The sequence below is a fragment of the Ammospiza nelsoni genome, chromosome 1 (assembly GCF_027579445.1).
Source record: "Ammospiza nelsoni isolate bAmmNel1 chromosome 1, bAmmNel1.pri, whole genome shotgun sequence".
Taxonomy (NCBI): Eukaryota; Metazoa; Chordata; class Aves; order Passeriformes; family Passerellidae; genus Ammospiza; species Ammospiza nelsoni.
In genome coordinates, this window is record NC_080633.1 from 133738595 (window position 1) to 133810683 (window position 72089).

Here is a 72089-nt window from a genome sequence, read left to right on the forward strand (position 1 = left end):
GCCACCAACATCAGGAAGCTCTATCACCAGTCCTTCTGCCTGGTCCACGGCATGGTCATGCACAGGACACTGACACAGGCTGGGGGGCTCCTCAGAAGCAGCCCAAAGAGAACAAGCTGATGGGCTGGGGCTCGCTGGCAGAAAGGAGCAGATCACTGCACAGCACCAGCTGATGACACTGCAGTGGGAGCCCTGGGCACAGAGGGGCCCATGGGCTACTTCTTGTCAGGCTCTGGTTTTCCTCCACAGCAAACTGCCAAGATGCAGCATGGGCACAGAAAAATGTTAAAACTGCTCCCAGATAGCATGGGAAAAATGAAACCATCTTTCTTGAGGCTCCCAGGGAGAGAATGGCATCACCCAAAGTTTGTTCCACTGTTCCCAGAGCTCTTAAATGCTGAGCATCTCCTGCAATGCCCTGTACATCTTCTGCAAGCTCTGAGCCTCCTCAGCTTCCCAGGGTTTCAGTGAGAGCCAAGAATACTGAGCACCTCTTCACACAAAGCACCCTGCTAAGTCAGGCTCCTGGATGAAGTGTGTGCCTCTTGGGCAGTTGTAGGTGTTCCTGCTGTCTGCTCGAGCGTGCTTGTGTGTTCAACAAATCATACATAATAATGTCAAATTATTAATAACTTGTGAAATTTCTGGAGTGCTTTGGGAATATTTTTCTAATGTTTTATGCAAACTCCTTTGCTTGTTTCTTTGAGAGCCTTTATTTGCTTATTGAGCCACTGATAATTTCCAGGACAAAAATGAGCCTATTTAACATTAAAAAATCTATTAGTCCATGCAGTAGAAGTTGTAATTTTTTCAAAAATTTGAGAGTATTACTTTGTACTAGAGAAAAGACCACACAGGCTTTAACCAAGTGAAAACAGCTGTGTACAATCTCTGGTACTTGCTTTGCAGGATCACATCTGTGTGGTCAGCATGTGCTGCAATACTGTGAGCAGACTATTTATAGATCAGCTGTTTAGATGTGGTGATCTGTCTGAAAGTGTCAGTAGCTGCTCTGGTTGTTCACTTGATTTTTATATTATATTTGGTCTAATTGTTAAAAAGAGTTTGAAATGCAGATATGGCCTTTGTTTATTCTTTGTCTCTCAATGTTCACTAAATATTCAGCCAGAGTATTTTTTGAACATCCCATTCTACTCTGGGAATAACATGAAGGGTGCACACTCTGCTTTGCTTGTGAAATGCAGTAAACAGAAAGTCAGTATAATGCCTGTTTCCTACTTTATTTTCATTTAGACCGTGTCAGGCTTTTTGTGTTGTGCAGGGGCTGTGTTCCTGCAGAGGATAATGCTTAGCATGTGTATCCAAGGTGAGTTTCCATTGGAGTCTATCAGATTGCATCAGACTTTCAAACAAATTCAGGCCTGGGAATGAGTATTTCCAGAGCCTTGGCTGCCTCCTCCTATCTAATGAGAATACCTCATGTATTTTATTAGATAACTGCCTTGAGAAATATATAATTTTGCAGGATCTCATTCTTTAACAGGCATTATACTGCTGAGGTTGTGCTGTAAAAAGTTTTAAATGGATAATGGATAGCATAGGTTTGCAAAATAGCCCCTGAAAAAGCATTATTTTCTCAGGCCCATTCAGTGAAGAAATATTGTATGTAAAGACATCTGGTTTTCTGTCCTCATATTAACAAAGACATGAAAAGGCCAAGTAGAAGAGTTGCACCATTGCTACAGTTTGCAAATGGCTGTGGTCAATCTGTTGTTTCCCACACTGGGGTTAGAGGGCAAACACACAAGTGTCACAGAGGAGGAGTGTCACACAAGCAGAGTGAAGGCACAGGTCAAACACATGCATAGAAGTGCTGAGAAGTAACCTGAATGTTTCTTCATTAATTGAAAGACCAGTATAACGTGAGGATGAAATTATGAAGGTATCCTAGCAACTGTATTTTCAGAACAGCCATGGCCTGTAAAATTGCAGTGAATGCCTGCCGCATTTTATTAATTCAAGAGGGTGAGAGCAGATAATTTTAATTAATAAAACTTAATGGCAAGCTCCTAATGCAGAAATTTGATAAGCCCCCTATTGTGGGCACCATTGCTACAGCTCTGTAGAGCTTTTAGAGCTTCCTAAATCTGAAATTATGAACTAGTCCTAGACATGTTAAGACAATCCTTATGCTATTCTTATTTTGGAACATAAGCATAGTTGCAGACCAGGACCTCCTGCCCTTGCTATAATAGCATGGAAAATATGAACGAGGTGGGGAAATGTTTCCTGCCCAAGGGAGCCCTGCAGTGGCACCTGAGTGCAGCCTCCTGAGCGCGGCAGGCGAGGCGCTGCTCGGGGCACAGGCTGGCTGGGATCGGGCAGGGTGGGGCTGGGGGACTGAGCTGCTGTGCCAGCAGCACACATGGGTGTTGCACTGTGGCAGCCAAGCGTGTTCCTGGGCCAAGCAGCTGTCATTTGAAGAGCAACAAATGGTTTGCTGTAGAGCAGATGGAACAGAGAGTTGACCCTTTAATTTATTGGCATGCATGTGTATATAAAGACAAGATTCATACAAAAATCAAAAGTAAAAAAAAAAAAACCCAAAGCGCAAAACAAGAAAGGCTTAATTACCCAGGTTATTCCATGTGCACAATGGCAGAAAAAATAAACTAAGACTTTCAGATGGTGTAATTCAGGTTAGTTTTACAAAACTTATGTTGCTACAGTGGATTTCTGCCAACTTCTACCAGCTGATTATCTGGCTGATTATGTCTGGTAATTTGCTTGTAACGTCCATAATGCCTTCTTAGACATTTTAGCTCTGGAGATGATTTGTTGGATTCCACATGCTCTGGGATGATTATGAATTTTTATGTTCTGAGTGAGCCAGGTCAAACCACTGCTGGCTTTCCATGTCAGTGTGTTCCATCGAGAGGTTTCCATCTGCAGTTCAGCCAGGGTGAACAGGCATGCAAGTGCCGGCCAAATTTGGAGGAGGCACATCCCTCAAGTCTCTGGAAAACATCTTCCTGAGATGGAACCCAGCACTGTGTTCTGGTGTGAGTCCCTTAGATCCATTTATCAGCACAGACAAGGGGACTGTTCTTTTCCCCTTGGGGAGAGCAGGAGTGGAGGGCTCCCAGACCCATGCTAAGACCACATCTTTTCAACAAATTGTCCTGCACCCTTACTTACTTAAAAACAGGACAAAATTGGCATCACTCTATGGACCAGATCATCAGATCACTGGCTGGATGTGGACTATAGTTTGGGAATTGCTGTTGTAAACTTATTTATGAACCAGTGGAAAGCTGGGGAATTGCCTGCAGGGCTTGGTTTTTTTCCATTGGACTTTCTCTGAATTTACATGTCTTGTAAATACTCAGCAAAGATCATTTACTTGAGGGAAGTGTAAATGGGCCAGTGTGTGTGAAACTGCTTGGTGAATGAGGCAGATACATGGAGATATCCCCTATAGTTGTGTAAAGGTTCCACATGGATCAAATGCACATCTCTGAGAGCCTGTAGGAAACATCACAATACACACCTTCCAGTGGTCAGAAATATGTGTCTCAGTCTGTGCACAGCTGGCATGGTATTGCCACTGTCACAGGCTAGCCAGTTTAAGAGGTTTTGGTTGGATTTTTTTACAAAGCATCCATGATAGCTGTTTCAGTATGCTGCATGAACACTGGAGGCAGCTTTCTCACATGGCAAGAGGATTCACAGCACTTCTTGATTTGCTTTCCACAAATATTTTCTTAACATGAAACATCGTTCACATAGAAATGCACAAAAGGGAGGATTTGAACCCGACCAAAAGGTGAAGTTCTGCCACATGTGAGATGGATTTCATAGAGGTACGAAACTTTTACAATGCAAGGACACAGTGCAAGGCATGGAGCTCCTACTTTTATATTGTGTAAGGCAAGGGCTGTTGATCGGATCAATGTGGTATCCTATGAAACTGAACACTCCAGAATTGGTGTTAGGGATTTCTGGTTAATTAAAGAAGCCAAAGCAACATTTCCTTGAGTTAAAATAAATATTGTCTGTATGGAAATTACTCATTCTCAATGTAGAATGGCCAACTATGAAAATTTTCACAGACTAGATTGGCAAACACACAGCAATTTGAAAGTCTTGTAAGCTAAATCATGGAAAACCTCCTAACTTAACAATTTGCCTTTACATTATTATAATTTCATGTTACCTACTTTCCTGATATTCTTTTTATATTCCTTGCTATAATGAAAAATTATCATATGCATTTTAGAAGTTGAAACACACATTTTTGGGAAGTCTTTCTTTATTGCTATATTTCTGCACATGTTGAGACACAGCCTTTGTTTTAGCTGAACCTTATTATGCCCTAGAATATTTACCTTATAAAACATTTTTTCCCACTCTTTTTTTCTTTTCCAACTCCTGTAGGAAAACTGTAGAGTACAAATCTATTTTCTGCACTCTTTTGAGCTTGATGGAATCCAGTCTGCAGTGTTTAGACCATTGTCCAAGGCAATGGCTGAGCCATTGGAGAGGATGGCTAGGAATTTGTGGAGGAGTCTTCCAGGGGATGGAATAGGGCCAGGGCTTACCCTGGGAAATCAGACCCATCAGCATAACTTCATATCCCAGGAAAAGCGCTCAAGACTGCACATAAGAAAATGCAAGGGATGATTTGCTACATTTTTCATTTTTAAAGGCTGTAGTCATTTTATTTGAATCAATTTTATTGAACTATATTAGATTTTAAATTTTTTTTAGATTTGTTTGGATGTGTGCGATGGTGTTTTATTTCAGTCTTTTCTCAGGGGGAAAGAAGGAACACTAGAGAGTACAGATAACTTGTCTTTCTTCCTGAAGTAGTCTTTTGGAGCCCTTGGATGCAATTGTTTAAAATTTGCTGTTGTCCAGTAATATTTGTGTTTTATAACACAAAAATATTAATACAACTATCTTTTTTCAAACTGCTGTTCCAATTAAGTCACTCTGCAGCTGATTTTATTGCCAGAAGGTTTTCAGCCCTAATTTTGTGGATACACCCTGAACCCTCCTTCTTCCCCCAGTACTTGTGATACCTTGTTTTGTTAAGGAATATTATATTATTTATTTATTATTTATTATTATTAATTATTTATAATTTAAATATTATTTATTTTTACTATGTACCAACAATGCAATATTTTATTTGGAAATTAATCATAGCAAAAATATGTAACACTTATGCCTAATGCTTACAAGGTTGTGTTTTGTAGCTGTTAAATTGTTTCCTAAACATAATTGTTAATGTTAGATCAACCAACCAAATGTTTTTGTGAGGCTGAGCATCCTTATCTTTTAATCTGAAAGATTTTATAAGTCAGTTTTATTTTTTGATTTGCAAAATGAAAGAAAAAAGTTTACTAACACTTGAAAAATGTGAATGGAATAATAATATTGATCTGTTTACAATACATTTAATCACAAAGTGCTAAACAGAGAAAGAAAATAGGAAGTTAGAAAGATTGTACATATTTTAGCAAGTACAGGTTACTCCTTCCTGTTTTACCAAATCTGTATTTTAAATTTCCACATATTTTGGTATTTATGAACATAATATAAATGTCTAACAGGTCCATTGCCAAAGAAATGTATAGATTTTGGAGTGAAATTCTAGCCAACACCAATTTCTGGTAACAGTGTAATCAGCGACAATGCGGTACTTGCTGAGAGACACTATGTCCCTGAAAACCAGTCTGACAGGAAAAAGAAAAATTTTAGAGATAAAAGCACAGAGATTGAAAGATTTCCTCACAGCTATGAAGGCACAAGCTGAGTCAAAATGCAAAAGCTGATCTGTCCCCTGTACTTCACCACAATGCCCTATGGAATTTTTGTCTTTACAGCTCCTTTGACACCTGCTTAGAGATGGTTGAGAAGCTGATGGGGTAATTCCTGCCACAAAGCTCTGAATTAATCAGTTTTCCTTCAGAAGTCTTCCTGAACTTGCTGAAGGACTGAGCCATGCCGCCCTTTTTAAGCAAAGCCCTGTGTAAAAATGAGCTTGTGACTTAGTTAACTATTTCTGTAGGTGGCAGTGGTTTCTCACCTCTGTCTGTCCCCCTTTGAAGACAGTTTCAAACCACAATGTGGAGAGAGACAGACAAGAACCCTGGGAGACAGCAGCACTCAGAAATGGGCACTTGCCATAGCAACTATCTTTATTTCCCACTAAAACAGTGGAACATGAAATGAAATTGTGTCACCAGCAAGGAGTGAAGTGTTTTGCCCTTGGATGGCTGCCATCCATGGTAGAGGGCCTTCTCCTGGAATGGGTGGCAGGCCCCCAGCCCCAGAAAGCACAGGGGAACCAGGGACCCCCATTGCTGCCTCGAATCGTCACCCTGAGAGGCCACACCAGAGCTGGTCTGACTGTCCAATGCTCATAAAGGTCCCCGTGAAACAAACTGACACTACTCGGGATAAAATAATGAAAAAACATGTTTTCTCTGTTTCCCAAAACTCCCATGTCTGCCTGGCCTAGGTTTTATGCTTATTTCTTCCAAAGAAGCACCTGGCTTGTTTGGACACTGGAACTGTAATAATTATGATGTGAAGCCTTGACATCCCTGTGTAACTCAGCCGCTGGTGGGTATCTCTTTGGCAAACTGTCCAGATCATGAGACCTTGAAATTAATTTATATTTTGAGCTGTAACTACAATGTAAAATGATACACTTCAGCTGGCAGATGAAGTAGATGCTGGTGTGCTTCTAAGTAGTATCTGAATATGTACAGAAAGGCCAAACTGGATTGTCATAATTGCATTGTTCATGAGTCTCCGGTCCTTTGCTTTTTAGTGTTGCTTTTAACAACACAAGCTGTATATCTCAGAGGTGTACTTCTCCCTCCCTCCTTCCATGATCTTCCCATGTGATCTAGGGCATGTTTCTGGGTGGCTGGGATTATCTTCCCTTCACTTTGTTTTTTGCAATTGCGATGTTTTGCAATGTTTTATGTTGAAAGGAAAGAGGGGGAAAAAAGGCACAGCAGAACTGGAAATGTCTGATCAGCTTCCAAAATTATCTGGCAGCTGGTATTTTTTCCTCCTCACCCTTTTCTACGGTCTTTGCTTCAGATACAGTGTTAATAATAAAAATAACAGGGAAAAACCTCTGGAGCTTTTGATTGTATCATCTTTTTCACTGCCCACTGGCCCTATAAACATATTTTGACTTCTGATTTGGGAATAAACTTTCTAGAATATAACATCTTTGCATTTTGTATTTGAATCTACACCATACTATGAAGGCTTTCAGAGGGCACTATGACATAAGGTTTCATGGATTGATTGGTCTTTTTTTCAACTGTCTATGACATTGCAAACTCTAGTGTGCTGTCTAAATGCTCACTGGGAATAAATATTTGAGGAAGTGCCACTTTTCCAAGATACTAAGACCATTTGCTCCTAATGCAAAGAATATCGACTAAGACTTCCAAACATTTTGGGCACCTAAATCCCATTAAAAGTAGTTCACCTTAACACACTTCTGTCATTCTGTCCCAGCTTGTGGCTCATGGCAGAATTGTGATAGACTGAATTTTAAAAATGTGAATTTCTGAAGCCATCTTGTAAGAATTCTTGGAACTGCAAGCATGTTTAATACTTATGTTTAACTTTCAACAATGTCTTTTATGATGCTAAAATGCAGCAGTGGAACCACTTGCTTTAGCCCAAAATACCATCAACGTATTTCTGCTCTCTGTGAATTTTGACATAAACTTTACCTGAAACTTTTGTTTCTGAGTGTGTTGCAGTGCCAAAAGAGGCATGGGTGAGTCTTCTGCACCAAGGAGGTCTCCCTTCTGTCCTGCACCAAGCAAAATCTGGGACTTGTGACCTCAGTGAGAGCACTCATACCTGGGACCCTGCAATTGAATCTGTGGAAATCTGAAATGCGTCTGAAAATAATGGAGGGAAAAGAAGTCAAGTCCTAATATGAAGACCAACCAAGCTGGCCTCTGGAGTGTATTGAAAACAATAGAAAAAGTTCCTGTTTGCTTCAGACTGCTTTTTTCTCCAAGGTGTGCAGGTTTTATTTCTCTTGATTATGTTTTAAAACAGCTAGGAACTCAGTGACTAGCCCCAAGAACTGATAATAGATTTTCTTGCATTATAACAGTGTGTAGCATAATGCCAATACTGACAACCAACTTTATATTTGTACAAAGTTTGTGTTTAGAATTTCTTGAGAGGAAATTTAAAAATGCTAATTTCCATTATTTCCATTTTACAAATATTTAAAAGTATTTCCTTTTTTCATTTTGAATAGTGCTGTTTAAAAGTTGTCCTGTTCATATGTTCTGCTCACTATGTATATATTTTTCCTTCTATTAATTACTTGACAGGTTATATTTACTGTTATTCAATCAGCTGTATTCTTACAACAGTGCTCCTGTAAATCACTCTGTACTTGTGACCATTTCCTACAAAATCATCAAATACTTACAGTTCAGAGTTATGACACTCTTGAGGGATTTGCAACCATCTCAAAACTGCAGAGAACCAAAAGGAGTCAAAGATGACAGTCCTGCTTAGGTGATGAAGCATAAAGAAGTTTCTTGATGCTGTAGACTTATTAATCAAAACAACACTTCCTAAATCAGATGTATTTTAAGATAAGAAAAAAATGCTCCTAACAATTTCTTTCTTCTCTCATGGTGCCCAGCACAGGCAAATAGTAATGCTTAATAAAAAAATAAAGATATTTTGAATGGTCTTTTGTGTACTGTAGTTGAATTCTAAGTCCTGTCCAAAGTAACATGAACAAATCATGTGTAAAGATTGTCATCTGGAAAATACTGTCAGTCTCTATCTTCCAATAGAATAAATATACTTAAAGAACATGGATGTTAAATGTGTGCTATGTTCTAATTCTATTTAAATAATACATGTACTTTACTTAAATAATATATGTACACACATATTAAATTCTTCCCAGCAGCAACACAAAAACTAAATGAAAATATAAATCTAATTTTTACTTCTACATAAAATGCTATAGTATTAAAATCATATTATAAAGTTTTGCCAGTTACTGAAATTGAACATCTCATTATAATGATAATTTCAAAAAAGTCCGAAATGCAAATTCATACACTTTATCTTGTATCTTTCTCTGCTTGTACATTTAGTTTCTTTTATTTGTTTTTCATTTACTGTCAAGAAGGTAAACAGCATGACCTGGAAAGCATTGATCCAGGCAATCCAGCTGAAAAAAAATTTAAAATGTAATTATTAATGACATTCAGCAAGGTTTGCATGAAAAGAGATCTGTCAAAAATTGAATTAAGTTCACAAAGAGGATTGATAAGGAAAGTGTGCTGAAATAACAAACACCCATGAAGAATCTAGTCTCCCACAATATTTTGCTATAATAGACTACATGCAATACACACAGCAAATATTGTACAGGTTAAGCCTAGTTACCAACGGAATGTAAAAGGCAATTGTAAACTGAAATCTTTGTCCAACAAGAGGTTTCTTGTGGGTCTCTCTGGAATTTATTCTCTGTCTGCATAGACTGTCCTTGGTGATGGTAGGAAAAACAGTATAAAATCATTGCTGGTAACATTAGCAAATGATTAAAAATAAAAGGTAAATAGAAAATAACAATAGGGACTGATAAGATATGCTGGGAGAATGAGCTCCTTGTAACACAAGTGAATGTCAGGTCATGCTTCTAGGAACAAAGAAGCCAATCTTAAAATAGGATTCCCTCTTGCAAACATGTTCTCTAGGACTAGGAAAGATGGAGGGAATATTAGCATAAACAGCCAGATCTGCATGGAATAACAGCATGATGTGAAGCCACATTGGGGTATAAGAACATAGAGACAATGTCACCATACTGATGACAATACTGTGATTAATGCTGGATATGTCATTCCAGTATTGTTGACTGTACTTCATAAAGGAAATTTGAAGATGCAGAGAATAAGTGCAAAATCAGTCTGGTAGGTGGACTAGTTCTATAGTGCACTGATTCTTAAAAATCCAGAACTCCTTAGCATAGTCAAGGCAATTTTAAGGAATAAATAAGGTATCTTAATCTAATGAAAGTAAAAAATGGTGCAACTATTGTGATTCTCTGGACAGTAGCTAAGTCAGAAATACAGCTTTTAAGTAAGAAAACACCTTATAAAAGAATTTTCTTCACATTTTCATTTACCTGCATGGTTTTAAACCAGCTTTAAAGAGTGTGCTGGTCAATGTACCTAAAAAAGGGGAAAGGTCTGACTCAAGACTTCAGCAATAGGATTGTTTATCTCCTGCAAGGCTACCTGTGACTGCAGAATCAGTAGGTGTTTCCTTGAGAAAAGAGCTCAGAAACAGGACTGTGCTGATGTGCTGCTCTGCACTTCTTCCCCCTTCTGGGTCTCGCTGCACTAAAACTTGGCTCCCTGGTTTTGCTCTCCTTGTTCCTTGGAGACTACCTTGGACTGCTGGGCTCACTGTCTGTCTTCAAAGGGACACCAATTCCTGGCTTAACACCCTAAAAATGAATTCATTATAAAAGGATGCATTTTGAACATTTTTTTAATCTGCATTTTAAATCTTTGCTCTTTGATCTGGTTTTGTTGGATTTTTTAAAATATTCAGTGAGACTGACAAAAGCCTAATTTATTTTCATGCTGTATGAAACACGGGTACAGTAAAGTCTGGGGACAGCAGTGATAAGAAAGAAAACTTTTTGACTGGTGAAGTTGGTGACTATACATGAAGTCATGGAAATAAAATCAAGCAATATATGCATGCATGCATTTAAGTCCCTAAGGTGTTCTCACAACAAGACCATTCTATAAAAACCTTTTTATAATATGTTTCTTCATGATTCTTTCTTCAAATGCCATCTGACCTTAATAAAACTGCCCTGGTGCTTTACAGGGCATAAGGTACTGCTCCTAGTGGTCTCTTGCAAACAGCAGCATTTTTATAGTGTTCTCTGATAATCTTCCAGAGCTCAACCCTGTTCCTGATAAATTGGTGCTATTCTCCCAGGTTGATTGTGAATAGTTATTAAACAGGTAACACGGTGTAAAACATGACCAGGGGTTTAAGTGTGGAAAATTTTAGACAAAGTGTGAAAATTTATATTTGAGTAGAGAACAATTATTCTTCATATGATTTTTTTTAATAGGAGCCACTAATCATAAGGAGGATAAAATGCTGTGTATATTCTAAATATTCTGTTCTGCAAATGCACAGATTTTAGCAAATATTTGCACTAGTGATATTTATACACTTTTGTCACCAATTGAAAGATGGGTTTGCACTATTTTTCTCTGATTCCTGAGATTTTAAAATTATTTACTGTTCTTTGTTTTGTGATGTTTCTTTCAGAAGGTGTTATGCTTTACATAATAAAAGTCTGTATAAAGTTTTATTGTATTGCTTCATATTTTCCCAAGAAGATGCGTTCAAAATAAAATTCAAACTCCACCACCAAATACTGAAATTTGATAGTTTCAGCTGCAAGGATATTGTTTCAGCCCAATATAGATGCTCAAATAGAAATCAGTAATTAGCACAACCCATGCTGTGCTAAGTCCACAGAACAGACTGTATCTGTGATGCTTTTATTTGTATGCAGCTCAGTATTTTTCTCTTCCATATTTACTGATGGTTAAATTCTGCGGTGAAGTAGGGACACCACTGTGCAAAAATTTAACCCCAAATTCTTGGTTCCTTCTTCAGACTTCACATTTATACTCATTAAGAGATCTGAGGCAAGGCTTGCATAGGTAGCTGAAAATCTTTCTGCCAAGACGCTGAAGAACCTAATAGTCAGCAAGAGTCAGCAATCTCTGACTTGGTTATACACAACTCTGCTCACACACTTCACAGATCATCTCCTTTCTCTAAATGTGCGTTTGCTGCCAATTCATATGGAAAAGGTTTACTAATTCCACAGTTGTGAGCTAAGGCCTGTGAAAACCTAACAGCTCATTTAGCTTTTGTTGTTGTTGTCGTCTATCCCTGTTGCAAGTGAATGTCTAATGTTCTGCTCAACTTCAGCCCTTATATTATTGCTTTTTTCCTCCAACTAAATCTCTATTTGGAGTGTTTTCTCACAGGTATATCTTGCATTTTTCCACTTTTAATCTTATTTTCTTGCTCCTCTTCCTAACTACCTGATGTCATATTAAATTTTTTCTCCTCTCTAGCATTAGCAGTTCCTCCCACCTTAGAGCAATCTTTGATTTTCATTTATATGCTACATCATGAATGATAACATCAAATATGTCTAGACCGAGTACCTACCCCTGCAGTACCCCCGATGAAACCTCTCCCTCCCCTGAACTGATAGAAGGTCATTTATCATTCCCCTTTGTAATTTTCCTGGAAAGGTTAGATCTAATGGGTTTCTAAGCAAACACATAAAACCTTAACTTCCCTATCAGAAGTGAAGTGGTGGAAGACAGAGTTAGGACTGTCTTTCATCAACGTAATATTTATAGCCAAGCAAATGAACACTTCAGCTCTGCAAATCCTAAATTTGTTGCCAGACCATATCTGGAGATTGTTTTGCATGTTTTGATTAAATGCAGATTCCTTAAACTTTTTTCTTTTTTTAAATTTTTTTTTTTTTTTGACAAAGCTAGGGTCCTGGTTTTGTTCTTGTTCTTTGTTTTCTCTGGTAAGGGTCTGTGATGAATGAGATATCCAATTAATGGCTCACGTCACTGAGTGTAAAAAGTCTCCTTGTTCATGAATATAGCAGCTCACTTAAATTAACTTTTTACAACAGTTCTGAGGCAAAATCTAAACCTCTGTTCAATCCAGGCACTGGGGGAGATGTGAAAAAATAATAATTCTCAAGCTTTAAAAGAACTTGGCTTTTTTAGATATGTGGGTTGTGTTTTTTTGTTGTTTTTTTTTAATCTTTCAGACTTCCAGAAGCTGGACACAGAGAAAAGAGGTAATATTTGAATAAATAAGATTTACCCTTTAATATGTCCAGATTGATTTACTGATGTCTGTTTCCATGCTATTTGAAAAGAACATGCTTGATTCATTACCAGGGGAAAAAGAAGGACCTGGCCATTTGCAATACTTCTTCAACTGTATTATCAAAATTTCGATGGAAAACTGAGTACTCTCTACTGATCTCAGAAACAGCTGGGTTTCTTCTGGATTTGTGACAAATATAAGGACGAAAATCAACCTGAATCAGGAAAAGGGACAAAACTGAAAAAAATACTTTTTTCTTTTTGAGCTGAAACTTCTTGCTGAATTGGAATCACCCTTTGCTGCTCCTCAGAGAATTCCTGGGACACACCTGGCTCATAGGAAAGTGCCTTGTGTCCCCTGAAGCAGCTCTTGAACCATGCAAGAAAGCCAGAAATGAAACTTTGAATGAAGCCACAGGTTTCAAGTCATTATTTTGTCTTTTCAAGTCTTTTCAGGCTTGAAAAGACAAAATAATGTTGCAATTCAACAGCTCTTACCACCACAGCCTGCTCTACTGCCAGTAAGCCTTTCATATGACACTTCAGTCAAACATTGAGAATGGACAAAGGTATTTTCCCTGAAATACAGGACCTTTATGAACTCCATCGATGTTTTTTGGTGTTGTAGTGTTTAATCAAAAGCAAATGATGATCTTTTTTTTTATTGTGAATTGTTACAAAAAAGGCCTTACATTAAAGAAAAATATAGAAATTCTTTGTTTTGTTGGCAGGTCCCATGGATCAGATTAGCACTGGAGAACAAACTGGCTCAGCTGCCTCTAGGAGCGTTTGTGCCCATGTTGGTTCTGTTCAGCTGTGAAGAGCTTTGCTGTTTCGTGCCTAAATCGGACCCCAATTGTCCCCACCCCGCACAGCAGGGCACGGTCCTCGCTGCGGGGGGCGGGGCTTAGCGTGCTGTGGGCGTGGCTAAGTGTTCTATATCAGCTACATCACCACTGGGGGCGTGGCCTCTGGAGGAAAATGAGCGTGCCGTGAGAGTGGGTGCTATTTTGCCTCTTTCTCTGTGCAGCAGTCAGTATGTTGGGATTTGCCCCTGTGGATCTGGTCCCTTTGCACTTTTCTCCATAATGCAGTTAAAGGTGCTGAAAGGAGAGTGGAGAAACACAAATCAGTGGGTGTTGGATGGCAGCCCCAGCAGGGAATGGACTGGTGGGGGTGACCCTCAGTCCAGCTGAAGGGAGCCCAGCCCACAGGAGCTGAGCTGAGCCAAATCCAGCGCAGCTGAGCTGAGGGGAGCACAGTGGAGTAGTAGGGAAGGAGCAGAGGCCTGTGGGACTGACCTCCAGCCTGGTGAAGCTGTAAAACTGCAGAATGGGCACCTGCGCAAAACTGAACCCAGCAAAGCAGTGACACAGCCTGACTTGGAAGATGCAGCTTTTGGGTGTTTATCATTGTTTTTTGCTGTTTTGAGCTTGGAGGGGCAGAGCACTAGCTGTGGGAGCCCCCTTGCCCCCAGCCATCCTGCCTTTGTTCCTGATGGCCGAGTGCCAGGGTGCACAGGAGTGGTCCCTGAAGGGCCTTTGTTCCTGGCTGCTGTGTGCCAGTGTGCGGGAATGGTCACCGTCGTATCTTCATCTGGGGAAGCCAACTGCAACCTACAGAGTGTGTTCATCATCTTGTTTTTGTTCCTGGTGGTAAACACCTTTTCTGAGAATAAAACATCTTCTCTTTTTGCATACTTTTGTAATTAATATTGCTGGTGTTACTGCAAGTTTCTTATTCCATTGTTCTCTGCTTTCAGTAACTCATCTCAACCCATAGCCTCCTGCTTCTGTCCCTTACTGGAAGGGGTGTGGAGGATGGGAGTGGCTTATTTGGAGTTTAAATTCCGGCTGGTGTTTAACCACCACACCTCCATCCCACTTCCTGCAAGGCTAGTGCTGCACTGCCTGCTGTGCTCCAGACGGGAAGCACTCAGCCCTCAGCCAGCTCCCACCATCCTCACCATGGAGGGCACTCAATGGGTGCCTTCATCACTCCCAGATGGGTCAGACAAGGCCATGGTGGGGCTCTGATGATTCTCAAGACAGCTTCTCCTTTGTATAGCAGCAGACTATAGAACAAAATGTGTAACAAATAACCTCAGAAACAGACTAAAGTCAGGTGTGACACCTGAATTTGAAAGGATTTAATGATTAATTTGGACACTTAGAGGACAAAATCTGATCCTTACCTCTGATTGATGATTTCATCTTCTCAAATGCATCCAAATGCATGATACCGATTACAAATAATAGGTATTAATTACACTCCCTTATGATAATTCCTTAATAATTACTTAAGATCCATTACACTTCTAACACTAATCAGAGCAGGGATTGTATCACAGTTGTCCTTCTTGCAGCTGAGTGGTGTAATCAGTCTGATGGAGTGACATTTTCATTCTTCCCTCTTCTGTTTCAGAAAAAGTGTTCTCTGTGCGGTCACTCCTGAAAAAATCCTGAAATAGCACATCCTTGGTTTTCTGACCACAGTCTTTTAAGGACATCATAGGCTTACCCTTGGTTTCCCACATTTCCTCCCTGTTTTTTTCTTTCCAGACCAGTTTGAATATCCTTTCTGCTAGATAACAAGACAGCTGTAAGTCATGTGCCGTCATGCGCAGTGAAAGTGCTCAAATAATTTGATCAGTCATGCTTTTTTCCTGCTAAAACTCTTAAGAACATTCTGAAAAGATCTAAAAGAATTTATAACCTAGTATTTCTCCTGTGTTGTGTATTTTGGTTTTGCAGTTGCACTAGAAGGAGATGAGCTGCTGTGAAACATTTGCTACACAATGGCTGTTACGGCTAATCAAAAGCTGAGAGGAAATATGCAAAACAGCAACAAAACCATGGTTGCATTTTCTCAAACAGCAGTGCAGAGAGAGGGAGATCAACCTTAGTGAAAGTGTACAAGTTTAGAGTGGGAGATGGTTGTATTGAAGAATAAATACTTATATTCTGGATATTGATCTTGCCTTGCACTCTGTTACACATCAGGTTGCAGAACAATAGAGGAGCATAAAGGGGAAGTAGATGGAGAATGAAGATACTCTGGAGGAGAATGTTGCAAGTGCTTCTACATAGTGCTGTCACTAGAAGCAACAATACAAACCATCTTGGTACCTCACCAAGCCACACTCAGATTCTGAATGGTTGGGTGTCTGTGTCTTACTGCTCAAGACTTTATTTAACCCATTGTCCCAGGCTGCAAGCAACAGAGCAGCATTTAAATGCGAATCTCACTAGCAAACTGCTGACTGTGGTTTTCTAGTTCATGTAGGCAGGCATGGGCAGTGTTATAAAGGATTCTTGACAAATAATATAATACTTCACTAATAGGCTCTATATTAGCCAGAGGAAAGTTTTTAGTAACTTGAGAATCCTGTTAGCTAGTACTGCTTGAAATATGATGATGATTGCTTTAAAAGTTGCTTTATTCTGCTTCCCATAAGACATTTCCTGTCCATAGGAGTCACTGGTAGGTTGAAATATCAAAATATTCATGAGAACTTTCATCAAATATCAAAAGCTCTGTATTTCCCTTGAGAGGCTATTTTCCCTATCAAAGGATGTGAGAAATTATCCAGAATCAGTGTTGCCAGAGTAGACCCTCCTGCTTCCTCCTCTCTCCCTCCCCTCCTCCTCCAGCTCCCTCTGAGGCTGCAGGTCTCAGCAGCTCTTTCTCCATCCAAGTGCAAGAGTCGGGGTGAAAAACAGCAGGTCATCATAACCCAGCCAGGTCTGTCTTCCCCTGTCAGCACGTTCCACCAGCACCTTTAAAACCTTGCTGCTGTTTTGTTTACTTAGCCCTTTTTCACATTCCTTTCTCTGAAGGTGAAGCTGGGGTAGTTTAACAGCTCACTGCTGCCAAGAGGGAGGTCCTTCTTTTTGCCTGCTCCTCTCTCACTCAGGCTCTTCCTTTTCCTTTTTTGGGCCACGTCTGGTGCCCATCAGGACTTTCACTGGTTCAGCTTGTGAAGCCAGCAGGAAAATTGTCCCTTTTTTTGGTCACCTTAGCTGTCTTGCCAGGGAACTTACCTAGCCCAGCACAGGGCTGAATTTCAGAGCTTGTGCAAGGAAAAGGAGTGAAGATGGGGGAAGATAAGGGAAGGCAGGAGACTACCATTCAACACTGGTCTGCCATTAACTTGTTTTAGGTGGTGAGATATAATTTTATCCTAAAATTTATTATTATCCTGAGTGAAATTAAAAAAGAGCAAGTGTAAAACCCAGCATAGAAGAGCCACATGCCAATTTGTTGCCCCTGCAGTGAACTAGTCTTCATAAGTAAGAAAGAGATTTTTGTGCATTAAATTCTGTGATTCCTAAGAGACTGGTTTTTCAAATGGACACCTATGTGTTGTGGCTCCCTTATCTCCTGAAAAACCCATTTTTCTCAATTCTGTTTAATTTTGCCACTTCCTTTGCCTTAGATGTCTCAGGATCTGGCCCCAAGAAAGAAGTTTTGAACTTTCAGTGCTTATCTGTTAATAGTATTAAACCATTGCAGAGAATAACAATTTAGGCTTTTAGACCTGGAAAATTCTAGTTTTTTTCTTCATTGTTGAAAAAACTTTCTGTTTCCCACCTCCCATCCAGTGCCTTCTGAAGCAGTCTATGTTGATGTGACTGCATTTAGCATCAAATTAAAAACAATGTGACTGAGAGATGAGTTTTCCCCTGTAGAGGTGCGTAGAAAGATTAATTTCTCCTGTCTGGAGAAATCAGAGTGCTAAGATGTGCTACAGAAGTGCTGGCTTGTGTTACAAGTCATATGGTCATTAATTCCTGAGGAAAAAAAAGCCATCCCAATCAGTCTGCTGCATAAAATACATGGGAAACATCCCTTATGAGAAATGCTCTTGAGAAGACTTTTTAATTGTTATAAGTCTTGCACCAGTATCTCCATAGAGCACATGCATTACTTCTAAACTGAAAAAGTATATACCTGCTTTTCCCCTTGTTTTTAATGATAATAATTGTCTTTTTGAGACTGAAAAGCTTTTCAAGCCATACTATAAAATGTTCTTATTTTCCTGTTGCTTTATTTGAAGGCACAACCATTTCATTTACGAATTCATCCGCAGGTCTCAGCTGATCCACCTAGGCTTTTACATTTGCTCATTCCTAGTTTATATTAGGTTTAGATCCTCCAGATACACCTTCAGCCTCCTGAATCATATCCCAGAACTACTGAGAGGTAGGGAAAGGAGAAAGAAAATCAAATGTCCCACTAAACTCAGTTGAGGACAGGCTAAGTTGAGCAGAGAACAATAAGCAGCTTTGTCCCACAGCAGAACCTACCACACACAAAGTAGAACATATTTACACATTCATCTGTATATAAAAGCCAAAGGCATCCCCAGTCCAAAGCCATTCTGGCAGATGAAGTTTCTGTAATTGCTGTCACTGGGGTCAGATGGATTCACATGAAGAAAGAGGGGGACGTTATCAAAATATTGAACAGCATTTCTTGTTTGTTGTTGTTTTTCCCATGAACAAATTACTTCTCAGTTTCACAGAACAAAGTCTTCAACTGAAGACTTTGAAGGCTCAGGCAAAAGCTCTAGGATGTTGGATAAAAGCTGAAACAGGGCTGTTACTCGGTGGTACATGTCACTCACCATAGCAGACCCTTCATCTTCTCCCCTGTCTTTTCCTCCCCTGAACGTTTTCCATGCAGGAGAAGTTACTCTAGAAGGTATTGTTTGGGTGCTACACCGCTCTGGTCATGCCTGAAATGCTATTTAAAGCTGTGTGGGAAAACAGAGCTCTTCACCAGAGTCCAGAGTTCCTCGCTCTCTGAGTGCCCTTCCCTGGGGCTGTGTGCCACTCTGCCATGGTGTCACAAGCCTGGTTTGCTAAACTCCCTTGAAGTACTCCGGCAGAGAAAGCATTTAGCCTTCCTCACAAGGAGGATGGTCCCTGAAGGGCAGGGCAGCTGGAAGGAGAGGCTGTTTCACACTGCAGGAGGGACGCAGGGTTGGGGAAGGAGGTGCCTCAGCTGCCCCCAATGAGGTTTTTAGTGAATGCTAATAACATTTCAGGGGCTAAGTGCAATGAAGGGAAATGCTCAGATTTAGTTGCACAGCTAGCTTGAATGGAGATTGAATAATATTAGCTTTCTGCAGGCCTCCCAAGCCATGGGACAACAATAATTCCACAGTCAGACACCACAGAGAAGATCTTCACTTGTGTTCTCTTTAGCTCTGTTTTAGTGTATCCTCAGATCTGGCTTAGCAGGAATTCAGAATTATGCGATATTTTTGCTGCTTTACTGTTGTATTGCTTTGATACAGATATTTTCTTAAGCTGTAAAAATAGCCTGTATTTCACAGTAGTGCTAAAGCAGCAAATAAAGGCAGATACCCATATCTGGATGGGACTGGCTATTATTTTTCTGTACCTCATTTCATCCCTTGAGACCAAATATGTCTATAAAACATTAGAAAACTGTGAAAGCAATGTGGGCTCCTAGGGGTGATAATGCTATATAAACTAAACAGGATGAAAGACATCCTGGTAAGTATACAGGCTTGCCTGTATCAGTTACAATGGTACAGATATAATTGCTTACAGTTCTATCCTCAAACATGAAAAAGGCCTGCCATTTGGCCATTCCACATTAAATAAACTAGAGATAATGCTTTGATGTACTGATCTTCTTTTCCTTTGAGGGTACCTATTTAAATCTGGTAACACCTTGCCTGTAATGATGAACAGTGAGGGTCTGAGTCTGCTTTCAGATTGGTGAGCAAGGTCAGATAGTAATCCCAGCACTAATGAAGTTGCATGAAGCCTTAGTGCTCTTTGCTTCACAGAGAAAAAACATGCAGCTCTGCCTAGCACCAGGTCACTGCTCTTGAAGTCTGCTTAGTTTCACCTGAAGTTATCTCAAAAGCTTCTCCTGCCCAAATGATCCTTTGCTCTGCACAAGCCAGATCTTCTTTTAACAACTTTTGTTAATACAGTTGTGTGATCTGGTAGTGTAATTTATTTTTTATGACACTTTTACTAGGACAGATTCCCTAGCATACTCTTAGTTGAACCATCCTCCTGCCAGCAGCATTTGTTTCATCCAAGGGAGGGGTAAGGCATTCCTGTCGATAAGCATCGCATCTGCACCGGAAGGATCTCAAAGGAGAAGGAACTTCACCAGCAAATCTTTTTATTTCCTAAGAGTGGGGCTTAAGCCAGGTTTGCATTTGGTTCTGTCAGGATTCTAGCATGTCTTGCTGACAGTTCAAGAGATACTGCAAAAGTCAGCTTTCAAGTTGGTAAAAATTCTTTATCTGAAAGTGACTGTCCATAAACTGAATGCATAGGATCTGCTGTTCAGAATTTTGGGCATCACTCCGCCATGGTACTTTAGAAAAATTTACTTGTAAGAGTTTGCTTCAGACAAGGTATTTTCAAGTCAGCATTGCTACATGATGCCTTAAGAACGAAGACTTGACATTTTTGTGGACCGTGATTTTCACGGTGTACAAATGTTTTTGAAAAATTGGCCCTTACCTACCAATTACTAGCTAGGGATAAGAAATAGTGTTTTGAGATTTCAAGCATTTTTTTTTTTTACTTTGATAATAGATTTGAAAATTTAGGAACAGAACTTTGGTTTAGATCAAATAAAAGAAAACCTTAGGCATTTCAGTAAACAAAAATAATTATATCTAGAAAATCTATTACTAATAAAATGATGTTGCCATATATCAAGGGAGGTGAACTGAAAAATTCAGTTATTTCAAAATACTAGCCAAACCCATAAAGTTGGGACAGGGGTGTTTAAATTTCAATTTTTTCATATTCTTTTTCAGAATAACATTTAAATTAGAAGTAAGAAATAATTCCAGTCTCTTCTTTTGGTGAGTATATTACTTATCAATAAATTTGTTAAGTACAGTCAGCCTGCTCTTGCTTTTTTCATCTGGTTTTTAAAACAGAAATAGAATTAAAGTAAACCCAGAAATATTACTAGAGGTTTTTTTGCTTGCTGTGTTTTTGTTTGTTGGTCTCCTGAAATGAAGGGTTTTTCAATGGTGATATGCATCTAATTAACAAAGAGAATGATAATAGCAATGACATTTTCACTCTTTTGACCTTATTAGGCCTTATAAGGCCTTTTGTGTTTGATCTTCCTTACAACAAATCTTCACAAAGCTTTGGTTGCCATTTTACTCCTCCAGATAAGAGAGCTGCATTGTTATTTGGTCTAGGTTTTAACCTAAATAACAAATAATTTATTTAGAATAGCAATTCAACATGGCAGCAGTATGGTTTGCTTTAGTCGTATGCCTGGCACTAAGCTGTCCAATACTTTATTCTCAGTGCATGCAAGCAGAATATTCCAAGTACATCTGAAAGGCAGAGAGCAGTGAACTTTATAAAATACTCTGTATTATTTTATTTAATAGTCATTGGCATAAGAGACTTAGTGCGGGGTTCAACCCTATTGCATTTAGCCATTGGAAAGGTTGCCTGTCACTGCGGAATAACATTTGAGTATTGATTGAGTATTGATTTCAGTGGGACTGACTTCAGTTCCATTGATTTAAGTGGTGGTTGGGCATTTCTGAAAATCCCACTTGATATCAACCTACAAGGTTAAATGCCAAATTGCCATAGAAAACCCTGTCTCTTGGACAGTAATATCACGTTCTTAAAATGCAGTGTAAGTTCCTGTGTGATTTAAGGAGTTTTGAAAGTTCAGTCCATCTGACAGATCTTATTTAGGAGAAGTACCTATGTTGCCTACTTTCTTGGACCTTGAACCCATGTAGAGTGGGACAATATTTGATCCATCTTCATTACCAGCACTTATCTAGTATAGATCTTGTTGTTTGGTCTATTTTCTTATTTGTATGCATAGTTTAAAAATCAGCTTTGAAAAACAGAGTTGGTATCACAGCACAAGTATCTACCGGTCAGGAGAGATGAATAAACTCTATCTGAATAGACTCTATATACACAGGCCAAAAGGAGTGCAAAGTTACAGGGATCATTTTAGGCCTCTTCAAACTGTTTCACATTTGGTGAAGAATGAAAGCACATGTAAAATTTGTCTCAGTTAATGGGTCGTGATTTGGTATCTCACAGTTACCTGAGGATTTCTCAGCTCTTAAGATGCACTCTCAAACTTATGTCTGGTTTCCAAATACTTCCAAAAAGTGTGCTGTCAGATCTAGAATCTGACCCAATAATATTGGGAAAAGTTCAGAGCAATTTCTGCTTTCCAAAGTCTAACATATCCTGGAATATGAGAATGTTTTACTTTTTTGTCTTTAATTGTTTTCTTTTGGGTTTTTCTTTTTCTTAAAGGTTTTCTTTTTAGGCTGCAGAATTTATTTAATTAATTATCTGTGTTCCATAAAGCCACAGGTCTGAAGAGAAATGGGCAAGAGTGTGATGGCAGATTACTTTCTATGTTTTTTTATTGGTATGCTAATTAACGTTATAACAATAATATTTGCATGTGGTGGATATTGGCTGTTAGGCATGTGTGCACTATCCTGCAATGGAAGGCAGTTTTACTGCTTTTCACAGCTCTTGTGTAAAATATGCAGCACAATATTGACAGATCTAGTATGAGACCTAGTCTGCTCATCAGTTCAATAGGAAGGATAAGAAAACACTGGTACTCCAGCTGGATTGGATTCTACCCTTTTAAACTGTCTATATTTAATCAAACACCATGGAAGAGTGCACCTCATCTATACAGATCTAACTCCTGAGGTATCTCAGAAATTTTTGTTAATCTTTTTATTCTTGAGAAGTGGACTACAAGGATCCAATATATACAATTTTTTCCTGGCAGGAAAGTAAAAGAGAGAGGGAACAAAGCTGGTAAAAATGTTGAATAGAAAACAAGGTGTGGTCAGGGAAGGAGTTTGGGTTCCTGTGTTTCCTTTGGTAACACACAGTAACAACCATTCCACCTGTGTCCTGGCTTGTTACGACCACAGCAGCCAACTGCTTGCAAAAACAACCAAATAATACACTTCTTACAAAGAAATTAGCACATGTATTTATTTTTTCTCCTTTTCTTTGCTGCCACTCAATCCAACTTTCCTTTCCACTTGCCTGGAAGCAGCTGTGCTTCCACTTTTTAATTGGAGAAGCAGTACTGCTTCATATGAGTAGCATTGGCTTTTGGCAGCTTGAGATGTGTTAAATTCAATCAAAATACCCATGAGCAGCAGAGAAATCAGACATTTTTTCCTTCCCACTCATTACTTGTGAAACCTGAATCTTTTCCCAGGTAGGAAGCCTTTCAATTTTTAATTCACTTTTAAATATTTTTTGCATTTAACTAGGTTAAGTTGAAGACAGATAATATGTGAGATATATATATGTATATATAGATATATATGAGTCTGTGTAGATGAATGAGATTATTTTAAGCAAACCAGTTATTTCCCACCACTCATTTCCCAGGCTGGTATGTCATTGTTATGAAATGTCATGTCTCTTTGCAGACTGCCTGAAACTGATTGACATAACTGGAGAGGATGCCTTGGAACTATTTCATGGGAGTTGAGGGCATTTGGAAAAAACCTCACTTGTCTAAAAAATCACAGTTTGAAAGAGGGGAGGGAATTAAATGTCTCGGCATAGAAAAAAAAAATCATGAGTTTGAGGCTTGTAAGGTTTTTTTAAAAACTGTTTCATTTCCAATTCAAGATGATATTTTAAATTAGAGGAGGAAGCAGAATGCCCTTATTTCGCATTTTGACACTGTTTTCATGAATAAAATAGGGGATAAGTCTAGTCATTGGCTAAACTAGAAAATATTTTAACTGCCTGGAGAAAACAGGTTGCATGATTTTGTCAAGGCCTTGTGCATACTTTTATGAGCAACATCTCTATACATCAATCTAAATATTCTACTCTGCACACATTTAAGTTAACAAGTTTTATCTCCCTAACTAATGTTGAATAATGGAGAAGGGACTGGCAGAAAGAAGCAAAATCTGTGTCATGGATTTGTATGTTAAAAAAAAAAAGTTGAAAAAGCAAAGTTAAATCATAAGGCCTGTCTTGTTCATCTGATGTCAGAAGAACATGAGGCTGAGACAGATCATGGAAGGGATGCAGTTAAAGATGCATGGCTTATTAATTATTATTTAAGTGTTGTCAGCTGCAACATCCTGCACTCAGTCTGGATAGCTCTTCTGTAATGTATATCATATCTGTACCATGCTCCCTATGGAATGTGTTGACATGCAGAATGGTTTCATTCTCAGAGAAATAATCCATAGTGATAGTGGGGAGAGCTGGGGGCACATGAGAGGAAGGGAGCACTTGTGTGCCACCAAGTGCAGTGAGAAAGTGTGGTGATGCAGGCAGCTGGGCAAGGAAGATGCAAACACATACCCTGGCGCAAAGAGGAGGGGAAGTGCACAAAGAGATACAGGCTGCTCTGCAAGGAGTGTCCGGGCAGCACACGGGGCAGCCTCAGTCCTTCCGTAGCTTTGAAGCTAAGTGTGTGGAGTGATGACACTTGCAGCTCTGGTCTACCAAAAAATTACTTAGCAAAATCAGTTTTGGTTTCTCCTCCAGAGTAGAATACCCATCCATGCATCAGAAAGGTGCTCTTAGTGCTGTTCAGATCCTCTACATAAATACACACTTAAATAATTTATTGAAGTATATATTATGTAGCTGTTATACAGGAACACTTTGGTTTGTCATTGAATATGTATAAGGCAAACATTTTCCCTTAAATGATTGCCTGTGGATCTGCTTGGGTTTGTTGTACCAATTTGTATATAGAACATGCTCTCCTAGAGACAAAAAAAAAAAGAAAATCCAAGCTACAAAAAACTAACAAACAAAAAACTTTTATGAAAATGTATAAGAAATGAAAGGTAGTTTCCTACTACAAGATAAATTTTTACATTTTTAATTTTGTTATTTTTTTTTAATTTGCAATGCTAACATTAATTAGGTGAACAGAACAATCCCCATGCAATTTTCATGTGTGTATATTCAAAGCATCTCAAAACAGAATGCAAGGAAAAGGTGGAAGAGGGAGAAGGCAGAAGGAAAGAGATGCAGATGTTGTCTTTATGACTCAATGTTTTAAATTCTTTTCTATTATAGCTGCAGAATCTCATGGGACTCAGCATGTCTGCCAAGGGTGTAAAGGAGGTGTGAACTTGATCCACATTCTTTTCAAACTGATGAAGGAATCTTTGGGGATTGTATACATCAGTGTCTCTGGTTTAGAGGACAATGATTGATTTAGATTTCTTCCCTAGACTAACAGAACCTGGCTCCCTCTAGAATCAATGGAAGTAGTAAGACTGCCATTATAATTATTTAACTTAAATGTTGTGTCTACCTCTCTTTGAGTGTTTAAGGGGTCATAGGCTAACTGGTCTGGCAGACCTTGAATTAATTGCTCTGACTCATTCAATGCTTTCTTGAATTTCAATTTAAGTACCCACTATTCATTCATCTTAGATGTCACAGATGTCACAGGAGATAATCCCTCTACATATATGCTTAGTCCCCTTAAGCATATTCTTTAAAGGGAGGAACATTCACCTACAAGACAAGACAGCTGGAGTGAGGTGCTTGGACATATTTGTTCCTGGTGTAGCTGTGTCTTCAGTAAAACCTGTAAAATTCACTTTTGCTTCAGTGGGAATAGAGGCTGCCAAGCCAGAATGCTTGTCTTAAAAGTGTTGTTTATGTCTGCCTTCAAGTGTCTCAGCTGAATTGTAGAACAAAAAGACCTTGATGCCCAACAGAAACTAGGATAAAACGAGAAGACTACCTCTGCAAGCCAGGGTCTGGTACCTGTGAGGATGTCTTTGGTCAGGACAGTGTGTGCTAAAGGGGATGAGGTTGCTGCTAAACTGATAAGGTTGATGAGCACTTTGGCACTAATTTTCCTGCCCAAGATGGAAATGACCATGGGGGAGGCTGGGGGGTGCAAGAGGAGTGGGTTGGGGGAATTCAACTTTCTAAGTTAAGGCAAACAGACTCTAATCTGCAGATCTAACAGAAATAAAGTGGCTTCTAGCAACTAACATCACAGTAGTTTCTCAGGCACAGTATTTTAAAATGTTGACAACTACATCTCTGCCTAGAAATTCTTATGCAGTCAGTGTATGCTACTGAGCTCTCCAGTATTTGAAATCCTGCTGAAGCACAGAGATAGAACAGGGGTGCCTGATCTGCTCAGGTACCAGGATGGTCCCTAGTTTGCCTCACATGGACAACTTAGCTAGTGTCAGTACTGCAGAGATGAAATGGGTCCTGATGAAAATGTGGGGCCACAAAGCACAGGACACAATGAAACTTGCAGCAAATAGGAGAGGCCTCTAGAAATATCAGTCCACTATGTGCCTACAGAACAAGAAAATAAGTAGGTGTGATAGATTTGATGGCTGTTCTGGAACTGGCAACTCCAGCATTTTCCACCAGGTAAAAAACCTGACTGTGAGACATTTCTCAGGTGCCCAATAAAATTTTAAGAATCTTGTTTTGGAATAATCTAAGCAGGAGTGAACTTGATTTTTTCCAGATGCTTGCTCTTTTCCTTATTCTTTGGATATATTCATATGCAGTTCACTTTCTCACTTTAATCTCAGAAGTTAATTTCTTACTCTGAAACAGTCCAATGGAGCAAAAAGTTCTCTTAGAGTGGTGATGATCAAGAAGTAGACCTAGTTCAAAAGTGTTGTTTCCTCAGACTGAAAATACTGTTTTATATTCTTACAGTGTGTAGAGGTGTTAGTGAACTGCCTCAACTACTGCACCCTAGACCAGAGGTACGAATTCACACCTTGCTGCAGATCTGTTCTGAGGTTTCCTCCCTGTCACTGGAGCTGTAACCAGCATTTGACTATAGGGTTCAGGCTGAGGGGCCACAGGCCTTCAGATGTTAAAACCCACCCGTTTGTCTCTGTGCTTTTAGTTAGAGAGGTTGGCATGCCTCAAGTACAGTGGTAGGCCAAATGTGCTCATGCCAGCCACATACTGTATCAAACTTTTCAAATTGTCACTTCTGCAGATACTTGGCTTTCAGATAAATAATTTTGTAATTTAGTAATATGTGGAAAAAAACCCTGAACAGACCAATAAGATACGTGAAAGGAGAGCATGGACATGCCAGAGAGAGAGAAAGCATTCAATAAAACAGTAAGATTTGAGAAAAAAGTGCCAGACAGCTAAGTCTTTGGAGTGCCTTCTTTGCTGTGGGTTCATGCTATAAGTCAGATATTTTAACAAAAACTGAGCTGTGTGTGCACAAGGACACTGGAAATGAGCTGCATGCTCTGCAGCATTCACTATTATGCAAAATTTTACTGAAAATAGTGAATTTAGTGTGGGATAGGTTATTGTGTTCTACAGCATGAAAAAGATTTCTGTATGATTTCTTTGATATCAGAGATCATATGGCAAAAGCATTTAAAGTAGCCAGGTAAGGCTGTGACCATACCCTTCCTAAGTAAACTGCATATGCATATATTACTTTGTGTGACTGTAATGACAGAAAATTATACTTCAACACTGCATGCAGCCTAGATATTCTAGGAATGATACCATAGACAAAACAAGGGTAGCCCAGGAGGGAAGAAAGAAATTATTTCTAAAATTCCATAATCCTTTTTATCTCCTACCCTAAAGTGAAGCATTACCTCCCTACAAGAGATAATATTTCTTTTTTCTCTTTCTTTATGTGAATTCACCCATCCAGAAGAGAACAGAATTAATTCCTTCAGAATTTATTCCAAATAGGTAGTGATTGAAGAAAAAAACTCCTCATTTTTCTTTGCAATAAGGTCTTCACTACACTAAGGAGTCAAATGCATCTCTTCATTGACATCTGGTAAATATAATAGCCATAATCATAAACAATGGTATCAGTAACTGGTGATGGAAGAAATAAGGCACTAAATTCAGCAAATGCATGTTTGACACAATACAAGGAGTCAAGGTAGGTAGCAAAACTAGAAGGGCTCCAGAAACTGTTCTTCATTTACTGTTACTAATCTGGAGCAAATAGAGATGACTATTCTGTATGGGCAGCCATCAAAATCTGCCTCAGGAGCACAGCTATTGCCTGATGGTGTCATTGAAGGTTTGAGGTACCCTGAAACAGTAGCAGATAAAATGTCATTTAAATGTACTTCTTGTAAGTGTTTTAAAAGCTGTAGTATGACCATATCAAAATGCTGTGATGTTATCACACCATGTGCTGAAAGGGCTGCTGGCTGGATTCCTGACTGGAATTGATGATAGCACTGCCTGGCTACTACAAGTGTCCCCCCAGGAAACCACACAGTCCGGCTTTCCTGCTCTGCTAGCAAGAAACCCTGGACACATGGTTAAGACATAGTTATGACATGCTCTTTGGAACAGGTGAGGCCACAGGTAGCAAACCCCAGTTCTTTATAAAGTGCAGGGCTTTCCCAGAGAGGATGTGGGGTGAAAGGCTGGTGAGAAACAAAGCAAGACAAGTTTGAAGGCAGATTTCTGTCCTAGTCGACATGCCTGGGTGCTGTTGAAACACTGTATTAATATTTTAGCCTCTATATAGGAGCTCACAGTAACTCATGTTATGGTTTGAAAGTTTTCCTGGCTTCCTTAGTGTCCTAAACAAATTGTAACTTGGGCTCAACAGAGGGTCTTTGAAAAGCTCACACAACAGTCTGATGAAAACACTTGAGATGAAATACAGGCTTGTGTTCCGTCCAGCCCCAAACTACCAGGAAATAACTTCACAGCTTCCTCTTGAGGTGTTTTTCCATGTCAGGATTTTCCACACTGCTCATTTCCACCATGCATGATCTTAACCTACAGCTGCTCACTGAGACAAGGAGGCACAAATATGTGGCTTGCTCAAGAAGTTTAAAGCACCACTTTGAATCAAGCTCAAGTCTTGAGACTCTTCTGTATTACCCATTAGGTTTTTCTTCCTCACCTTACCTCTGGGAATGGAAACAGACCACAAACCCCACACTTCTTAGAGCAAATTACCTGCTTTGTTATTCCGTCTTTCAACCTTTGCCATAAATTCCACTTCATTAACATTGGCTGAAACACCTCACTGAGTTGCACTGCTTGGGCTATAAAACGTGTCTGGTGAGTAGGCAGGAGAGTATCTTCAGCCTCGACCATGCAAAGGAGCAGGATCTGGAGGCTCTATCTGTTCTGTTATAAATTCGCAATGAATACTAGCAAATACAGACTATTTATTTTCTTAGTTGCTTACCAGTGTGTTGCAGTGTCAATGTGCCTCACCACACACCGTGGAAAATGTTTTTTCGCTCTATGCTAGTGGGCAATAATTTTGCATGGACAGCCTGTGTAACGCACTGCAGGTTAAATCCCATCTGGATAAAGTCTTTCCTCCCTGAGTCAAGCCTTGGAGTGATGAACTAGCCAGCAGTTCAGCCCATCTGCAGATCATTAATGGTACATGTGACAAAGAAAACACCTGAGCAGGGAAGCAGAGTTCACAAGCAGGTGTTGCTGTCTAGGGAACAGGTTGAGTTCTGTAAGGCATCTGGAAAGCCTCAGACCACCAATGTCTTTAGCAGAGCATGGCAATGCACCTCCTGTGCAGTGCTCTGATAACCTAAGGTCAGGTGCAACAGGAGAGAGATGCTGAACTTTTGTGAAGAATGTAAGAAAATGGATTAATCTTTCTCCTGTTTTGAAAGGAGATATGTGATAGTTGAATCCTGAAGTATCTGGGGTCAAGCTGAAGATACTCCCTTGGAGAATTAATTTTTTTCCCACTTTGATGTCCCAAAAGAAGTGAGGTACTACAGCAGTGTTCCAGTAGTGCTGGCACTATTCTGCTGGTGAGCCACTTCCATAGAACTGGAGATAGAAGGGATCTACTGGAGTTCCATTAACTTCAAAGAGAGTGCATAGCAGACCAGCATAACAAGTAGACCAGAGTAATAAAGGTGGTGTTGTTTTGTTGGTTTTGTTTTTTTTTTATATAAATTCTTGCAGCTTTCCATAGGAATTTGTTGAAATGAACATTCACCAACTCCACACAGCTGTTATTTACAAAAATAGATAAACACTTTCCTTCAGTGAGAGGTTGTATTTGCTGCTTTATTTATCTAGGCACTCAGGAGGAAAAAAAAGGTAGTTTGTGTCTGGAAGCATCAGAGAGAGCTGGAAAAACAGATGTGAGAGCAGAGACTGGGAAGGTGGTGGGAAACTGGCATAGCTGGAGAAGCAGCTCTTGGCTTCTGCTTGTGCTGCGAGGTGAGCTAAGCAGAGCCCTGGCAGGGTGTGTGCTTTCATTGCAGCTGATTCAGACATCTTCCACTGCTGTTGTTTCAGAAAGCCCTATAGAAAATGGAATCAATGAAATACAGAATCACAGGCTCAGAGGAATAGTATTAGTTCAAAAGCACCTTCAAGAAAATGGGAAAATTTAAGTAATTGTTTACCTTATAATTTCAAAATTATATTTTGCTTGCTTTGATTTTTCAGGGTGGAGGCCATCTAAAATCCAATGCCACAAAATCACCCTTCCAAAACACTGTGGCTTTGCAGAGGCTAAAACAGGTCTCTGATTTTTCTTTCACCCCTCTCTGTACACTGTAATAATAGTAATAATAATAATACATCTGCATTTTTATTCCTCAGCAAGTGAGACATGGGAAATGAGGCGAGTAAATGCATTATCAAGGGCAACAGACAATGGAAGGTTGACCTAGGTATATGTTTAGCTAAATTAAGAAGGAGAATGTGAGAGAGATAAACAAGCATCCAGGAAGACAGCTACTGAATTTTGCCACTAGTAATGTCTTTTGAAAGCTACTATCAGCACCACTCAAATCTCTCTCATCTGAGAAAAGACAAGGCAGAGTGCGCAGCTTTTTTATGCTCCTAATCAGCTTTACCCTCAGAGACAATCGTGTGATCTCCTGTTCATAAGGATATTTGAATGTGAAAATCAGGAATTAGGTGAATTAACCTTTATACTAAAGCACCACAAATACCTCGGGTTCAAAAGCTTAAATTGCACTTGAATATTGTTGAACTATGTTTCTGTTTATCAGTCAGAAAAGGGACAGCAGGAACTGAAGGAGAAAATAGGCTGAAATGGAGCAAGTACCATGAGGAAAGAGATAAACAAATAAATTGTGACAGGAGACCCAAGCAGGAATGGGAAGATAAAACACAAAGAGTATAAGGTCTTCAAGATTATATGGAGTAGGCTATTCCTTTAAAATACTCTGCTACTCTCAGAAACAAACTTCATTATTTTATTTTTTAGAAAGTGAAATATAGAAACAAAAACAGTGTATGAAAAGTAATTTTCACTTACAAATCAAGAAAGGTGGACTAACAGAATTAAAAGTCAGTAAGACTCATTTTCTCTGCAGAAGAAAAATGCAAACATCCAATGAGACTCCTACAAGATAGCAGAGCAATAAAATATCAAGTGTAAGGAAACAAAACATGCCAGATAACACTACAGAAGGAATTAAGGTTAATAGGACTTCTGGATAAAGCAAAGAAATAGATGTTATGCATCTTTACTTCATTAAGATTTTTGACACTGTCCCACATGATGTTCAATAAAAATAAGTGAAGGATACACTGTCAGAATGTCACTATGTGGGAAACTGTACACAAAAAGTGGTTACTGCCAGTTCACTATCTGACCAGAAGGATGGATCCTTCAAACTTTTTCTTGGGCCCAGTTCTATTATTTATTTTAGTTAAAAACCTAGGTAGGAGACTGCACATGATGCCAAGTCAGGATGGACTGCAAAGGCTTTGGAGGATGAAAATGACCTTGATAAACTAAAGCAGAGAGGGTGCAATGCAGTGTGGAAGAGCAGGCAGCGTGCTTGGGCTTTAATAGGGGCTGCAAGGGGGTGGAGTGGATTACAAATTAGTTTTTCTTCAGTGAAGGAGCTGGGGCCCAGAGCAAACACAAAAGGAGCATGAGTGGGGAAGGTCAGGCTGTTACCAAACCCCTGAATATCATACTGAGTTGTATAAACAATGTTGGCATATGTAAGAAACATGAAATAGTCCTTCTGCTTTCTCACCTCATCTGGAGCACTGGGTCCAAGTTGGGGCACTGCATTTTAAGAAAGATGCGAATCAGTTGGAAAGAGTCCAAGGAGACGAGCATGAGTGATTGAGGGTCTGGAATACATGGCCTGTGAGGAAAGACTCAAGGCAGTGAGGTTGTTTAGTCTAGAAAGAGGCAAACTGAAGGGGCATATGATAAGTCTTCAAATGTTTAAAAGGTAGCTGCAAAGAGGAAAGTAATAAACTGTTGTGAATGTCCAAAAGAAGTAGCAGGCTTAACTTTCAGGAAGAGATTAAGGGTAAACACAAGAAAATCTTTTCTGTGATAGTATCAGAATTGATTGTGTAGGAAGCCTGTACAAACTTCACTGTATGAGGCCTGATAAAGGTTGGACAAACGTCTGTCAAGAATAATTTAGGAACAGCTGATCCTGACTTGGTGGATGGCCTAAATGATCCCTTGAGATGCCTTCCAGGCTTATTTCTGCAACATTATAATGAATGGGTAGAAGAAAGCTATGGGTTTATATTCATTAGGACAGGTAATGCATGAAAGAGTTTGGGAAAGAAATATTCACCCATAGAACTTACAGAATTTCAAGTTACATGTGCATGATCTCCTCTTCTTAAAAACAAGATGTTCTCATGGGGATAGGGGCCAATCTCTGACTCAATTAACATTTCAAGCACAGTAGAATTTGGGGATGTAGCCTCTCTGTCAGACTGTACCAGGTAACCTTTCTGCAAAATTAGTATTTCTCAAACCCCCCATATGAGATACTGATTATCTACTTGCTTGGATTTTTTTGTTTGGTGGGTTGATTGGTATTGAGATAGTTGTGTTTAGTCAAATGTACTTCTGGATAGGTCAGGACTGATATAAGTGAGGTTACTTACCAGTATATACATGTTCAAAATCTGCTTCCAAAGCAGGGCTTATTTTACATTGTGAATCTAAAAATACCTTGAAAAATTTTCCTTTCTTTTCATCCAATAATTTTTTCATAAAGGGCAATCATGTGTACATTACTGTTTCATCTTCTTACCTAAGATAATTTGTAATAGTCACTTTTATAAAAAGAAAATCTTCATGATATTTGACCATCATTCTGGATCTTTACCTGTCCTTGTGATTTGTATTTTTCTTGCTGTGTCCTTAAATCTCTAAAGAAGCTCCTCAGTGTGTACACTGGCTTTCATCTAATCAATTAAAAAGGGGGTTTGTGAAAATAATGCAACCTTTTTTCGACCTTTTATAGGCCTACTGCTTGGCATTACCTCAAAGTTGTTTGATCTTTAGAAAAAAAGTCCTGGTTCCATAAACTCCCGGAAAATTGTAGAAATGCAATGTATGTAAGCCCTTCTGATTCAGAGCACTGCAAATGACTGCATGCTATAGATCTCTGCGTATGGCTCATGTTGGATGCTTGTGAAATACTTCTATCAGCTACAGACAGTTACCTTAAAAGGGATCTGCATCCAGGTAGATGGTTTATAGACTGCCAGGCCACACTGCTGGTTTAGATTTGAGGAATTGCTTTGGAAGAACAAGGCGGGTTCTATTTTTGACATTTCAGCAATGAGACCACTTGTACATTATGACCCAATTTGATTTACTGTAAGAAAATAAGAGTGCTGTAATTTGTAAAAGACATTTATTACATGAGTCAAAAAAGTAAAAAAAGGGGAGGGAAGGGGGAGAGAAAGCAGCTTAACGTCTCTGTCCATCTCCATCTGGTTTTATTTTAATCTCACTCTAGTCACATATGAAATTTTGCTTAGCTGTCTTCATTTTCTTAGTCAATCTTGATTAATGGCCTTCAAAGTAAAAATAATTGGACTGCATCAGGCTTGTTTTATAACTCTTGTTCACAAAGAATGTGAAAGGCTGGAAAATGAGCCTAAACAGAAGGAATGCATTACGTTAGCCTTTGAGAAAGAGCAGTCCTCCAGTTGTGTTTCACTGTGTATTTTTATAACAGGCGCCTCCTTGACTGTCCATGATATTGCAGATATGCAGTGCCAAGAGCTTTTGTGTGCTTCATCAGGCGGACCATGCAGTCACCTCGCAGTCTGGCTGTGCGCAGGGCGGGAGGCAGAGCCAGCCCTGCTGGGCAGAGCCCCCAGCACTGGGCACCGCTGGGAGCAGTGGGATCCCTGCATCCCTGGAGCTGGGGGATGCTCTGGGCAAGGCTCTCCTGACAGCTCTGCTCCCACTCTTCAGCAGGGCTGCCATGCCATGTAGGGAGCGCAGAAGAGTAGTTGTATGTTGACTTTAGCTGAGGTGAATGTTGCCCTGTGGCTTTATAATTACCTTTATTCCCCTCCAGTCAGTCCTAGTGGAACAATACACTAAACTGATTACAAATTTGGTATTTTTAAAAATCTGGTGCATTACGAAAGATCGCAGTAATTTACTAAGCTCAATTAACTTTTAAATAAACAGTGTGCACTTATATTTAAGGAAACAAAAAAAACAAAAAAACCCAACTACTACCACCACCAAAAACCTCACAGAAGACAAACAAACAAAAGCCTTTTTCTTTGGTGTTATAGAAAAGGATCTGAAACAGAAAGGTTTCTTCTGTTGGGACAAGCATTGTTTCAAACTTGCACTCTTGATGTCTGAAAGTTCAGGACATTGAGTGTAGTCCTTCCTTTGTGTAATGCACAAAACAGATTATTGTTCTTGCATGCTTATGGCAAGATTCAGTATTACGTCCTGCTCACCAAAAAGGAAATCAGCTTTCTGTTGCACAGTTCAGGGGTGAAAACTATTACTTTGATATTAACCAAAGAGAAAGAAAATGCCTTCTTTTGAATTATGTATGTTAAGTTAGGAATATTTGAGTAACTCATGACAGTCCTGTGAAGTTATACTATATACTATTTCCCTGTACAATTTTGAAATAGGAACAGTTTATGCTTTTCCTGATGCTTTTCATGTAACAGCCTCAACATATGAACTGAACTTCCATTAAGCTTCCTAAGATTTCTCTGGAGTATGCATGTGATATAGTTATAATACTTTTGCCAGATATGGCTGGATCCAAACTTGGTCTGGAGACGAATATTTTCCCAGAGTAGCTGAGACCAGCTGCTGAGGCCTGTATCTTCTCTTCTCCCAGCAAGGCAAGCTGGGGTTATGCAGATGGTATTTTCATGTCAGTGCAGATCAAGCTGTGCATTAACCTCATGGCATGGACCAAAATCAATCTGCAGGGCTGCCTGCCTTCAGTAGGAGAGGAATGTGTATTTTCTTCTTTTCTCAAAGGGGCATGCAAAATACAGATATCAAGGGATCCCCTTGCCTGTACCACAACATTTTATGTGCTGTTCTTTAAAAAAATTAACCATGCATTGTAACCCAGACATGACCTTCAACAAAGGACAGCTCCACCATGACGCTCCTCCTCCATAATGTGTCACCAGCTTTTGGAAAGTTGGTCTTACAGCAACTTTTGTTGGGGCCAGGGCAAATGACCAAGATCCATGAAAAACAGAAACACCTCCAACATCTTCCTCCCTGCTACTGGCTGGAACATGTTTGATTCTTCAGAAAATCTGCAAAACTTCTCAGATCCTTAAATCTTTTCTTCAACAGAATTATTGACCTGTCTGAAGAGAGGAGAGAGACCTTTGCCAGGCACAAAATTGAGAAAATAACACCAGCTGGAGCAACAGAAGTACTAACTCCAGAAAGTTTAAAACTTCAGAATCATGGCAGTGCCCTCTTCATCCATATTTTTTGAGAATTAATTGTCCCCACTATTTAAAGCTTTGTTTCAGTTTTGGCTTGGGCTACTTAAATCATTGTTCTATTAGACAACTATAGGATGCATCTACCTACATGAAACTGCTGTGTCCATCTCTTTCTGCATTTTTCAGATGGAAGAAATGAGAAGCTTCAACACTTAGACAGTTACTGTCCACATTACAGCAGCAGTCTGAGTAACTCATCTCCTTGCACTCTGTTTGCTTTGTTTAGAGTACACCATGATGCCTCCTCTGCTCATTCTTTGTCTTGGAAAGACTTGGCCAATGGATACTCTTGTGTTTGTGGATGATGCTGTGTTTGATGATTTTGCCCAAGTACTACATTTGGCATGGGAAGGTCTGAGCTCCAACAGCACAATATTGTGTGAGCAGCCCAGTGCTGGCTTTGGTGACCTGGAGTACTAATGCTAAATAGCAGTAGAAATCTTCCAGGTATGTGTCCTAACTGGCTTTATCAAAGCAACAAGAATATCAAATATATTGATTGTGGTGCTTAGATTAGAGAGGAAAACCTAGAGTATTCTGGTCTGATTTATAAAGTGCTGCTTATATCCATTTGCTCATATTGCTCCTTCTTTTCATTATTCACTCTAGCCACCTGTTTTGCCTTAAATTAAAAAAAAAAAAAAAAAGTAGTAAGCTTTTTGGGGTAACTTTTCCGTAAGTTTTCTTTAAAAATGGCTGAAGTCCTTAGAATAAAAGAAGGTTTTTCATCTCATCAGGAAATGATAGAGTTTTTTAGAACTAGTTTGTTTGCTTTGCAGAAATAATTTTTTTGGTGTTGTTTGCTTCCCCTTGACTTGCAATGAATTTTTTCATTTAGATTACTTGTTTCCATTTGACCAGCAGCTCTCCCAGTCAATTATTTGCATAGTTCAAGCTATGACTGCCTATGTGAACCTGAATTTTCTTTTCCACTTGTAGTGGAAAATGACAGAAAATATCACTGGATTATCTTATGAGTCAGTAGTGTGTTATGTCATATATTGTGTGCAGAAAGTGTGGTAGAAGTAGGAAAGGTATCCTAGGCAAGGGTAGCAGATATTGATAGGTATGGTATGGCTTTCATGTGCAAAAAAACTGAACAGAGCAGGACTTTTCAGCTTTAAAAAATGTTCAGATGATATGAAAGAGGTGCATGACTCATGGATATTTCAGAGAATATAAACAGGGAGCTCAATAGAAGAATAAGGGGAATCCAGTGGTGCTACTAAACAACAGGTCTAAAAGAGAAATGTTTCTCCTATAGCAGCCACAGTCTCATTTTGTAATACACTTTGCTGAGGAGGCTTAAGTTTGGAGAGGATCAGTAAGAAATTAGACTTTTGCATGCTTTGATGAGTTTGAAACAAAATTGAAACAAACATCCAAGGGATATGGGACATTCTTCCCTGCTGCTTCTTCCTCTCAACTAGCTTGGCTTCACAGGCAGGAGATGCCTGGGAGCTGCTGATTCAGTGCCCTGGCCAGGACATGTGCTGGTCCCGCCTGTCCAGAGGCACTGGGCAGCCCAACACCAGCAGCTGTTTTCAGATGTCAGAGAAGAAAACCCCTCAGTGGCAACATGTGCTTGCATCCTGTGCAGAAACGCTTTACACACCTGTGTGGTGAACACAAGTACATCAGACACTTTGAAGTAAAAAGGGAATAGAAATGTGAGGGAAAAGTAGTTTGTAGTTTGTTATGCTTCCACAATATTTGCCTGAAGATGCAAAATAATTATCTCATTATTGGCATTGGGAAAGGAGAAATCAACATGAACAATCTCTGTGAGAGTCCTCAAAGGCTATCCTCCTTATCTAATTTTTCCCAGGAAAAGGTTTCTGAAGGGAGCTGGTGCATAATGAAGAATGCTGAGAGTCATATGCATATTTTCATACAATATTTTCATAATTCTAATGTGGTATGGGATAGAAATGAATAGCAGAACAGTGGGAATGTGCCTGTTATATATTTTAAAATTTATAAATTAGTTTCCTTTCTTCTATTTTGTTTTTTTCTTAATTCTAATTGGCATATCTTCCTTTCTGAAAATTGATTTTTCAGTTCAAAGCAGCATTCAAAGGAATGAGAAGAAACTGAAGACATTTTGAATGAATTTACATACTTCTAAATAACTAATCCACTTTTTCAGGGAAAATGAGAGACAAGTATTTACATTTACTCACCTCAAAAGAAGCTGTGAAAATATTAACACTTTCATCCAATTTTCCTTATGCCAGCAATTCTGGTTTTTCTGTAAGAAGTCAGCACTTATTTTACCTCAGTCTAGGACACACATATCTTGGATTCTCAGGTGACAGCATGGGGCATGTAGGTATGTACAAGTAGCTTACAGCTGCTGGACTTAGGAGTTGGCCTTGCCTTGCTCTTTGATCACAAGAACTTTTAGAATTATTAAAACCTAAGGATTTGGGTTTTGCTGTGCTGATATACTTAGCTGCGCTTGAGCAATGGACTTTGTGTAAACACTGTTAACAGTACCAGCAGCCTGTGACATGCAGCCATTTCTAGTTCATTTAAGGTTCAGAAATGAAGTCACCTTCATGCTAACAGTAGATCATTCACCTCATACAATTCAAAATGTTGTTGCTCATGGTTTTGTTGGTATAAAATGTCAATATGATGCTCACCTTGGATGTGGAATGGATATTAATCTGAAAATGCTTTCTGTTGGTTATTCAGGCTGAACACTACCATGTAAAACTGTATTTGTTTGTCCAAAAAGATTTAGGATTGAACATCATCATTATCCATGGTAAACATTTTGTTATATACAGTATACTAATTATTGTTGAACTGAAGTGTTTTTCAGCCCCAGTGGCATAATGGAAATTATACTTCAAACTACATAATATTCTTGGAAAGGGAATATAGACTTAGTAAAGAACATCATAATTTTGCTATAATGATAACATACCTATTTACATAATGATAATGTACATATTTACTGCCAAGAATGTTTGTTCTGCATTAGTGTTCATAGTGTGGCAGGGAGAATTGCAAAATGGAACTTCAATTTGTGCCTGGTGACTGTTGTCTTGCAGGGGAGCAGAGAAGGGAGAGCAGGCGATGGCATGTTTCTGGAAAAGAGAAAGAGAAAGGAGTAAGGCTATGTTCTGGGCTTGCATTGTGTATCAGATCTGATCTGAATGTGTGCATTTGCTTTCCTTTCTTCCTTTTTATTCTAAGGGACCCTGTCTGTTAAGTAAGTGAAAATCCTTTGTGAGATTCCTGGCAGCAGGCATCAAAAAGATGCTAGAAATCCATGTTAGCTATGTGCTCTTACTTTGAACACATTCTCTAGTAATGCCACCACTGGAATCATTTAATCTGATAGATAAAAAAAAAATTTAAAAAATCTACATTTTTGGTTTCATTTCAAAACCTGTAAATGTTTGTATACATCTAAAGAAGCAGGAAATCTTAGTCTTGGAGGAGACAGAAAAAAAGTTAGGAGGCACGGTTTGGTGAGCTGTCATATGTTTCCTGAACTTTTTGTAATAGGAAGAAGTCTCTGAAGAGCCCTTTTCTTCACTCCTCTAACAAAGGCATGTCCCAGTTTATTAAAAAATCATACACAACAATGCTGCCTGCCAGGTTTTATAGCCCTAATGAAAATTTGGTCGAGAGCACAAAAAAATATCTGGAAAAATGCCTGAAATTTCCCTGTCGCAGATGTTTCAACAGAAGGTGCTTGCATGCCATTCGTTAATGTAGCACCATACGGGACTCGGTATGACCACTGCAATAACCAGTAAGTAACACACGCCGTGCGCGCATCGCCGCGCCAAATCTCCCGTCTGTTGTGTGGGGCTTGCGTCCCGTGGATTGAGACGTACCTTGATAAAACTGTATTGTCATTGAATGATAATATTTGTGGATCACTCTGCTAGAAAACATCCTATCAAGAATGTGGGAGGTCTGTGTGGAGTCGGTGCAGCTCGTTGGTATTGCAGTCACTTAGGAAGGATGGGAATGTTCGTATTTATGCCCCTTTTTTAGCCTATCTTTCAGATGCCAATTTACAGGAGCAGCACTTCAGATATTAAAGCACTTTCTCTTTGAGAGAGGCTGTTGAATTTTAATCTCAGACATTAAGTAATTAAAAGGGGTATGTGAAATACAGTAATTATCGATACAGTGGAAAAAATTACACAGATATAACATTCTCCTGGCAAAATGATTTTTATTTTGTAAGTTTAAAAGAGGAATGGACTGAAGGGAAATAGAAAGAAATTCTGGAGTACACTGTACTTCATCAGCTCTGGTTTTATATCCTGAAAGGCAGGGAAGCACCTAAATAACCAGATACATACATGCACACAGATGAATTTTGTCTTCTGCTCTTGGAAGGGAAGATGTGGAATATGCTGCTTTGATTTTTGTATGTCTGAGGGAGGTGATGTGGATTTATCCTGTGAGCAGAAGTGGGAGTTTTGTGTACAAATCATCCATGCTGTTGTGGGCATGTACATGAGAGCTTTTCATTGATTAAACCAACACCCTTAGAAAGGCTTCCACAATAGTTAAATCTTCTAATGACAAGGGTTTTGAGATGCTTCCATGATATTTCATAATCTTCCCCTATGTTTAACAGTAGGATTTCCTGGCTCTTTTGTGCTACAGTGATCAAAACAGGAAAAAGTGCTGAGTCTGACTTACCTAGAAACTGGGTTTGGGTTCAAGACTGAGGAAGGGCTGAGATCAGACTTTTTTGTCAGCTAAGAGAATCATAAAGGTGCCATCATATTTGATTAAACATGTCTCTTGGAGATTTTATTCACATTTGAAATGAATCCAGAAAATAGTTAAGGGTTTGACACAGAAGGAAAATCACTGAAACAGATTCAAATCCTAAATTTGTGAAAATACATTCAGAGAACTTGAGCTTACACTTCATATGAAGGGCAAGGCTTTGCTCTGTAGTGGTCCTACTAGACTAATGTCCCACTCCAGTAAAACCAGTTAGGCTATTTATGCTCTTCCTTTGCTACAAAGGCCACCTGTTTTCTTGGATAGACCTAAATATAGATGTTTCTAAGAACATGTAAACCATAATAACTGGAAGTCGTACCTCCAGACAAATGGAGACTATCATATCGTAATAGATTGTACCTTTTGTTTGCCAAGCACTATTTATAGGACAATGTTACTGGTTAGTTTTTTTTTTATTTACTTCCTGTGTGCTTTCATGTATAACTTTTCATTCATAGTTCAAACCTTAGAGCTTCAAATTAGATTTTGGCCTGTGGGCTTTCATTCCTATTCAGGAGAGCAACCTATCTTTAACTGATCCATAGCCAAGTTCACAGTCAGGTTTGCTGCTGTTGCCAGAGAAGGAAGAGTTGGGTGCCTCCTGTTTCGGCTCCTTGAGGCATCATCCGCTGCCCCTACTGTGATCTGGTCAGCAAAAAGGACCAGGCAGCCCAACTCTCTGATGTAGGTCTCCATCCCAATTCACCTTCCATGGAGCATTTTTCCTGTGGGGAGTGTCCTGACCATTCTCAAGTTTCTGCTATGCCAATGTTGAAAGACCTTGAGTCTGCTCCACCATCAAAGACGAGTGTTATAGAGTTTAGGCATACCAAATGCACAGAGCATCCCTGTGACTTCTGCATGAAAATTGCATAGAAGCCTACATAATCTCATCATATGGAAAATTTGCTTAATTTTGTCTCAGGAAGAGTGGGCAAGTATGGCACACAGAACTGCCTCTAAAGCCTTTGCAAACTGAACCTCAAGAAACTTGCAAACAAAATGTAATTGTATGAATGAAAAAAAATGTAATTATCCAACCTTTCCTTTGATCTGGGAAGCGATCAGCATTATTAGAATGGATTAATTTCAGTAAGTCAATGGTATCTGTTGGTTCTACAATCAATATTATCTATTTTTCCTGGATATAGAAATGATTGAATTTGCAAATCAAATTTCTCTGCACTCTATAAACCTTTTTTCCGGAAGTTAAAGTAAGTGGCTATTATAGAATTGTTCTAAGGAAAATAAAAGTATGGGGAGGTGGAGCAGGAGGAAGAAAAGAAAAGAAAAGAATAGGAAGTACTTTGATTAATGCCAACCACACTAAAACATGCTGCGAGGGTTGTGTTCTAACCTGGTGTCTCAGAAAAGAGGTGTGCTGTTTTATTTCTCTAACCATATATTTATTCGTAATTTGTTTTGCCTTTTGTAAGATTTCTTTTTGCTTTTGTAAGCACTCACCTGCTGTATTTTCTCACTGGCTTCAGCAGGTAAATTCCTTTTTATATTGCCTCTGGAAGTACATAACTTTCTTTTTAGGTGTTTTAATGAACTTGGACAGCATTAAGGGATCAGAGGAATCGGAGTTGAAAATGACATGCACCATCCAGCCCCACTCCCCAGGAATTCCTTGACGGGCAGGATGATGTCTTATATGCTGCCCAAAACCACTACCTACATCTTTGTCTCCCAACACTGTTTGCAGCTAAAGTGCTTGAGGACCTGAGAATGATCCTCCGTGGGATTAAGTTCCCTTTATGGCAGAATATGCAAACTTAAAGGTGATGAATCTGCAATTACAACAGTGGGAATTTGCAAAGCAGTTGCAGGAGCCCTGCCCAGCACTATTTGCACAGGAGCATAAACAAGGGCATTGCAGGGAAGAAAACCAAGCAAGGTCATCATTTAAAGTATGATGTTTCTAGCCTGGCTGATAAAAAGAGGACCAGGACACCTGCAAAAGAAGCTTGACCTTGCAAGATTGAAAGTGAAATCTTTCTATGAGCAGAAATGTTAAGGCCATACACCAAAGTGAGGACCTTTCCCTGCTCTTAAGTGCTGGGTTATAGAGCTTAGAAACATTTCTGATTCATTGATTTCCTTTCTCTTCAGAATCAGTCTTCCCCCCAACGTCTTTTTCATTTATTTGCATTTTTTATTATCATGTATAGCTTTTTATAGTGATAAAGCAGATTATTAATTGTAATACAGCAGTGCAGTTCACTATAATGTGGTTTTTTTTGGAAGAAATGAGTCTCCTAAAACCTCTATACTTTTCTTTGGTACCTGTGTAGTGCAACTATGTTGATTTGCATGGATGTTCCTCATTAGCAACAATATAAGTGAGAGTTTTTGTACAAACTTGGTGTGTATTTGTGCATGTGTGAGAAAATAAAACAAGGAGAGAGCAAGGGAGGATTAATTTCATTCATTAACCCTGAAATTTCCATTAAATTTGCAAAGTCAGAGGCCAGCTGTGTTACTGTTAATCAACATAAAAAATATTTACTCTGTGGCAGCAATTTTCTCAAACACACTTCACTGTGGCAAAGTCCCTATAAGTCATTTTGACACATCATAATTCATTTGCTGAAAGACTATTTTGTGTATAAGAACGGCCATATATACACACTGCAAATTTCGGGTTTTATGGGACACTCATCTTCTAGAGCATATAAAGAACCTCATCTATCTCTTTGCTTGCACAAGGCTGTTCCTTTTACAGTAATCAGTACTGTCCTGTACATTTCTGCAGAATTCAAGATATGATGCTTTTGCTATTTATTATGAAACTGGAGGTAAGAACATTTATAGATTTTTATTCCATTTCATCTACCCTACACTCAAAAATGTCCACAAAGGGGTTTTTTTGTGTCTATGTTTTGCCTACTTCACTCTCTGCACCCAACAAGATTGCTTTTAGAACTCCTTATCATAGCTCAGGACTTCCATCTGCAAGAATGTCTTGTTTTTCTACAAACAGGTGGTCAGCTTCTCTAATTTAGCCAAAATAAATATCCAAAGCTGTTACTCTTGGAAAATAAAATGGAATGCAAAGGGTTTACTTTTTGGACAAGAAATGGCTGGCAAGGAAATTTAAAAAATCAAATTAGTTCTACCTTGCCAACCCTCCAAAACGAATATAGATTTGGTGCTGCTCTTTCTTACCTTGATTCTGCACAGGACAATGCTAAAATCCTATTGATATTGTTTATTATGAAATGGCCTTACAGAACAAGCAGATCTTTCAGACTAGCTCATAGCTCTTAACAAATCATTTCTCTCTTAACATGGTCATTTGTCATTAGCATCTATGTGTATTTTCCTTCCCTTGTATCATTTTATACATTTTTATTTCACTTCACTTTGGAGCATCTCACTGTAGGTAGAAACTATCTGGGAACCATAGTATTACTTATTTGTTGTAGATCCAAGGCCTTGGAAAGCATAATATTAAAGTAATTTTTAAAATTCCTTTTGAAATATCTTCTTTACTGTTCAAATACTGTTATTAAAAGATCGGTAACTGAAAGATAAAATATGAGAAAATATGGGGGAAGAAGCAATGGAAAAATGAACCCTTCAAATATACAATATTCATGTATGTATATGGTAGAAATATGAACAAGTTCTTTCTATAGGATAGGAAACAAGAATAGTAAAAATACTTTTTAAGAACAAGAAAAGTTCTGAAGGTTGTGTATACTGTCTGAACGGTCAAGAGTTTTTATTTGCGATTTTCCAGATGATATTGCCAATGTATCTAGCAGCATGGGCATTATTCCGTGAGTGTTTCACTCCTGGAAGGGAGCAGTTCAGAACTTCTCTGTTCATTTGGCTTCTCAAACATAAGGTAATACAACATGCACAACTGTTCAGCATACTTACCCCATTTGTATATTGGATTCCAGCTTGCTAGTTAACGCATGGGATGTCACAATCACAGAACAAGCTGAGTTGGAAGGGACCCACAAGGATCACCAAGTCCAACTCCTGGCCCTGCCCAGGACAACCTAATAATCACACCATGTGCTTGAGAGCTTTGTCCAAATGCTTCTTGAACTCAGCCAGGCTGATGCTGTGGCCACTTCCCTGTGGAGCCTGTTCCAGGGGTGCCCAGCTACCCTCTGGGTGACAAACCTTTCCCTAATATCCTACCTAAACTTCCCCTGGCACAACTTCAGGCCATTTTCCCTAGTCCTGTCACTGGTGACAATTACATACCATTTCATAACATTGTAGAAAAGTTACACTTCTTAAAGAAATTGATGCAGAATATTAAGGTTCAGCCTGTTAGTATTTCTGTATCTGTTGTAAGGTTGTACAGCTCTGTAAGCAATTAAAATTTTTTAAATATTTAAGGCTGATTGATGGAACTGTAACTTAGGTAGCCTTCATTTCTTTGGGAAAGGTACTCTTCATTAATGGGACTGTGTGTATTTCCTAGAGATGTAAGTTACATTGCACTGGAAAGAAACCTTAAGGCTATTACGTCCATGGTCTTTGTGCTGTAATATACCAGTAGACAAATCTTAGGCAAATCTTTTAATTCTTCTCATTTGCCTTTTTGAGGTAGCCATGCACCAACATACCAGAGAGATATCCTTTCTGCTGTTTTAAACAAGATAATACCCTCATACAATATTTGCCTCTTTTTTTACATTGTTGTTTTTCTTCAGGATTGTATTGATAGCTCACAGTCATCTGTGGCTGACTGTCATTGCAAAGTCCATTTCTTCTGTCATCTCCTGCCAGTGACTTTATGTGTCCTAGCAAGCTGTCATTGGAAGCAGATGAGCTGCTGTGGATTCAGACCTGTGCAAACATGTTGGTTATTGCTGTGTGCATGCATGCCTCCTTCCATCCAGCATCAGAGCTCACTGGTCCTATGCCACAAATTAGCTTCATGCCTGCAACCTAGAGGAGACGCCCTAAATGGGACACCATGAAATACCATCTTGCCCTCATATCAGAAATGGAGATGAGCCTTTCCTGAAGAGGTGGACAAGGTGTTCTTTGCTTACTCCTGAGAAGTGCTGTACCATAAGTGACAATGTTTGCCAGGAGAAACCAGCCACCCAGCATTGGCAGTGTCCCAAACTGTTCCTATTCCAGCCAGCCACACGCCTTACTTGTCACTGGCGGGTTCACGGTGTGTGTGCAGGGGATGACTAGTGGTGGCTTTGTGTTGCCAGGGCACGATGCCACAGAGCTGCATTTCCCCTCCGCATGGCCTCCATTTGCCTTTTTCCGCATGATTATCACCCATCTGTTGCCCTCTGCCATGTGTGGGAGGGCAGCAGATGGGCCAGAAAACTGGAACACAGGAAAGCAAGTTCTTCTGAGAGGCAAGGAGAGAAAGCGTGAGGTCAGAAAAGAAATCCTTAGACTAGCTCCAGGAAAAGGAGCACTCCATAGAGGGTACTTACCATCAATGGAAATCCCAGAAAGAGAAATTAGCCATAAAGGACCCCAGTTAGAAGGCAACAATGAGGATTTAATGCTTTTGCTTCTCACCTACAGAACCATCAGTTTCATTCATTTTGTTGACCTACCTGCAAGGACCTTAGTTTTTATTTACATACATAATACATTATTGCAAACCCATGGTTGTTACACATGTGAACAATACAACTATTTCCAGGCTGTGGCACTTTAGCTTAAAGGCTACGTGATGTGAGTAAAAAACCAAGATTTTCTCTACAGAGCCATCACAGTGCCCTCAGCATTTGCAGCCTCTCTAATAGATTGGTAAGAAAAATAACAGTCAAAGTAAGTATTTCCTAACTAATGTTTCTTTACCTGCAGGAAAAATAACATTTCATAAATGCATGTCACGAATGTAACAGAGATCCTACAGGTAGTAAACCAAGTCATATTTCTTCAGCACTAATTCTATTAGATTCTCATCAGCAGATATTTGTTGATGTTCCCATTGGTCATAAACACACTCATTAGGCTTTCTCTTTAAATTTATTGATTTTTAACTGACAATACCAAAAACTACCTTTAAGCAATTGGTGTTTTTAGCAGGGGCAGAATCTGTATCTCTTTATTTGTAGTTGTTAGTGTCATTCCATTTGATTCCAGTGAGAAATTAAAGTTTGTGCTCTCAAATCCGCTCATGTTAGACGCTGATTAAATGAATATTTCAATGTCCCTCCAGCATCAGGTAGAAATAATGTATGCAACTCCCATATCCCTTCAGAAAGAAGTCTCAGGAAGTTTTTTCTCAGGAAGAATATGCAAACACTATGCTTGTCTTTATCTCCACCTCTTTACCTCCACCTCTTCCATTTGGCCAGCCACAATGCAGATGGAAGTGTAAAAAATTGTGCCTTAAACAATATTTATGAGTTTTCTCCCCAGTTTTCATGATTTCCCAAATACCATAATATTCGATACTCTGTGAAGCTGAGCATCACTGAATTGAGGAGAGCTAAGTATTGAGCAAGTGCTCAGCACACATACAGCATTTCAGAGATTCGAGTCCTCACTCAAAAGAAAGTAAATGCAAGGGGAATTATGAATTACACTGGAGGGGAACTTAAGATACAGGGGGCAGGAATCTAATGAGGAGAAATAAAGTAGTGTTCAGTAAAAGAAAAGAAGATACAATTTTAATATGTTTGGAAGCATCCAATTAAAATTAGTGATATTTTTCTTGAATGGCTACATGTGTATGAGTATGATATTTGTAATTAGCATTAATGTGATTAATGGTTAACACTTATTTGTGATTAAGGGCTGAAGATCTGAAGCCTTCAGCATCACACAGGATCATGCATCTTCAGGTGCAAATGAACTGCATGCTACCTTCAAGTAATATCAGATGCTAAACTCAAAGGATGCTCTAATTTATTCCTAAAAATGTCTCATCAACAAGCTTTATTGTTTCATCATGAGCAATAACCAGGGCTACAACACTAAGCTACAACAGAGCTCTGGGTGATTTGGGGAGAGGAGAAAAAAGGGAGGTCCTAGTAATGTCTCAGGAGGGTAATGAACGCCTCATCTTTCATACTCTGAATCTTGCAGAACAGGAACTTGAATTTAGGTCTTCTTTGTTTGCAGCTAACCTGTCCTCTACTTCTTCTCAGGTAAGAGCCAAAAAGAATATTTTCCATAAGGTGTCACTACCAAACATGTTGGAATTGGACTCAGAGCCTCCAGGCATAAGAGATGAAGAAAGACATGAAGCAAATGTTGGCAGTCAGCTGGGCAGGGGCCCATTTCTGGTTTGGGATCACTACAGTTTGTTGACACAAGCCATTTTTATGTTGTTGAAAAAATTATTTTTCCACTGCAAGAAAGGGGGGGGAAATGAAACTCTGAAGGCTGTGAGAAAGTGGAACTGCTGTCCCCTCCTCAGCTCCTTCCTTGAGTGATTTCTGGTTCACAGCAGAAAGCTGACCATCCTTTGGGCCATCTTGTCATGCAATCCTCTTCAGTAATAAGTGCCCTGTTTATAATCAGTACTAAGATATGAAAGAGAAATCTCTGGCTCACTCCCATGCTCTGTAGTTAACAAAAATCTATTCAGAGGTTTGAATTTCCGTGCAAATAACCTCTTCATCTGCAAGAGTCAAAGGAGTGGAAAATACAGGAGAGTCTTTGGAGAGTTAACACCCAGACCCTGTGAACATGAAGATGATTATTTTCCTCTACAAGGCTTTTTCACATGTGATAAGCTTGGCATGTTGCCTTGCTTAAGTGTCAAGCCCTGAATGTTTTTGGTTTTGCCCTGGTGGTCCTGAGGAGTTACTGGAATACTTGTTGGACCTGTTTTATATCACTGTGTGCACTGATAGTGACATTGAGAAGAAACAGGTAGAGGAGTGGAAGGGGGATCTGGATTTTCTCTTGTTCAATTCTGATAGCAGTCTCCCTGTCTGCCCAGGCAGCCCTACAGCTTCCTCCAGTCTTTCTTTGGCTCTTTGACTGTGCTTTTTACATTATTATATTGTAATCTCTTCTTGAGGTTTTTTTTTGGTTTGGTGGTGTTTTTTTCCTCTCTTGCTCCCAAGGGATAGTTGTCAAAACTCCTTATCTGCTGATGAATGAAAGGAATTTTTGTCTCCACTGCCTGGAACTGGTTAATGCAATTCTGGACAATACCACTGGGTCACTGAGTCAAGTGAACAGCAAAAGTTTAAATACATAGAAAGGTTTTGTTTGGTGCCAGTTTGTATCGTCATTTCAAGATATTTTCTGCCATGCAGAAAGTGAAAAAGACAAGGCTGAAGGCAGTTGCAAAGAGTTTCTAGGATTGAAGAATAAACATTACCAAATTCTGCAACTTTAATGTTGGCAGTGGAAATCAAAAGAGAGATGCTTTAACATTTGCTCTAAAAGGCATTTTCATTCTGTTGTTGGAACACTTTTTCTCATTACTGTTCATTAGAATCTGATGCCAATCATGTTGTTGTATCTTTGGTGTGAGAAATGGTATTTCTGGCCAAAACCTGCTTATCTGGGTAAAGACAATAGACATTGTCTATGAATACAAGACCAAACAATAACAGCTATGCTTTCTGGCAGGGACTCAAACTCAATTCTATAAGGTCCTGAGAGTTTAACATCCATCAAAATGACACCTTGCAGAATTTAAATTTAAAGTAGTAAGAAAATATTTTAAAATTCTGAAACCTAAAGCCCAAGTTCATCTCTATTTTTAGCATTTTTCTGAAGTTACAGTGCTGAGAACAATATTGAACCTGCCTTTGTTGAAGCCAAATGTGCTATTGCTTTCAGGCAGCATGAGGCCAAGTTCTACCTGTTTGTTCCAGACACAGTACTACTGTGTCCCAATCTTAGACTGACAGCTCTGTTTGGGACAGAAAAATGTGTTTGAAAAACTAGATAAAATACATGTGTCTGTGACTACTGAACTCTCCATAGTTCATTGAAATCATTATCAAAAATGATTACTCATAGATTCTTGTGTTGATAACACTTCCATATGACCATATGTAGTCATAGAGAAAATTCGTGTGTTTGTGCAGAAATGTGCATTACCCCAAGTAGAAGCTTCATCCCAGTATTTGCACAAACAAAGCTCTGCCTGGATAAACATGAACAACAGACAATCAGCAAGCAAGTATTCCTCTGAATGGAAAGTCTTGGCTTGGAGCTTGAGCCAGACTCCTGGAAGCCAACAGGAGTCATCCCATGGATTGCAATGAGCTTTGTATCATGCCCTTTATTCGTAGCAGTGTTTGCAAATCATCTTTTGCAGTATTCACCCAGCTGAAATCATACTGCAAGCATATTCATATGGTATATTCACATAAATATGTGCTGTGATTCATAAACAAATTACATTTGCATCTGTCGACTATGGCTGAGGAGCAACAATAAAGAAAATAACAACAGAGAGGAAAGGAAGAAAAAAGTGATAATTGTGTGACAGTGAAAGGAAGAATCTCAACTACATTTCCATATCATCCCATGTATCAAGTAGCAAGGGCTTAAAAGGTTTCTTAGAATGTTCATGAGAGTTCTAAGCAGAAAAAAGCTATTTAATCCCTGTAGACTGAAAATGCCATTGTTTATTTCAGACCATTTCAGGAAAATGTTTATACAATAACTGCTGCACTTTCAATCCCATCTCTTGCACTTCCAGTCCTCTCTTGAATTTTCAAGAATGTCTTTTTTATACATCTGAATTTAAATTTCAAAAGCCAGTATGAATGATAGAAGAGTTCGCCACCAAATGTAAGGTTCTCTGGGGACAGCTGTTGTATTGCAGTAAAAAATTTTATTTTATGAGGAAAAAGAAAAGCCTTTCTTTGGTGGGTGTATGTACATGTATGCTCAAACTCTAAAAAAGCCAGTTTTAACTACAAAACAATAGCCAGTTTTAACTTGAAAACAGTAATTTTTACTTCTATTTCCTTAGGAGAGTGCCAGCATTTGTTTTTATTCTTTTTGTGACACTTTTCTTCTAAGCTGAGAAAAGGACCTCTCAGCTGATTCTACCACCTCTGGTTTGTGAAAAAGTGTCAGTACATATGATTAAAGAAACACCTACTTAATCATCCTTCTAGGTATGCCAGGACTTGTAAGGAACCAAGCAAGGTTCTTGTCACCCCCTCACTCAGACATGTGTCTGTGCAATCCACTGAACTGGCTTATGTGCAGTACTATAATGCTGTTTCTTCCCAAGCCTTGAGCCAGGCTTTAAAATGATTTCCCTTATTCTTGCTCTGAATCCCATCCCCTGTGTATAGACTATCTATACAAGAAGGAATCAGTGTTCTCAAAGTAGACTAATTGTGTTGGATGCCCAATTAAAGACAAATTAAATGGACCTGGTTTCATTTCAGAAGGTGTGGAAGTACACTGTGGTAGGACATCTTGGTTTAGATTTCCAAAACCAATCTTATCTTCCAAAAATTTTATTCCAAATTTTTATAAGGCTGTAAGGACCGCAGAAACCTTCACTGTAAGAGAGATTCTCACGACACAGCGAGGCACAGTGAGAGTCTGTGTGAAACCTCATGTTGCCTGTCTTTGGTTTAAGAAATAAATGAGTTAATCATGAAAGCACATATCTGGGGAGTTTCAAACTATAGAATCATGCAGGCTTTGTACAGCTGGGCACTCATAATCAGTTATAGCACAAAAAGCAAAAAGGTCCTTATTACTTTCCATATAATTTTTTATTTCTCTCCAAATATCAATGTTATATTGACTGTTAATCTGAAAAACCTCATTTAATGTCAGCTTGCTCACAGTTATGAAAATTCAGGTAATGTATTCCTGCTACTAATTGTATTTGAGAAAGTGTTATTAATTTCATATATCAAGTTCGTAGTGGCCATCTGTTCCCTCCGAACTGCTGCGTCTCCCTCCATCTGCCCTGTTTTTCTTCTGCTAATCGGGTGGCAAGGGCTCAGATGATTGGGAAGTTTCACTCTGACTTTTGATTTGTCACTCATCATCAAGCCAGCTGTGCATTTTTAAACAGACTCTTGCAACGGGTGGTGCTGAATTTAAATCTTACTGTCTGATTTTTTTTAAATAAAACTTTTTTTATTTAAAAAAAAATCAAAAAGAAGACAGATTGTATTTTCTACTGTGTAAAATGTGCTTTGCTGCCACTAATTTGGCTGCATCTGCACTCTCATGAATAAAGATGACGGTACATGTCCAGGATATTATTAGGGACTGTGGGGAGTGGGGAAGAATTTCAAGTGCGGAAAGACACCACAAGTTTCCAGCGCTCAGAGTAGTGAGCAAGCATGTGTCAAGGTTCTGGATTCAGCTGGCGCTGGCTGAAGTTAGGGCAGACCTTTGCAGATACAAATAGTAGAAAATATTCATACTATAAATAGAGAAAATTATTAAAGAAAGGTAGAATGGTCTTTAAATGCTTTTCCCTCCTTTATTCCCCATGAATCCAGACACAACAAATAAGGGTTACTGATGATCACCAAAAATCTTCTAGGATCTATGTTTTGTATTGCAGTGAAATTCACATTTTCCCTGTTTTAAGAATGAGTGAATTACCAGACGGTCGCAAGCTTTGAAGTTCTTGTGAACCCCAAATTCTCAGAATACTCCAAGCACTCTATCCCCAAGGATGGTCTATAGCAGGTGCTGGGAACAGGGAGACCTGAACAGTGGGAGATTAGAACAGTCAGACACGATGAACTCCACACTCAAGAAAGTAATTTTATAATTTCTGGTAGTAAAAAAGCGGTCAACATTCTCAAACAGCTTTTATCTCCCTTCCAAAATCCACATTGTTTTTAGCTATAATGATTCTAGATATTTCTGTTATTCATGCAAATGCTCAGTTCCTATTGACTGTTGTTGAAACAATTCAAACCTCGAGTGAAAGATTAAATATTTATGCCTAGCACAGAGGGGATATTGCAAGAAATGATTGGCTGAAATTAAAGCAGACAAACTTCAAGCTGTACAAGAGGAGGAAATTCCCAGACAATGAGATGTATTAAAGTATGGAATAAAATTGTAAGGGATATTATGAAAGCCTCACCACTTGGGCCGTTTGAAACAAGGGTTGACAAAACAGCCTAAAACATGCAGCAGTGGAAATGAGGTAAACAGGATGGTTTATCAGGCTCCTTCCACATCAAATTTCTATTGTTCTGCAGTCTGATTTATGAAACCCAGACAGCACAAGGGCATTTGCAAGTGGGATTTTATCATAGTACCTGAAGCATATGATACTGTTTTACAACTCAGAGGTGAAGTTTGATGGCTTCGCTTTGCAGGGGTTCATGAGAACATTTCCTCTGCTTTGTATTTATGAGAGGTCTGAAAAAATGATCGCATGTGGAATCCTGTTTGCATTAGGCAAAGACGAAAAAGAGAGACTTGCCAAATCTATCACATACTCTTTGCCCTGTATTCTCCACACAGATATATGCCTCAGGTCTTTAAGTCGGTTCTGTACAGGAATAGGAATATTTTCTATACTGAAAAGTAGTTCTGTTAAAGCTACTTCTGAATAAAAGTACATGCCAATTTTATGTGTATCTATTGCAATATTAAAACATCTCTGTTTTGATTGATTTTCGTATTTCAGCAGTCCGATAATTCTGATAAAAATATATATTTAAAATTGCTATGTTTCACCCGGGTCTTATCTGCTGACAAGGAATACCACAAATATTACCTGTTCCTGTTGTGAAAATGTAAGTGCAGGCAAACCTGTTCAGAAGTTTTGAGAACTTAATCAAACATCTCATGTATCTTGCTATCACAATCCAATAGGTAAAATGTTCTACCAGATTTCAATGGGTGGGAGCAGAAGGGGGCAGGAGCAAGGGGAGTGTTGTCACAATGTCCTCTGTCTGACAGTATTACCAGGATTTTTACAATCCTGTATGCATCCTTTCATCTCATTTTATTCACAGCAAACATAGTTTTTGTAGATCATTATAATGCATTGTATTCACAGGTCACAGCATTTGTATGCGCAGGGGACCAGTTAAGCTTGTGGTTGATCATTTCCAGGTAGACTTGATACACTTGTGGGTGTAACCGTGGTAACTGAGTGTCACTTTTTTGGAACTTTTCCAAAGACATGTACCCAAATACTAGATTGGCAGTGTGGAATGAATCTCTAATTAGTTTAAAAATAAACCGAGTTACAATCTAAGTTTTGCAAGGTAGCAAAAACTCCTTTTGGATTTCAGTTCTTGCCAAAAGGGCCCTGTAAACTAAAACTGAAACTTGACTCTCTTTTATCACAAAGCATTTTAATGTTATCAGTGTTTTTTCTATAAAAAGGCATTATTTAGAAAAAAAATCAGAAGTCAAAGCACAAGCTATCCAGTTTTAGTAAGGATCATAACGTAACTCCTTTAATTACCTTGTATTTGTTTGTTCCATTGTACAACATTTTAATGTATTCCATGAAGAGAAGCGCTTCACTGTTGATACAAAATCATGGAAAAAATTCACATCATGTTGTTGTTTCCTGGCTCCTCTGCAATATGACATCTAACTTGCTCTTATTTTTGAATTTTTTTAGTTGCAAGTGTGTCTTTTGTAAGGTCTTACCTATGTTTGCCTTTGCTGAAGTGAACTCCATAATTGCTATTATTAATAGTAGTGACAAAATATTTACCTGGCATCATTACTTTGACTACAGTCCACATGTGTAATCTCATTCTTCTGCTTATCAGGTAAACAACCCTGAGACAATTAGTGCCATAACAAGTAAAAAGTGGGAGTAAGATCAATATCTCCTGTAACAGCTCCCAGCTCATTACACTTCAGCACAGCTATGCCTTGTTGTGTGAAAGGAGTCCATCTGTCTTTCCAAAAATCCAGTTAGAAGTCAGAAATGCAATGATTACACAACATATTAATACAACTACTGACATGCAAAAGTAAGTAGAAGCAGCAGATGAAAAACATTAGGTAAGAATGCTTGTGATAAAATTAGCCCTTGTAGAGCACACTAACTCATATCCTGTGGAAATTTTCAAACAGGGAAGATGTACAGCAAAATAACCCACATATAAACCTGTGATGGAAAAGGTAGTTTTGCTTTTTATACTTGACTTGGAATCCAGAAAGGAAGAGGTTGCAGTACTCATCAAGACATGTCTCAAGATGATTTGAATGTAGATGGTGCCCAGGAAATGAAGGTTAAATAAAACCAAAATATTTACTTTATTTCTGGGCCACATAGCAACAAGAGAGCTGGTGTAATTGTCCTAAATATTCGAATGTTCTAGACAAGATGAGGCCACTACATCACTGGGCTGTCCTGAGGAGTCCCCCTGCAACAGAAGAGCCATGCCAATGTGCACTGACATTCTGCTGTCTTGGGGCACAGACAAACACAAAGTGCAGCAGGAATCAGAGCTTTCCACCAGGAGAAAAAGAAAACTTCCCTGAATTAACTACACACTTCCAGTCCATCTGTGACTTTTCATTGTTTCTATCTGTGATTGGTCACTGTTGAATCCCTGAAGAAGGTGGATGATCAAATGGGGATGGAGACCAGATAAATGCAAGCCATGACTTAATCCTTTCATAGCCAAAAGGATAAGAGTCAGAATCTTAAAGGAATGTGTCTAAATTCATTGACATCAATTAATATTAAATATATAAACACCTTTAAATAGCCAGTTTTGAAGGACTAGCCTAGAGGTCATTTGTTTATAAAGAATGTGTTTGCCCCCTAATAAACTGATACATCCTCTAAGAGGTCTTGATTAATCCAATTCCATGCTTTCCAAAGGAGCACAGCACTACTTTCCTTTCCAGTATCTATAGCTGAGGACCACTGACAAATCTGGCACCATCAATAATGTGGCATACAATCTGCAAAATTCCTACGTAGAAGAAATCCGTGCTCACAATGGCTCTTTCAATATACAGCCCATAGATTATCATAGACTGCTATAAAAAAACACTGTAGGACCCTGAGCCTGAGAGACAACGCAGTCAAGGCAAGAGGCCTATGTAATTAATGACAGAGCTGTTAGTGGCCAGAACATTCAGATTTCCCTTCTTGAAGTCCACCAGCAGGAAAGAGAATGTGCAGTCTACAGAGACAAGGCAGAAGAGTACAAGGCCTTTATATAAACTTCTTTACCGATATTTTACAAGAAAATTGTACCTGAGGGCGAGTTCTTCATTTTCCAGACTGTAACAGTGAAGTACAGTATATGCTAGGTTAAATTACAGACCAAAGTAATTGTACGGTTTTTGTAATGCCAAAAATTGGAAGAGAAGTTGGGCTCTGTCCATGTACATACCAGCGCAGTAATAATTTCTTTTCCAAGTCTAGTCCTGTGCCTTTTCAAATCAATTGCTCAGCTGCTAGATCAGATAATTGATGGCTAACAATAAAACACGTTTCCATCTTCTGATTTCTTTCCTATCCTTGTGACCAATGGGAAAAAAATAGTTATGCTATGTTTTGGGAATTTATACATACATTTGTCAATAAGAGAAGACTTAAGTAAAAAGTCATGTCCCCAAGCTAAAATACCACTATCCCCTCTCTGCATGGGTAATGGAACAGATTCACCTTCACCGTAACATTGGGCTGAATTACATGTTATAGTCCTTGACATGCTTTGACATGACTAATGTGACCCAGCTGGTCTCTGCGGTAGAAAAATGTGAACATAGAATGTGTGTTTTATGAGACACACATATAAGTTGACAACAAAAAAATACCCGTGGTTTTGTTGGTGTGATTCAACCAAAAATAAGAATAAGAAGAGGGAAATCCATGAGCTTATAAGGCTGTGCAAATACACAAGCTGTTGTATTTCAGTATTTACAAGTATTGGAAGGTAGTGGGTAACGGCGTGTTTGTAGACAGTGGGTTTCCAAGTGTGCGTGTGTAAACTGTTCCCTCTGTCGTTTAGAGGATGACCATATAGCCAGCTTTTTTTTACTGCAGTGTTTAAGCAGGAACCATATGATACAATGTTTTATTTAAAATTGGGCTCGTACCACTGAGGCTGGAAACTTGTATCTTTAGAACAATTTCATATTGCACAGTGCCACCATATGTTGCCTACTTTAGTGTTTTTAAAGAGATTGCTTACTGCCTAAAGGTAGCATGTCTCAAATTTACAAATCACATATTGCTTGAGGGCACAAGTGAAACCATTGATTTAAGAGAATGCAATATGCTTAGTTTAAAGGTGTTAATTCAACTCTATCATCTCCCAGCTTTCCTTACATTGAAATATATATTACTATGGGGCCAGGGAAATTAAAAAGCGGGACTACAGGTTCTTTAATTGTGTTTCAGTCTTTAAAGGAAAGAAGAAACTGACTGATTAGGTAGACAGACACGTTTAGCATAAGTGTTCTTGGAACCTCTTGAAGTGAACACCCTGAATTATGAAGCTGGCCTTTTACATTTCTCATCATTAGTGTAAATGGAAAAGTAGCCACCAGTATCTTGCAACTAATTTAGCAGATGGACTTGTTCTAACATTTTCTCTGAATTACCTTGTGCATATTTTAAAGGGAGAACTTGTCATTTATTTATATATCTTAATATTTAACTTCCTTAAAAAATTTGGATTGCTCACAGTAATTTAATATATTTCTATTCAATGTTTGCCTTCAGATAGCTGCTGCAAATTTGAAGATAGAAAAGTCCTAATCCCTCCAGAGGTAAAATCATTACCCTATTCTCTACTGCTTTATCAATTCTAAATTAAAACATTGCAAGTGATGAAACGTCTAATATTTTCCTTGAATATATACCATAACAAAATAATTCTCTCTGGTTTCATAGCCTAAGGGTGATGAGCAGCTCTTACAATATTGTCATTATTATTTTATTTTGCTATATTTCTATTAATGTACCTGATGGGAACTGATGCCAAAAAAAAAAAAAAAATTGTAGTCCCATTGTAGTGCAGTGACCCATAACAAAAATGAGTCTGTCTCCAAGAGCTCACTGTGTAGCCCTCGGGCATAAATACACAGGTGGACAAAAAAAGCAAACAAACAGTACAGAGTGCTGATGGAACACAGAAGGTATCTGCACTTAAGGGCTCAGACGCACAGCTCTTGCTTTCTTACTGCTTGTAAGGAGGGAGGCTGGGTGAAAACCAGTCTTGCTCTCAGTTCCCAGCATCACCTGTGCATATCTGGACCAGCAATCCTGTCCAGCACAGTGTGAGCTGGTGCATTAGCAGCGTGGAATGTTGGGGAGTTTGAGCTATTATAGAATGAAATCCCAGAATACTGTGGAATCAGGGGGTTCCCTGAAAGAGACTAAGGCACCAGCTTTCTTCATTTAATGTGGAAAAATACTCAGAAAAAGCTCAGGCATTGCATCATAAAGAAGCCAACGTCTGATGCTGCTGCTACTGTGGCCTAATGGAAATAAGGGTGCTCCGCAATAAGGGCTCAGGTCAAGGGTCAGTATTTGCAGGTTGTCTTTTCATCCCTTTTATCACCTCAGTGTTAAATGGAATACTGGTAAATATTTCAAAAATGAACACTGGAACAGAGCCTGAATAGGCCATGCAATTATATGTCCTGGTTTCTGCAGTATTTCATTGTGGCTGAGATTGGAATGTGAAGTTTCAGAAATAACCTTTGTTTTCTGCATAAGTCCTGTCCGCGTTTCATGTATTTCTTGCTTTCTTATAAATTTGATAATAAAGGCATTTTTAAGCACTTTGGTGACAGGTTCCAGATAGAGTGTATTTTTTGGAAAGTGCTGACACCGGCTGCTGGGACTCACACCAGCAAGTCAGGTAATTCTTTACAGGAGCCGGCTGTGGCCTGTGCTGAACAGAGCCTCCAATTTCCAAAGCAAGCGCTCAGCCTATGCGGCTCACAAGTCATCCCCATTAGTAAGGACCAGCACTGGCGGTGTCTTTATAATGCTTACACATCACTAAATAGTCTTCAAAAATACCACTGTGGCTTAATTTACTTAATATTAGTATACATGTTAACTTAATACCTTTCTTTCTTTTAAAAAAAAGGGCATTTTGCAGGATGCATTCTTGTCAGGTAATAGCTCTCGGGATTAATTCAGAGAGCCCTTTCTTGTCAGCACAGGCGGCAGCCCCCTGCCATGGCCAGAGATTAGGTGCCCCCCAAGGCTGAGCCGAGCCGGTTGGCGCCTTTGTGCAGGCGACCTTTGTGTGGCCCATGCTGTGGCTGCCGGTTTGAAGGCTGTGAGGAGGAGATTAGGCTGTCCCCAGCCGGCCAGCCGGCGCTGGGTGCGGCTCGTTCCCATTTTGGCGAGCAGATGGTGGCAGCCCAACAGGTGCACCCTGATGGCAGCGGCGGGCCCGGCGCATCTGCTCGCCGGGAGGGGGGGAGGCCGCGCCCCAGCCCCGCACCAGCTGCACCCCACAGGGCAGGGCACGGGCAAGGTGCTGAGAGACGGGGGCTGGTGACCTTCCACTATTAACCTTTTTACGTTGCACTCTGGAAAGGGATGGTATGGTAAGAATGCTTTGATCTGAATATTATGGGATGAAAAATGACCGGAGACTAGGAGGTGATTGATTACCAGGCGTAGGAAGTGGTGGGCAGTTTGATTTTAGGCTCTCCAGCAAGTGGCAGGGTCTCTCTGCCACTAAACCCCACCGTCTCCTCCTTTGCAGCAGTTGTTTCTCAGGGCATCAATGAATGGAGACTGCACTGGCTCCACATTGTTTTGGTTTTCTACTCAGAAATAGAAGTAGAACAATCAGACTAGGATTTTTAAGGCCTTCATGCTCAATCCTGCTCCTCTCCCCACCAAAACTCCCCAGCCTCTTTTATGCAAAGAGCACAGTCCCTGCCCTTGGGGCAGCATCATATGTGTTAGTTTACTTACAAGCAGCACAAGAAAGAAATGAAAATAATACTCCACTTCTAAGAAATGTTTGTCTTAGCTTCCAAAGTTTATGCTCTGTATTACCGTCTCACTTATGCATGTCAGTATTCAATCCTTTCCTTCCCAGCTTGACCAGATCCATACTCTTCTGCCTCACACTTGCTTTAGTCCAGATCTAGACCACCTCACCTATCACCCTTGCATAAACTAGCAGCTCTCCAGCTGATCTTCTTGGCTCAGATTTAGACTTTTTAGCTATTCTCACTTTAACTCTTCTCCCTTCCTGTTTCCCCTTTTGCTCTGCTTTTGGTCTGCCTTGGGGTAAGGTCTGCTCTTCCCCCAGGGCCCTTTAATTCTGCTGATGTTCTGGGTCTCTTGCAAGGTCTTTGCAAACCTGGCAGTTTCTGCTAGACTAACAGCTGTCTCCATCTCTTGTAGCTCTGGGGCTTTCCAGGGTCAGAAGCACATCATGAAGCAATGAATTTCACGACTCTCATGTGGAAAAAATATTGGCTCATCTAAGCTTAGAAGAAGCCTTCTGGTCCAGAGGATACAAGACAATCTCATGGACTCCCACAAAAAGGAGCCACTAAAATGTGGCCAAAGATGAGAAAGAGCACTGGATGCCTTTGAGGTGGGGTAAAAGGGTGAGTTATTGTTCTACACCTTCATGTTTTCAGAAAGTCTTAATGGCTGGGCTGGGCTGCAAACAGCTGCTTGTTTCTGTTGGTCAGCCTCAGTTCCTCCCGTGGCTGGAGAAGGAGACACAGATGCAACAAGAAGTGTTTCCATCAAAGCAAAAGTTGGACTACATAATGTCTGGAAAGATGAGTGGTGGCGTCCAGGCTTGTCTGGGTGCCTATTTGGGGAACTGGAGAACAGCTCTAGTCGCTGTTACATTAATCCTGAGTGTTCTTTAGAGGGTTCATTTGGAAGACAATATAACTAATATTAAGCAGATTGCAGTCTCACACCAGAATTGCCAGGAAAGGGTACAACAGCCTTCCAAAGAGGAAATTCTTTGGTGGGAGCAGGAGCTGGCTATAATGATGGAGAAATAGCTTAATTAATTGAAACCAACCTGAAGGAATGGAAGAAAACAGGTGAATGGATCTATAAATAGATTAAATTCTAAGTTCATAGGTCTCAATTCTTTTAACTCCATTATCCCTTTCTCATCTTTGCAAGGTATTGGTAGTTGCTCTGCACTTAAAGATATCGAAAATTACTTTATGTTGCAAGAGGGAAGGCTTCTCCTCAAATATATTTTATTCAAACACCTTGACTCCTAATTTCAAATGATTATTCAGAAGTTTAGATTAGTGAAAAAAATAGTTTGAAATTTTCAAATAAATTCTTACTGTACATATAGCTAAATTCATGCACAGACATTTTCAACAGAACTACTCATGTTTAATTTTTATGATTTTCTCCAGCAGGTAATAAATACTTCAGCCACCAAAAATACCTATATCATATTGACCTCATATTTCTGAGGAATTCACAAGCCCTAAGAATAAATCTTTTGAACATGGGGCTTTGTCTAAATGTTTTTTAACCACTACACAACATGCTTGAAAAGTGACAGCATACCAGTGGAGTATTTTACAAAATAATTAAGGAAGTTATAGGGCAGAGATCATTCCACACCAAAGTCAACAAATTATAACTAATATCCATAAATCCTTAACACACTTGTATATGACATTATTGGTTTTAAGTCTATTTAGTTCTCTCACATCCTTGTCTCTAACCTCTATAAAGAGTTAGGCTTACTGCACTGTGTAAAAGTCTTTTCAGACCATGGCAAGCTTTTCTCCCCAGATTAAAGCCTGTATATACTGCCTTTGCTGTTAGGGATGCTCCTATTGCAAGCCCTGGTAGAGTCCTGGAAATCTGACAATGCTGTTTTCCTTTGAGGGGTTGTGGAACTAGCTCAGAAGGGGTTAAGTGGCTGGAGACCAGCTGGGCTCTGTTAATCTGCAGGGACCAGCTGCTTTGTATAAAAAGAAGACAAGAAACAGAGTGGCTAGTGCTCAGGGAAAGCTGAGGGTATTGAATTGCTAAGTTTGGGAAAGGGGGAGTGAGCACTTGTGTATCAGCCTTTTGGTGTGCTGGAAAAGGAAGAAGAGCTCTGTAGGTATTTTGGTTTGCCTGAGGAGCTGTTATTGCTGGTGATGATTGGCAGCCCACCCAGGATACTGGCTTTTATTTGTTAGGCACTCCTAAAAAAATGGCCCTGTAGGGTAAAAGCTGGTAACTGAACAAGCTGGGGTTAATAAGTCCCAAATTGTCTCTGATTTCAATTGAATAATTGAATGCTTTTCAAAAATGGGAAAGAAAAAAAAAAAAAAAAAAGGAAAAAAACAAAAAGGCAGTGGAAGAGTCCTGAAGTAAAGAGCCAGTGTCCTCTCTTTTGGCTGTCCCAGCAAGTTGTCTGATAAATACAACTTGTATTTCTCAAATGTGACAAAGGCTTTCATCTGTCCCAATGTGCATTGATTGTACTTGCTTAGATCACATGACTTCACCTCCTGTAACACTTGTCTGTGACAAATAGTCTGCAGAAGGCAAATCCTTCAATAGTTTTTACTAATTTTCTTTACATATTAACTCAGAGATTTTAGTGCTTATTTTACTGAAGCTGCTTTGAATAAAAAAACTCTGTAAGCAGAAGTTGAATTGCATAATACAAAGCTATTAAACTATATTTAGTGATTCCATTAGAAATCTGCTGTTGAGCAAGGCAGAGCATATGGAGAGAAGCTGGTGAAAACCTGATTAAACATTTATATGGGGCATATTTTGATTTAACTTGCATAAATAATTTTTTTTGTTAGTTTTTTTTGTTTTCTTTCCTTGAAAACCACCCTTTTCTACACCTGCTCTGCTAAAAATAATGCTACTGTAGCTGCACTGAAGTAGTAGCAGGAGCAAGTAGGTATCTCATACCTGCCCATCTGCACTGGAGTCTGTTCTCTCTCCTAGATTTGATAGGCCTGTACCCTTTTGAAAAACAAAAAAACTTTATTCCTATAAAATCGGCAGTAGTTTTCTTTTGTCCTTACAAATAATAAAGTAGTGATGTTCCAAGGGCAGTAATTATTATGCAGAAGTTAAGTTATGCTAGGAGTCCAGATCAATACAAGAATTTCCCCAAAGCTAATGGGAATTGCAGCTCACATATCAGATGACTGATCTATTTTCTAAAGCCAGTAATAGTTTTAAAGGGAGATTCATTTCTGAACTTTACCAAAGTCTGGGTTTGATATTCTAGTGCAGACTCAGTTTTTGTACTCGGTTGGGATTCAAGGTCTGATTTGCAATAACAATAAAGGTCTTTTATGACTTCTTGTATTAATAGTGTGGTATAAAATGTGTCTAAATCCTGCTTTAAGGCCCCCTCTTGCCACTAAATATATGAGGGAATTCAAGCTTTTTCTCTAAGAGTTGATCTGAGTGAACATTCAGGTGCCCCAAAGCATGGATTTTTCTCTGAATCTCCTGAGAACAAGGTATTTCAGAAAAACTGTATCTCTTTTCCCTCCCACTGAGTTTCAGAGTTCAAACACTGGCAATTTCCAGTACCATCTTTTCTTGTCTCCTTGTTACAAGTAAGATTTCATTACCTGCAGAACAACCAGTGCCCACTTTCCAGCATCAGCATTGTCCCAAGATCTTTTCTCTGACTGCCATCACTCATTACAGGAATGTGCTGCTCTTTCATGGTGGCCCAGCAGATTGCAGAAACATGGGGCTCTGGATCATTACCAGGGAACAGAGTCACTTTGGGGTCATTATCAGAGAAAAGTATTACCTTTCTTTTTTTTTTTTTTAAGAAAAAAAAGAAAAAAAAACCCCAAAGCCATGTTCTCTCCAGCAACCCAATGGTTTCAGTTGAGGTGTTTCAGCAGGGAATTAAATTATGAATTTTTTTTGGAAAGAAGCAGCTAACATCTTTTGAAACAGAAATATTATCTCCTGGGTGGTACACACTGTGTTGAGTGCTGAAGGGCCTTATGAAGCTGCTCAGATGAAAGCTTCTGATAGTGTCTGTTTGGTGAGGTATTCATCATAATGTGGTGAAGCAAAAATCCACCCCAAACTCAGAGAGGCTGTAAAGAGTAATTCTAGTATTTTGCCAGTCTATGGACGATTGCTTTTGGCTTATGTGACAGCAGCCTGTCTGTTAGACTGCAAAAGTGAGCTCTGATGAAAAATTAGTGCCTGTGGCTGTGGCTCTGGGCCTGTGTTTTTGACAGTTGTATCTCATGCCTGCACTTTTCAGCGTGGTGAGAAGTTTAGCACTGCAGGCCTGTGCTTGAGCAGTCCCTGCAGCACAATGTGTGCAGGGAGAGTGCCCAGGTAGCCCTCAGCCAGGGTCATGCCCACCGAGAGCTGCAGAAGCTGCGGGAGCGGCGAGAGCGTGGGGGAAGCTATGCTGGTTTCTGAATTTCATTAAAAATCTGAGATGTCTATGCACACAGCCTTATTCACAGTTTTTTCTGTATTGTGATTTTAGGATATAACAAGGTGTTAACAAGAAAAACATGTTTTCATTAAAGCTGTATACAAAATGTATCTTTGCCCTGAGCCCTTCTGTGTGTTTATTTTTCTGAAACAGTCTGTTACTTAAAGAAACAAACAAAAACTGAAGCGGGGAAAGAAACTTTTTCCTTTCTGAGTCAAGGTCCGTTTTCAAAAACCCCGTTTATTTCCAGACACTGAGGGTTGTGAGCTGCCGGGTGGGCTGTACTAGCCCAGGTGAGGGCCACACCTCACCTGTTGAACTTATTTAGTTAAGCTGTTGTAAACATTTACTCTGTTTTCTTTCTCAAAGTGAAAACACTGTAAAAATAATGGCTGCCATAAAGACTGCATTAAACACTTTCTAAAAGGTTACAGTTTGCAGCTGTGAGGTCGTTGCCCTCTGATTACACTGCAGCACTGCCTTTCCCCTGCGCTCTGCGAGCCTGGGAAAGCACTGCCCTGCCCTCCATGCTGGAGGCGTTTGGCCTTCAGGGTGTTGAGCATTTCCCGGGGGTCAGGATGGGGATGAGAACCAGGTTGTGGAGGCCTGCTGGCAATCTGCTCTCACCTGCTGTGTGCTGTGGGTTTGTCCATACCTCCCACCAGTGCCCATCCATGAGATGAGGGTAGCAGCACTGAAGGGAATCTCACTGATAAGGGTGTGTAGAGATAGAATAGAAGACAGCAGAAGATGAGATGAGAAGATGACATACAAAACTATAGAAATGGGAACTCCCATAGGAGACCAAGACAAGGAGTGTTCTGCTGATTTGTGGTGGGCAGAACAGGAGATGAGAATGGAAGCTTCAGTCATTTAAATAATTTTGATTAAAAGAGGGCTACAGATACAGACATAGGTAAGGAAAACTTCCACTGGTCCAAACTGGAGTTCATAAAGAGTCTTCTAAACACCTGCCAATGAGGAATGGCTGGTTATGAGCAAGCCTTTACTCCTACTTCCCCCAAGTCTCCCTTGTCTGCCACTCCTCTCTGCCTCCCTCCTCATCTGCACAGGTAATGCTGCAACAAAGCCAGGCTCCTGATTCAGGTCTTTTGAAACTTGAAATAGGAGCCATGGGCTTGTGAAAACAGAGGAATAAGCTTGGACCTGAGAGTGTGCTGTTAGTTGCTCTTCATATTTGTATGTTCTGTACTTACAACTGTGCACAAATTCACTTTTATGATGTATCAGCCTGTTTTGTCCCATACTCCCAAAGCATTAAGGATCCTTCTGGCATATATGCTGTGCTCAGTCTGCTACAGGAAGGATTTTCCACTTTTTAGTTATTTTTTAAATGTAGGGATATCAGATTTAGGCAGAACTTCCCTCTTTGTCCTTAGCCTTACAGTCCTTTTGCTGTTGTGGTTGTTTTGCACTGTGGTATTCCTCGCATTTTAGAAGCAGGCAGCTAAAATAATGCTAGGTTTTAAAAAATAAACAAACCTCAAATCTCTCTTAACTAAAGCATGTGGATTGACTAGAGAAAGCAAACAGCAGCAGATCCTTAGGTAGGTGTGTTGTCATGTCAGACCCCGTGGAGCTGTGACCTCGCTGGGTGGCCTGCATATCACTTGGATAGCATGGGTGGAGCTGTGTGCTTTACAAATTCAATGGGCCTGTAAGTTCCCATTCCAAAAAGATAAAGTCCAGTCCAACAGGAATAAGGGACATAACAGACAGCCATGTGCTGGGATCAGTCTGTTGAGGACTAGAGATATTGAATTGGTTCTCTAAATTAACAAGCTCTCGTGTTTGTTCCTGATCACTTATCCCTCTGCCTTCTAGTTGTCATCCTTTTTTCTCCCATTCCATAGATTTGGAGCTGGCAGAAGTAAACACCTTTGGGCAACTATAGTTACTGGAACTGAATGGAACTGGGGAGCTGCACTCTCTGTCCCAGCCAAGAAATGCATCCTGGAAGGAATTTTATACTTAAATTGTAAATTTGTTTAGCACTCACATTTTTGCCTACACTAACAGTTTGGGGAGAGAAGGAAAATGAATACTTGTTGGCACATAACTATTGTAGCTGGGCACATGAAAAGCAGTTTTAATCCACACACAGTTTAGCTGGCAACTGTCTTTGTCATCTGCTTGGAAGGTGCTTAATGAACGCAAGGAAAAGAGCAGCCCCTTGTACCTGCTGCTGCAAGGAAATGCAGAACTGAAGGGTACATTACTGCTCTCATCTGAAGTATGTGGGGTGAAACTGCACAAAATTTAAACCAGTCAATGTGCGTGATGTTCTGTGCACTTGAGGACACATGGTGCTACATTGCTACTTTGTGCTTATTTTTTCAAATCCATTAGTGCTGCACTTTCTTGGAATGTTTTATTCAAGAATTGAGGGAATAGTTTCCCTCTGCTTTGTATTTATTACTTAACCTTTATATTCAGAGCCTTTATTGCTTACCCTGAGGAAACCAGATTGGTTATACCTTCTACAAGTAGGTAGCCACAATGTGGGAGGCACACAGCTGTCGTCAGTCTGTCTGTCTGCACAGGGCTCTAGCACTATTAAGGCTCTCAGACCTTTCTCCCCTGTGCCACCTTGGAAAGGAGGTGTGTGGTGATGCTACTCCAACTTCTCTCAGCACTGGAAACAGCAGAATGACTTAGCTTTGCTCAGAACAACTGAAGAAGAGTTTTAGCCTTTGGCTTTCTGTCCCCCAAGTCTTTACAGAGAAAGTATTGGTGCTGTTTGAGCCCATATATTGCATTACTATTATTTATTAAGCTGCAAATGTATTTTTGCATCTGACGCTAATCATTCAAATACCGAAAGATCTCCTCTTGCCAGCATCTGTATATCTGTACCATGATGTCAGAAGAAGCTGGTTTAGACTGACAGCCGCTGACTTTATACCTAGCTTTGCTTGTTTGTGCCCAAAGAATCTGTTGTCTTTCTTTCACTGTGCTCCGTTTTGTGTTGCACAAACGATGTCAGGCAGAGAGTGGGAGAACCAGCTCAAGGCACAATGAACCCTGAGGACTATCAGCTGGTGCTGGCTCTGGGAAATGCTGGCAGCCAGTACATTGTGCAGCAACATGGAATCTGTCATCAGCTCTGGATGCAGAATGTCTAACAGAGGAGCACCTGTTTCAGAGGGATAGAAAGGCAGTATGACCTATGGTCCTTGAAACATTAGATGAAAAGTCTAATGTAAAGCTTTGCAGCAAATGAGAGGCTCCATTTTCTTCTGCAGTGTACTTTCTGTCTGGAGGAAACTTCAACCTAAGAATGTAGTTACTCTTCCCTGATATCAGCCAAGTAAAATGACAGTTCTAGGCATGTGGCTACCTAATCTGCCTCCTACTTATACTCTTTCCATATATGTTGGAGAGACACAGACTCTTCCAGCAGTAACTGATTCCTTAAAATGGAGTATACCTTGGAAGGTGCCTGGAAGAGAGCCCATTCAGTGGGCTGCTTTTGGACAGCTCTTAGACCTTATCTCATTACAAGATACATCCAGTGCAGTTATAATCTCTTCCCTTGGTTTACTTATTTATCACTTTTTCTTAAAATATCTTGAGAAAAATATTGGGGAAAAAAGCATGGAAAATATTAAGAGTGAGACCACAAGGGTTGGACAGGAGGTTCTGTGGATATGCAACCAATAAGTCCCATTCTCATACAAGAATCTCTTCTCAGCTTGGCCTGTCAGCATCTATTAGTGTTTTTCCAAACAATGATGTCTGGTTTGAGCTGGCTGGGAAGAATTCATTGAGAGAAGAAAGAATTCAATGAGAGAATTTTCTGAATGCCTGAAAGTGGGTACCTGCATATACCCCCTCTTACAATACACCTTGTTTATATGAAATGCCTGCAAGGCATTTTTTTTGCAAGGGCTGGACATTTCAAACCAACCTTTTTTAATGGGCATAATTTTTTCAATAGATTTTTAATGAGATTACCCCATTTTCTAGAATTCAAAATAAAACATAAGAAGTCCTTCCTGTGGGCTGTTTTTTCCATTGTCTTTGGCAACTTTTCGGTCATACATATATACATTCTTTCATTAGATAGAGAACTAATGTCAAATTACATTCAACAAACATCTAAAAAGAAAACATTTTATTGTTCTCTTCTTCAAGTATAACCAACATTTCTTTGTAATCAGCTAAATAAATTACGTTTGTTGCAGGAGTCATTACTGGGGCAATTTCCGCACACTGCTTGTTACAAATAGACTCACCCGATGCCTACAATTAGAATAAATCAAGCCAGCTGAGAAGGTTCAAATACATGACACAAACTTGACTAAATAGCAACATGACATAAAGGGATGCTGTAATGCCTCCATGATAATAGTATGCAAAATGTAAAAGACCGCTTTTCTGTGTGCTGCCATATGTCCACTGCAGTTTGTGGACATATGGACGTAGGACTCTCTCATGTGTAACGTATATCACACAGACAGAAATAAAACAGGAGTAAAGGGCTGATATCATGAACACTGTTTAGAGGACAAATTAAAATGTTTGTTGTGGCAAAAACATGGGTGTACTAATTAATAGCTCTAGATTGCCTACTGGCACTGGCTGCGGCAGCCTCAGGTTTTTGATAGGTTTCAATGGAAGACAAAGCTGAATAAAGCTAAGTCTCTGAATATAAATGTAATTGCTTGGATAAGGTCTCCTTTCTGCGGAGACACATTGCTTGATCTTTCAAATTGCAATTTACAGTATGAATTAAGGTATTTGCATATTTACTTATAGTGTGAATAAATTTATTGCTTTCTATTGTTGCTCACTGGATGCAAAAGTGGAGTTTGAAACAAGCAACGAATAAGAAAGCTCACAAGAAGTTTTCATATTGATGAAAACATTTGGAACATAAAGTTTAGTTCTTAGCCAACAAGAAAGTGATAATGTACATCGAGTGATACATGCATGTTGTGCTTTCATTCCTCTCAAAGACAGAAGCTGCCTGTTAAATATTTTCTTGCCAGCAATCAAAATGGTATAGGCTTAAACCTTGTCTCTCTGAGAATCTGGGGAGCTGATCTAAATCAAAACAGATGCCCTCTTCACTTAATAAAGCCACCTATTCGCATCCCCTTGTTAAGAGCTACAGGCTAAAGAAAAGCATGAGCAAAACTACCTGGCACCTGGAATGAATGGCAAACAGAATTACAAGTTAAAAATTAATAGTATGTTATTTCACTGTACTATTTTAATGGTTAATTTAAATTTTTTCCTTTTGTTTTGCAAGCAGAGCTGGAAAAGCACATCAGGTTGTGGAAAGACAAAAGGATTTTTATGGCAGATAGAAGCTGTACCCTGAATATTAAGAACACAAGTGAGATCAGCAGCTAATGTGCACATAGCAACTTGCTTCCATAGGAGAGACACCAATTTCTCCCCCAGAGAGATTAATCTCCTCATACATGAGTCATTCAAGCATGAAGAAATATTCTTTGGACATGGTGCACCAAATGGAAGCCCATACATCAGACAATGATGGTGTATTATATTGAGACGTTTATAGGACTAGGACATGCCAGCTGGGATGTGCAGCTTTAAGAGAATAAAAAAAAAATTGCATTTTAAGGTGGATCTGCAGAAAAGCTCAGACAGCCAACACTGTAAATGGGTGTACATTCACTTCTCCCTTCAAACGTATTTCTGATATAAGGGGAGTCCCTTCTCACGGAAAATATTTACTCGCATTTTAATCTTGGCTCTCTTCAGCTACAGGTCACAGTCTTCATAATTGGATTCTTGTCCCTTGTGAGAGCTGTACTCTTGCCTCACATCCATGCTGTAACTCAGGTTCTTTCTGAGTTATAACCATACTAAAGGGTTTGATATATCCTGCGAAGGCCCTGAACAACTGTAGTCTGAGGTTTCCTGAATAAGTTTTGGAGCGTGGGTTGCAAAGTGTTCAGAAACATAAATTGTTAACTTCTGAACTGGAGATGGCAAGGCAAATGTAGGTTTTCCTACTTTTACCAAGGAAGGTTTTTGGTCAGTGTTTGGCCAAGCAAACATGGCTGGGCTCCCTGCAATGCAGAGCCTGTCTTACTTCTGTCAAGAGAGGTAAATCTATGTGTTTATCATTAAAACACAATTGACTCATAAATTTCACCTACAGGTTGGTGTAGGCAAATACTGCTCATGTTTTTCATCTAAAATTCCCATATGTAAGATCTTCCCTGGATTGACAGCCCAGGAAAGGAAAAGCACTGGTTAAAGCAGGCACTATCAAACCAATAGGAGCACTTCAAATGCAATTTCTATTTTTGCAAGTATATAGAAGACTAAGTAAATTGCTATTAATTATTCTGTACATAATTAACTTTCTCTGCACTTAGGCAGCACTCTTTCTTAGGCAGATACATACAAGTCCTGGTAAGTCAACCCTATCATCAAGGAGTTCACTCCAAGAAGGGGCTGGCAAGTGGCTGTGTGCTTACCCATCTAAGACAGCACTGAGGGTGACTCTGACTCACAGGTAACCCCAGAAATACACCTGCACTGTGAACTGAGAGAACAGAGCTGTGGAATTGCTGTGGTAAATATTTCATGTTTGGAAGAACTTGGTAGAAATATCTGATATTGTTCATATGGCTCAACCTTTTTTCGGAATTCAAAGAACATCTGGATGATGCTCTTAGCCATATGGTTTAGTTTTAGGTAATCCTGTGAGGAGCAGGGAGTTGGAATTGAGGATATTCATGGGTCCCTTTCAACTTGAGATACTCTCTGATTCAGTGACTGGAAGGGGCAGATATGCGAAAATGCACTTTTCTATTTCTAGTTTCTGCCATTCACTTGTGGCCACTTTAATTATTCTTGTTTCTACTTGTCTCAGACTAGTTTCTGATTATTTCCTCTTCTGCATGCTTCTCCTGCATAACAGAGATGGAGATGGTAGAGCCCACTCATAAGAAATATCTCTCAAACCATATTTGCGTTTGCTTTTGGGACAAAGATTTTCCTAGGGCAACTTATCTGTCTTCTCTGGCTTAGATTTTTAATTCCAGCTTTACAAGAGGCACAGATCTCTCACAGATCTCACAGCTGTATCTGTTTGTAATGAGTGCCAGTGCAGCCCTCAGGATAAAAGACGGCAGCTGAGGCGTTACCTGGGCTCACTCGTGGCTCTGACAGCTCCCTGCAGCCCAGCTTCCAGTGTGATTTCTGCCTGAAGGCGTAGCATGAAATGGGCATCCACTAATCCTGCACATGGCATGAATGACTGCTCTCCCCACTCCCAGACTCTGCAAGAATGGGCAGCAAAACAAAAACAGATCAGCCCTCCAAAAAGTTTAATTTCAATAAAAACAAAAAAACCCTCACAAACACAAAATATTGATCAAACTTTTCCAAGTCTGTGTCCTTTTCATTTACCATCATTGTCTCTCTTACAGGTTTGTACTTCCATTAAAAAAAAGCAACAGCCTTGCAGGTTTTTGCAGACTATCTGCTCTCTTGGAGACTTGAGGTTGTGAGTGATTTCCTTGAAAAGGAATCATCTTTTCATGTCATAAAAATTTCGACTGGTAGATAGGTCTATCAGGCAAGCTTCCTGCTTGGGATATTTAACTCCACTTCATTTCCCTGGCAGGAAATCTGGATTCTAAGAATGTTTCAAAGTGTGCTTTAATGGATGGTTGTGAAACATTTTCAATTTTAAATTCCACTTACCTATATCAGGAAAGCTGTGTATTTTTTCAATAAAATATTTCATTTTTAATTCATTTGTGCCTCAGAAACACATTATATTTTGATACATGATATACAGTAAGAAGAAATCATACATATTTTATGTGCAACACATTGAATTTGTAATATGTGTCTGATAATGACTTTACACTAAGTTCCTATTCCTCTACAGTTGTAGAGGAATAGCAATGTAATTGCTGTCCTGAGCTAGACAGAGTCTGCTTTAGTGCTGCTCACTTGCTTATACAGTTGTGGGAAACCTATAAATCTGATTTGAGTCTCTGATGAGACTTTCATATACCAAGGAGAAAAATGATACATTGTGATAAAATTAAATAAAATCCAGGACTTGTTTTCTTCTGGATGATTCTTCCCTTTTAGTGTTTGGAGACTTCATTCAGGCTTAAGTACTTTCTGTGTATGTTTTGGTTTAGATATAGTAGGAAAAGTTTTTCACTAAACATGGCTTCACTTGGCAGAGAGACTTTTTTAATGATTTCAGCAGACTGAGTTGGAACAAGTGCTCAAGCTGCCATAAG